Source organism: Bombina bombina, chromosome 7, assembly GCF_027579735.1.
Source record: "Bombina bombina isolate aBomBom1 chromosome 7, aBomBom1.pri, whole genome shotgun sequence".
In the NCBI taxonomy this organism is placed as follows: domain Eukaryota; kingdom Metazoa; phylum Chordata; class Amphibia; order Anura; family Bombinatoridae; genus Bombina; species Bombina bombina.
Window position 1 is genome coordinate 276,706,169 of NC_069505.1, and position 72,089 is coordinate 276,778,257.

Below are 72,089 nucleotides of genomic sequence, written 5' to 3' on the forward strand. Positions count from 1 at the left end.
CCGTGCTGAGTCTATGTCACTCATGGACAATGTTTCAACACCCTCAATTTCTGGTGGGATGGTAGCCGTAGCCTGTGTTAACCCACTTGGTTCCATGTTGCTTATTGCTTGCAGTGGTACTTAATGCAGAAACAACAAAACAGTCCTTCACCGTGGTGAATGTTAGATCAGAAAAACAAATGTCCCAAAGTTCAACTGAGTGGTGGGTCCAACGTAGTATACAGAGGTGGGTGCAGCCGGAGGGTATATATATGTGGGCATTTGTATATGTGTATATAATTATATATATGTGTATGTATGTGGGTGTGTGTGAGTGTGTATATATAGCAAAATTTGGCTCCACTTTGTAATACCAGCGCACGATAATGTGAGCTGGTATTACAAGTTAATCCCAATGCGAACGCGAGCTCGCACCCCCCGCCACACCCTCTCCTGCCCACCCTCTCTGCTGTCTGATCCTCACCGACTGATCCTTTGTTACAGTGTCAATGGCCAGGTCTCTACTGCCCATGACACCTTCGGACAAACATACCTGGCCTTTTATTATATAGGCTATGATTATATACATACTGTATATATTTTTGTGTTAATATGCAATGTAAAGGCACTTTTCAGTGCTGTTTTTTTTCTAACACCCCTACTTCCATCGACTGCACTGTCTAGTGCAGTTTTTTTTACTAAAAAATTTGATTTTTTTAATAAAAACAATAATGCCCTCTTATTTTGAGGGCATTTGGGCACTTTTAGAAAATGAACTAGAGGTCTGACCTCCGGGTAATTGTCAAAGCATTAATTGCTACTGCAAGCTCGCGGCAGCAATAACCAGCCATTTAGCGCAATCATTTAGCTCTCCACTTGTAATCTAGCCCATATTTTGTATTTAGATCTTTAGTAATACATTGACATACTTTTTATGGTTATATAAATCACTTTAATGTCCCTTAAAAACCACATATTTTAGTAGTGAGTTTTCATGTAGCTGAGAAAAGCCGTCTTCAAAAGAGTTTCAGCATGAGTCTAAGGGTCAAACAGGGCTTCTTTGCTAAACACGTTTTTTAAATAAAGCTTTATTCCGGCTTGCAGGGGGCTTCTGCTCTGGTGTTGGTTCCTGCTAGAAGTTCCCAAACTGATTTTATTTTATGGAGCAACAGCAACGTTTATTGATGGGTTTCCAGAATCTCTTCCATTTGGTTCTTTTATTCCAGTTTCACAAGAGTTTTGTTGCTGTTAGTGAAAAAAATATCATTTTAAATCTGAATATAATTTTATAAATAATTTACTAAGCATAAAATAAACAATTATAAAACAATGTGAGATAACATTTGCTAAATGTCTTGAACAAAATTATGTTTATTTAATCGTTACATTTAAGTTGTTTTTTTATAAACAGGACACGTTTTTAATATTTGTATTGGTGAAATAAATAATATTTTCAAGGAGTAGAATCATCTGTATAAACAACACCTTAAAGGTTATATTCTTTAAAAAAAAAACACAACTTATTTATGACATGACTTGTAAAACAGACCTTACAAATTTCCCTATTTGAGAGGGACAGCCCCTGATTCTGAGGTCTATCCCTCTGACATAGCCAAATATCCCATTTTGCAGAATTTCCCTTAGCCTCACCCACTGAACACCCAGAAATGCCCACAAACTGCCAGACACACCCCAAACCCCACCCACTAACCACCCATGATCCCACCCCTCCCAACACGGCTCCACTCACAAAATAGTGTCGGGCCCCCTCAATCTCCTGAATCCCTAATACCCAGCGAAAAATGTTGGAAGGTATGGAATATACTCTCCCCTTGTCAAGGACATAATCCCGCTGACCCAGCAGGCCAAAATAAATTTGTACATTTGTAGTTTCTGACTTATACTGGACTGGGTAAAAATCATGTATTTTACGCAAGACTTTCACATTATAATTCCCTTTTCCTAAAAACTTTTAGGCGTATTCATTTTAGATATTATAAGTAGTAACAAACATATGTTGTAGAAATTCACTGAGTGGAACAGCCTCTCTAGTCCGTGTGTTATTTTGTAGCCTTTCCCTACTCTCACACATCTCTACTTTCCTTGTTAAATTGGCTTCATAGAAAAGCACAAAGATTTTTTGGGGAGACCTTACCAAACTTATGGCTAGATTACGAGTTTTGCGTTAGAGACTATGCAGTGCAAACGAGCAGTTTATGCTCACTACTCACAGACAGCGCTGGTATTACGGGTTTTTACAAACCCGCCGTTAACTGCAAAAAAGTGAGCGTAGAGCAAAATTTTGCTCCACATCTCACCTCCATACCAGCGCTGCTTACATTAGCGGTGAGCTGGCTAAACGTGCTTGTGCACGATTTCCCCATAGGAATCAATGGGGGAGAGTCGGCTGATAAAAAACCTAACACCTGCAAAAAAGCAACGTTTTTCACTCCTAACGCAGCCCTATTGATTCCTATTGGGAAAATACATTTATGTCTACACTTAGCACCCTAACATGAACCCTGAGTCTAAATACCCATAATCTTACATTTATTAACCCCTAATCTGCCGCCCCCCGACATTGCCGACACCTACATTATATTATTAACCCCTAATCTGCCGCTCTGGACACTGCCGCCACCTACATTATATGTATTAACCCCTAATCTGCTGCCCCCAACATCGCTGACACCTACATTATAGTTATTAACCCCTAATCTGCTGCCCCCAACGTCGCCGCCACTATATTAAAGTTATTAACCCCTAACCCTAACACCCCCTAACTTAAATAAAATTTAAATAAATCTAAATAAATATTCCTATCATTTAATAAATTATTCCTATTTAAAACTAAATACCTATAAAATAAACCCTAAGCTAGCTACAATATAACTAATAGTTACATTGTATCTAGCTTAGGGTTTATTTTTATTTTACAGGCAAGTTTGTATTTATTTTAACTAGGTAGAATAGTTACTAAATAGTTATTAACTATTTAATAACTACCTAGTTAAAATAAATACAAAAGTACCTGTAAAATAAAACCTAACCTAAGTTACACTAACACCTAACACTACTCTATAATTAAATAAATTAACTAAATTAAATACAATTAAATTAAATTAAATTATCTAAAGTACAAAAAAACAAAACACTAAATTACAGAAAATAATAAACAAATTACAAGAATTTTAAACTAATTACACCTAATCTAATCCGCCTAAAAAAATAAAAAAGCCCGCCAAAATAAAAAAGCCCTACCCTACACTTTTGGCTGATGCAATCAGCCAATAGGATTGAGCTGGCATTCTATTGGCTGATTGGAACAGCCAATAGAATGCGAGCTCAATCCTATTGGCTGATTGCATCAGCCAATAGGATTTTTTCTAAATTAATTCCGATTGGCTGATAGAATTCTATCAGCCAATCGGAATTCAAGGGACGCCATCTTGGATGACATCATTTAAAGGAACCTTCATTCGAGAAGAGCCGTCGGATGAAGAGGATGCTCCGCGTCGGATGTCTTAAAGATGGACCCGCTCCGCGCCGGATGGATGAAGATAGAAGATGCCGTCTGGATGAAGACTTCTGCCCGTCTGGAGGACCACTTCGCCCGGCTTGGATGAAGACTTCTCCCGGCTTCGTTGAGGACTACAGCCCGGTTGGGTGAAGACGTCTCCTGGTAAGGTGATCTTCAAGTGGTTAGTGTTAGGTTTTTTTAAGTAGGGATTGGGTGGGTTTTAGAGTAGGGTTGGTTGTGTGGGTGGTGGGTTTTAATGTTGGGGGGTGATTTGTACTTTTTTTTTTTACAGGTAAAAGAGCTGATTGCTTTGGGGCAATGCTCTGCAAAAGGCCCTTTTAAGGGCTATTTGTAATTTAGTGTAGGGTAGGGCTTTTTTATTTGGGGGGGCTTTTTTATTTTTTTAGGGGGGATTAGATTAGGTGTAATTAGTTTAAAATTCTTGTAATTTGTTTATTATTCCTGTAATTTAGTGTTTGTTTGTGTTTTGTACTTTAGATAATTTTATTTATTTTATGGAATTAATTTAATTATAGTGTGGTGTTAGGTGTAATTGTAACTTAGGTTAGGTTTTATTTTACAGGTACTTTTGTATTTATTTTAGCTAGGTAGTTATTAAATAGTTAATAACTATTTAATAACTATTCTACCTAGTTAAAATAAATACCAAACCCTGAGTTCTGTAAAAAAATGGTGCGCGGTCCTTAACAAATGTTCCTTGGATCTGATACTGTTGGTGGTGGAGGAAATAAGGAGCAAGGGTGATGTATGTGGTCTACTAGAGCTAGAGGGTATAAGCACCTGGGCTAAATGGTATAGGCAAGGGTGATGTATGTGATCTACCAGGGCTAGAGGGTATAAGCACCTGGGCTAAATGGTATAGTCAAGGGTGATGTATGTGGTCTACCAGGGCTAGAGGGTATAAGCACCTGGGCTAAATGGTATAGGCAAGGGTGATGTATGTGGTCTACTAGGGCTAGAGGGTATAAACACCTGGGCTAAATGGTATAGGCAAGGGTGATGTATGAGGTCTACTAGGGCTAGAGGGTTTAAGCACCTGGGCTAAATGGTATAGGCAAGGGTGATGTATGTGCTCTACTAGGGCTAGAGGGTATAAGCACCTGGGATAAATGGTATAGTCAAGGGTGATGTATGTGGTCTACCAGGGCTAGAGGGTATAAGCACCTGGGCTAAATGGTATAGGCAATGGTGAGGTATGTGGTCTACTAGGGCTAGAGGGTATAAGCACCTGGGCTAAATGGTATAGGCAAGGGTGATGTATGAGGTGTAACAGGGCTAGAGGGTATAAGCACCTGGGCTAAATGGTATAGGCAAGGGTGATGTATGAGGTGTACCAGGGCTAGAGGGTATAAGCACCTGGGCTAAATGGTATAGGCAAGGGTGATGTATGTGGTGTAGGTGGTGTACCAGGGCTAGAGGGTATAAGCACCTGGGCTAAATGGTATAGGCAAGGGTGATGTATGTGGTGTAGGTGGTGTACCAGGGCTAGAGGGTATAAGCACCTGGGCTAAATGGTATACGCTAGGCAAGAGTGAGGGATGAGGTCTACCAGGGCTAGAGGAAGAATATATACTGATAACATGTGATGTTGCCTCATTATATGCATGCATATCACACGAAGACGGCATTGAAGCCATTAAATACTATTTAGACACAGATACAACAATGAATGACAAACAGAAATTATTATTCATCTTGGAATGTATCAGATTTATTCTCCATCATAACTACTTTTCTTTTTTGGGAGATTTTTACAATCAAGAGTGAGGTACCGCTATGGGGACCAGGTTTCCCCCAGCAAAGCAAATCTATTTATGGGACTTTGGGAACAACAGTTTCTTGCTGGTTGCACGCTGGGGACAAACCTGGTTACCTATAAGCGGTACATAGATGACATTCTTTTTTCTTTTTTTTTTTTAAAAATATTTATTTATTATTGACAGGGTGCCGGCAGAAAAAAAAAAAGAAGGTTACAAATTCTCTACCATAACTGGCAGAGTACATTGTTTTACACAAATCAATTAGATAAACAAGAAAAGAAAATCCACAATATTAGGATCAATAACATATTTACATGTTTGTGGATCATCATAATACCGATACCCTGACATTTTTATGTTTTTGACATTTCAAACAAAATCTAGGTAAATGGTTTTTTAAATAATAAGACTTTATGTGCTTTTCATGATCGAACTAAGCATAATTTCAGTTTTTATCATGCTATGTAAACAATTATATAGACAAAAAAGGTTCAAACAGATACATCAGGGGGGGAGGAAGAAAAAAAAAAGGGGAAGGGTTAATATGCCTCCCACCGACTCCCTGCATACGACATTTTTATCCGTAATCCTATTGGGTATTCTAATACCATGTTACTGGGAAAACCTCTCTCAATATTAAGCTTTCGAAGCATTCAGACTTATGAAATGCTTTAGTAAGAATGTATTGTGTAGATATGGGGTAGGATAATATTCAACCATTTGTTGAAAAAATATTGTATTTGCTTATTATGTATATTAGATAGATTATGTTGTTCAAACATAATCTGTGATTTAATTGCCTCTTTAAATAATCTAAAGGAGGGAGGTTTTTTATTTTTCCAGTTATTCAGAATTAGATTTCGGGCCACTACAAAAACCGTATTACTCAAATCATAATACTGTATATCCGTACTCAAAAATATTGGGTCAAGAAGAAAAAAAATGCTCTGGGATAATTTTGTTTAACCAAAAATTTACTTTCTGCCATAGTTGTCTCACTTTTGGGCAATACCAAAAGCAATGAGGCAAATCCGCTACAGGATGATGACATGTATAACAAAGTCCTTGTTGTCCTACTGCCCAAGCAGCTAAACTTTTTGGGGAGATATATACGCATTGTTAAGCAGTTTTAAGTGGGATTCCTTCCAGGAGGAAGAGAGAGGCGCATCTTATATCCACTTAATACCTTTTTCAATTGTGTCTTTATTGATTTCTTCAATAATAATGATATTGAATGGTTGTCTTGCCTGTATAAATTAATATAGTCAACAATTATTTCAAAATACTCTGACCAGGTCCCTGTTTGAAATTTTTTATTAATGAAATGACGTAACTGAAGATATGCATAAAAACACTTGTTAGATAGCTTAAATTCATTTGTAATACTCTCAAACGTTCTGATTCTCGATCCCTCTTCAAGGCATTGTACACACATTAATAAACCTTTACCAGTCCACCTGTTAAATATCTCATATTGGATCCCTGGTTGAAATTCTGGGTGGCCTCTAATTGGGAGGAAAGCTGATATATGAAAATTAATCTTCAGACGTGTACATAATTGCTGCCATGCTTTGACAACATTATACAAACTAGATACAATTTTAATATTTCCAGGAAGCTGTGTATATGAACAATGTAAAATCGCTTTAAGAGATAACGGGTATATATAATTTTCCTCCATTTTTATATTAGTTACATAATTAGAGGAAAGTAAGCAGTCTACTCCATACCGTGCTAATATAGCAATGTTATATGCTTTTAAATCAGGAAATGCAAGGCCTCCAAATTCCTTAAGCTGGGCAAGTTTTATTATAGATAACATGTGTCTATTCTTTTTCCAAATAAATTCAGCACAGGCCCGATTAAAAATTTTAATATCTTTATCTTGAATAAACAACGGTAAATTATTCATAATATATAATAATTGAGGACAAAGAATAGATTTAATCAACATTACTTTAGCTGATAATGAGATTGGAAAAAGACTCCAACGCTGTATTTTAGGTATTGCATAAGCAAAGAAAGTTGTATAGTTGAGTTTGTACCAGAGACTAGGGTCTTTATGTAAATTAATCCCCAGATATCTAAAACTATCAACTTCTTTGAAACTATGTTGTCCAAAACTATCTACGTTTTTATGTATCCAAAGAATTTCTGATTTTACAGTATTCACTTTGTATCCAGAAATTGAGCTAAACAGATCAAAGATCCATAAAGCTATTTGTATGTTTTTCTTGGTGTTTCTAAAGTATAATAACAAGTCATCAGCGTATAGAGACAGGACACATTTTTTACCCCCCCCCAAACTTATTCCCACTAACACTTGCCGAAAATAAATTGCTAGAGGTTCTATGGCGATGTTAAAAAGAAGAGGAGAGAGCGGGCACCCTTGTCGTGTTCCTTTTTCTAGCTTAAAAAAAGATGTTTGGCTACCATTAACAAGAATAGCAGTGATAGGAAAATTATGTATAGCTCTAATAAAATTTGTTAAGTTACAAGAGAAAACAAAATTGGACAAAGCATTATACAAGTGATCCCATATTATAGAGTCGAAAGCCTTCTCAGCATCGACTACCACCATAGCAAAATCCTGTTTAAATACAATTTTATCCCTATGTAACTTATTCCAAAAATATTCAAGAATCATATATGTTTTACGTATATTCTTTGTCAATGATCTACCTGTCATAATTGATTGATTCGGATGGATAATTTTTTGCAGTGGATTTCTTAATCAATTGGCAATAATAGAAGTGAGTATTTTATAATCTGCATTTAATAAAGAGATTGGTCTATATGACCCAGGATCTGTCGGATTTTTATCTTTTTTAAGTATAAGGGTGATAATAGATGCTGAGAAGAATCGAGACATTGTTTTTCCTTTAATATAATAATCATTATATAGATTAGTAAGTATGAGCGCAATCTCAGGCTTAAGTAATTTATAGAACTCAGCAGGGAGTTGATGCGGACCTGGGGCCTTACCCAGTATAATTTCTTCTATTGCCTTGAGAATTTCCTCTAACTTAATGGGGGCATTAATTAACTCAATCTCGTCCAGCGAGACTACAGGGCATGTAATCTTATTCCAAAAAGTCAAATTATTTTGAAGATCAATTTCTTTGGATGCATAAATATTTTGGTAATAGTTGAGGAAAATCTTTTTAATATCCGTCAGTTCTGTATAATTTTTTTCAGCCATAACAATATGCTCAATTATATTATTCTTTTTCCTGACCTTATCCAGCCTAGCTAGATATTTAGAGGATTTACCATAACGGCCTGAATACAAAGCATTCATTCTTATCTCTTCCCTTGTCATTTTACGGTTTAAAAAAAGATCCCTATCCTGCTTGGCTATTTTATATTTATCCCAGTATTTTTTAATTGGTATATTTATGTATTTTCTATAGGCCGCAGTAACTGTACTTGCTAGCTGTAATTTGCGTGCTCTATTTTTGTTTTTAATAATAATCATATATGCCTTTATCTCGCCTCTGAAATATGCTTTTTCGGCTTCCCAGAAAATCTCTAACTTATCTGCATATAGGTAATTATCTGTACTATAATCTCACCATTTACGTTGGATCCAATTTTGAAATGATAAATTATTTACCAAATACTTTGGGAAATAAAAATTATTTATTGCATCTTTCACAACAGGACAGGAGCCAATTTCCAGCGAGATTATAGCATGATCCGACAATACAATATCATTTATCTCTGACTTTATTCCAGCTTTCAGAAAAAAACTAGAAACTAAAAAAAAATTGATCCTAGAGAAGGATCTATGTGACCTAGATTAACATGTGTAAGATTTAATATCTGGGTGCTGAATGCGCCATATATCATATAGTTTTAAATCTTTACATATTTGTGAGAATGTTTTGGATTTTTGGGAAGTCGAAAAACTCAGTTTTGGAGAAAATCTATCAAGTGACGATATAGGGGTTAAATTAAAATCCCTGGCAAGAATTATATTCTGGTCTAAATGTGAGCTAAGTTTGACTGTGATAATATCTCAGAATGTCTGGTTAGCGCAATTAGGACCATATATATTACAGAATACATAATTAACCTTCAAAATCTCAATGTGTAAAACTATCCATCTGTCATTTGGATCTATTTGTATATTCTGTATATTATAACTCAAATCTTTATTAAATAAAAAGCTACCCCTCTCTTCCTCCTGGAGCAATCGAAGTGATGACTTGACCAACCCATTTACATTTAAGTTTATCTGCCTCTATCTCTTTTAAATGCGTCTCCTGTAATAATCCAACATTCGGCTTATATTTGGCGAGTTGTTTGATTATTAACTTTCTTTTCATAGGCGATGTTACCCTCCCTATGTTCCAAGAAAGACATTTAATCCTCTCTTTCCTCATTTCAGTTTATCCAATTTAGTCATCTTTAAATGTAACGATTATTTCAACATAGGCCAGGAAGTCAGTGGGTGCATACAGACATAAAGGGGGGAAAAAAAAAGAAAAGGGAATTATAACTTTTTCTTTCCTTATTAATGATCTGGTAATGGGAGTTCTAACAGAAACGTCAACCAAATCATTTACAGATTTAATTCTAAAACATAGCAAAATCCGATTATTAAAACATTTTAACTTTTGTTTTGTCTGCGTAACTAAGATCTTCACATTTACATAAAAACAGAAAATATATTAAAATACAAAAACCCATGACACTCCAACTATTGAAGCATAATTTGTGGTTACCTAAGTTCCTTATCAAAGCAATTTCTTATTTTTACAAAATTCCCTAGCTGCTGACTCATTATTTAAAGTAATATTACCCTCTTATTCCTCAACTATCACATTAGCAGGATAAATAAGCCTAGCCTTGAAGCCTGATTTAATCAATTTGGTACAGTACGGTAATAACTCTTTTCTTTTAAGTGAGGTTTCACTCGAGTAGTCTTGAAAAAGTAATATCTTAGATTCGCCTATAAACAAGTTCTCCATCTTCCTGTATAATCTCAAAATCTTCATTTTATCCTGATAATATAAATATTTAATCATTACAGGTCTATTATAGTTCTTATCCCTAGAGTTTTCCCTAATTGGACCCAGTCTATGAGCCCTTTCAACTGGGATTGCAAGATCTGTCTGACTAATACCAACAGCCAGGGGGAGTACTGAACTCGTGAAAGCAATTAAATCTACATAGTCTCTGTTATCTGTGAGGCCTATAATTTTAAGGTTATTTCGCCGTGAGTGATCTTCTAGCTCATGGGCTTTATCTTGCAATACTTTTAGTACTTTACTATTCTCCTCAATACTTTGCTCTTGTTTAAACAATAAATCCTCATTACCTGATACCCTATTTTCAACTTCTGTAAGTTGATTAGAGAATTGCCTTAATTCTGCCATTAGACTTGTCATTTGTGTTTTTATAAGCTCAAATTGTGGTAAAAATATATCAGATATCTGGGTTACCAGTGGTTGTGTGTCAATTTTATGTATTGTTGACTCATTTAAATTATCTAAATGTGTGTCTGAGGTCTGAACTTTTCTGTCTTTTTGTTTTGCAGGCATGGCTGGAGAGTTAAATTTAGTGTTTGAAAGATATTTATCCACGTGCAAAAGAAAGAAAAAGAAAAGAATTTATTTCTAATTTTTTTTATTTTTTTTTAAATGAAAAGGAAAAGAAAAATGTGAGTGTCGTAGTGAGAAGAAAGAAAAAGGAAAGAAAGGGAGCTTTCTATAGGGGGGGCGGGAGTGACCCCTGAAGCTCCAAGTTTGAATAAAGTGTGTGTGTATATTTTAAACCTATAAAGGTTAAATCCACCTGTGCTTACTTTACATTACTTATTTTAAACTAGTTCTATATTATAGTTCCAAGATTCAGTGTGCTCAAACAAAAACAAAACCAAACCTTCTAGTGAAGAAAAAACTTCTAACCAACCATATCTTGTTGATGAAAAAATCTCACATTCTTAATATTTTAGCTATCTTACAAAGAGTTACTTTTGGCACAATACTTAATGAGAGAATCATTATGAGACAAGAACCATTTGTCCCTTTATAGACTGAATATAATCTTTTTACAATCTTATTATTATAGACTAATCAGCTACAAGAAAAATGAAAAAATTATATAAGGAGAGCAAGTGGACTCCCAAAGCTATCTTAACACATGTCTTGTACTAGTATATAGTATATAAATGTGATTTTAAAATAAATTAGCAGCCCAGTTCTTTTCTACTTATAAAAATTGATAGTACCACAGGGAAACAATTCCTATTGCTTCCCTAATATGAATCTTTGATTAATCTAATATGCATAGATATAATTGTAATACATTCCATTTTTTAAAAACCCAATATTCTTATGTTTACAAGGCTTTATAATACCACAAGAAGCAGCAAAGTCTGAGAAATCTTGCAGTGTCCATTTAGCTGTTAATGTCTATGTAGACCAAAATAAGCAACAGCTGCCTTGTGACTTGCAACTGAACATTTATAGGGATCTCAATATATCCAAGTAGAAAAAGTACTTGCGCTTTTTAGAACAAACTCCCTCTTATTATGGCTCTGCAGCGTCAGGGGGATCTTCTGCTCCTTCAGATAGTATGTCCCACTCGGTAAGAATGAGATCCCAGGCGTAACAGTACCCCTACATCGGTGATGTGTAAAAGTATTGGCCTCCTGTTGTCGCACTCTGTAGTAATAACTTTATCGCTGGTATCCAATTGTACAACAGGCACTTCCGGTAGAATCTGCGATAGTAAGTTTTTACCTCATATTTTTAGAGTGGATCTTTAACCACGGAGTACTTCCATGGCCTTCTTACATAAGGGAAATCCAGGCCCCTTTTTCAGCTTCACTGAATCCTTCTTGCTGGGTGCGCCCTTAGGCAATCAATCACGTACACTCAGGTAATACCCTCTAATCCCCGTTACTGAAGAACCTGCTTGGTTTAGAAAGAGCTGGGGGAAGCAGTATCAGGGTAAATAGCAAGCGTCCATATGTTATAGGTCTGGCTCTAGCAAGTGAGCCACCAGACTTGTTCCACGGCTCCCAGCCTGACACCTCAATTTAGGTGCGAGTGCCCTAGGAAGGTATAGGCCTTCAACAACGGGCATACAGCAAGGGTTATTTCGATACGAGCTCTCGGCGTCCGCACTCAGCTTGTTCCTCGTGCGGCACTAGCTCCACCCACAGGAACCGGAACCAGTGTCTGACATGCCTCCCTCCAAGGACAAATCTAACTCGGATCAGCCAATTTAATTCTGATTGATTATTCACATAGATGACATTCTGATGATTTGGCAGAGAAGCGAGAACAGGAACAGTTTTGATGAATTTTTCACATCTATGAATAATAACTCAAAAAATGTAAGATTTACTTGTGAGAAAAGCAATTCCCTAATACAGTTTTTAGATTTAGAGATATTTGTTAAAGAAAACAAGCTACATTCAAGAACATATTTTAAGCAAGAAGTAGATGCCAATAATTATATTCATCAGCAGAGCTGCCACCATGACTTGTGGAAAAAGAATGTCCCCAAGGGTTAATTTGTCAGAATGAAGAAAAATTATAGTAACATAATAGATTATGATGTTCAGTCAAAAATACTTGTAGATACGTTTATAGTGTTTATAGACCGAGGGTATAGAGAGAAAGAACTTGAAACTGTGAGAAATGAGGTTCGAAACTATAAAAGAGAAGTTATTCTAGATAAAAAGAAAGAACAAATAACTAAAGACTGCTGTTTTATGCATTTCATTACTCCATATAGTGGAAATAAATACTTAATAGAAAATTGTTAAAAAAAAGATTGGAATATTTTAAAAAGCGATGACCTGTTAGGTCCACTCTTATCAGACAAACCTCAAATAGTTTACAAAAAAGCAAGAAATTTAAAAACAAGACTAGCTCCCACTGAACTAATGAAAAATTAATCTGGTACAGAGTCTGGCTTATGGGGGGGAAAAACTAAGGCCTCCATTACATATGCAGCGTCGCCCGCAAAATCCTCCGCCAGATTTTATGCGATTTTGGTATTACATATACGGCGTAGCATACAAGTTACACGCGTATATTTCACCCTTCGGACGTATTTTTTTACCCATAGACTAATATAGAACAGCCGCGCAATCTGGTATCCAATATACAGCGTAAGGACTTACGCGCGCAGAATTCAGAAAATCTACTCCATTCTCATCTCGCCACATATTGCAGGCGCAGCAACCCTTGCACTGACTAAAAAAGCAATGTAACTCCCTGGAAGCCTTAACAAACACATACATTTAAGCAGCATCTCAAGGTTAAAGGGACAGTATACTATGATATTGTTTTTTAAGGTTTATTTGTGTATATGAAATAGTTTGAAGCCACAACATAATTAAATGGATTGAGCTTGTAGGTAGAATCAGATCTCATCACTTTATCACATTGTGGACATTATCACATTGTGGACATATACTTGCTTATTTACCTTAAATTTGTTCTCAAAACAATCAACAATACTTGGAGGAGAGAACAATGGGAAATCATAATTATATTACCTTCATCTCTTTAGAACCCACTGGCATTGATGCCAAAATATATAAAAGGGGCAGTCAAGTCCAAAGAAAACCTTCTTGTTTTAAATAGGACATGTTATTTCAAACTACTTTCAGATTTAATTCTAACACTTGCTTTGTTCTCTTGGTATTCTTAGTTGAAAGCAAAACCTAGGATGGCTCATATGATAATTTCTAAGACCTTCTTGAAGACTGCCTCTTTGCAATTGTGTCAAACCAATCACAGACAACCCAACCTCTCACCTGCAGCCTTGAAACACCTGATAATGCCCACCCTATCAGTAACATCACTACTATATATACCAATGTGTCAATTTATATTGGATGTGAGATACAATGATTTACATCTTAGAAGTAAATATTACTATATGTACCCTTCATATACAGGGAGTGCAGAATTATTAGGCAAGTTGTATTTTTGAGGATTAATTTTATTATTGAACAACAACCATGTTCTCAATGAACCCAAAAAACTCATTAATATCAAAGCTGAATATTTTTGGAAGTAGTTTTTAGTTTGTTTTTAGTTTTAGCTATTTTAGGGGGATATCTGTGTGTGCAGGTGACTATTACTGTGCATAATTATTAGGCAACTTAACAAAAAACAAATATATAAACATTTCAATTATTTATTTTTACCAGTGAAACCAATATAACATCTCAACATTCACAAATATACATTTCTGACATTCAAGAACAAAACAAAAACAAATCAGTGACCAATATAGCCACCTTTCTTTGCAAGGACACTCAAAAGCCTGCCATCCATGGATTCTGTCAGTGTTTTGATCTGTTCACCATCAACATTGCGTGCAGCAGCAACCACAGCCTCCCAGACACTGTTCAGAGAGGTGTACTGTTTTCCCTCCTTGTAAATCTCACATTTGATGATGGACCACAGGTTCTCAATGGGGTTAAGATCAGGTGAACAAGGAGGCCATGTCATTAGATTTTCTTCTTTTATACCCTTTCTTGCCAGCCATGCTGTGGAGTACTTGGACGCGTGTGATGGAGCATTGTCCTGCATGAAAATCATGTTTTTCTTGAAGGATGCAGACTTCTTCCTGTACCACTGCTTGAAGAAGGTGTCTTCCAGAAACTGGCAGTAGGACTGGGAGTTGAGCTTGACTCCATCCTCAACTCGAAAAGGCCCCACAAGCTCATCTTTGATGATACCAGCCCAAACCAGTACTCCACCTCCACCTTGCTGGCGTCTGAGTCGGACTGGAGCTCTCTGCCCTTTACCAATCCAGCCACGGGCCCATCCATCTGGCCCATCAAGACTCACTCTCATTTCATCAGTCCATAAAACCTTAGAAAAATCAGTCTTGAGATATTTCTTGGCCCAGTCTTGACATTTCAGCTTGTGTGTCTTGTTCAGTGGTGGTCGTCTTTCAGCCTTTCTTACCTTGGCCATGTCTCTGAGTATTGCACACCTTGTGCTTTTGGGCACTCCAGTGATGTTGCAGCTCTGAAATATGGCCAAACTGGTGGCAAGTGGCATCTTGGCAGCTGCACGCTTGACTTTTCTCAGTTCATGGGCAGTTATTTTGCGCCTTGGTTTTTCCACAGGCTTCTTGTGACCCTGTTGACTATTTTGAATGAAATGCTTGATTGTTCGATGATCACGCTTCAGAAGCTTTGCCATTTTAAGAGTGCTGCATCCCTCTGCAAGATATCTCACTATTTTTGACTTTTCTGAGCCTGTCAAGTCCTTCTTTTGACCCATTTTGCCAAAGGAAAGGAAGTTGCCTAATAATTATGCACACCTGATATAGGGTGTTGATGTCATTAGACCACACCCCTTCTCATTACAGAGATGCACATCACCTAATATGCTTAATTGGTAGTAGGCTTTCGAGCCTATACAGCTTGGAGTAAGACAACATGCATAAAGAGGATGATGTGGTCAAAATACTCATTTGCCTAATAATTCTGCACTCCCTGTATAATACAACTATTGTGGATGTGAGTTATAGTACAAGAATATGTCATAAACATGATAATATTACCTTTTTTTGCCATTTCCACACGTCTTATTATATGTTTTAACAATATTAGTGTATTAAAACACACCTCACATGGATGTGGATGACACTTATATGGTAAATAACAGAGGACAAGATTTATGGTGAACTATAAGAATGTTTATTTCTTTTTTGGCTTCTTGGATGAGGGGGCTGAGGTGACTGTAGTGGATTTCCTTGTTCTACTGGTTTGAGAAGTTTCTGATGTTTCTGCTGGTGTGCTGGCCACAGATGATAGGCTGGAGGCAGTGTCCTGCTGGTGTGTAAAGTGCTCAACCAACACACCCAAGAGTTGATTTTGTTCTCGCCATCTATTGTCCATTTGCATATGCATATCAGACAGAATTCGCATCATCTGTGATTGGTTATGAACACTTGCACTTAACAATGCTACCATGTCCCTCGGTAGCTCTATGCTACGTTGTTGTCTCCTCTCTTGGCTCCTGATGAACCTTTCATGGTTCCTGAAGAACCTCTCTTGGCCTCTTTGGATGTTCTCAGTGCTTGTTATGAGCCTCCTCTGGAGTGCAATGTATTCCTCACCCAGGGGTGAATACAATGCATCCACAGGCTCTTGAGCAGCAGGGCTTCTAGGTGCTTGTGGGGCAGGGTCACCTGCATCTGCTGTTGCTTGAGGTGCAAGGCCAGCTTCAACTGCTGGTTCATGTGGGGCAGGGCCAGCTTCAACTGCTGGTTCATGTGGGGCAGGGTCAGCTTCAACTGCTGGTTCATGTGGGGCAGGGTCACCTGCATCTGATGGTTCTTGAGGTGCAGCTGTAGAATCTGCTCTATATCCTTCTGCCAATGGTGGAGCTCGTCCAATTGGTGAGGATGGTGGAGCTCGTCCAATTGCTGAGGATGGTGGAGCTCGTATGGTTGGTTGATAGTCCCACTGATGACGAGTGTGTGACCACTCAGCCTGTCCAATTGGAACATCATGTGACATTGTGTGTGGGTAAAATCCCTGACTGCCATGAGATTGTGTTGTGGGGGGGGGGGGTAAATACATGGACCCTTTGTGGATGTCTTGGCTCCCCCTCAAAGCCAAAGGGAGGATATTCCTCTGGCCAGGAATCTTGCCAGGGGTCATATGGCAATGGTGGTGGCATCACCACCACATCCAACCATGCTCATGACTGGGAGCATACTGTTCTTGCAGTTGCCTGAAGGGTGGTGGTGGCATGAATGTTTGTATCCTTGTGACAGGAGGTTCTGTGAAGGAGTCAAAGGATGAGATGGATTAGTAAAGTCAGATATATGTCCATGTGGGCATACAATATACATTGATACATGCTAGGGCCTTTACTGATTCTCATGTCAAACTCTATAACATGTCTCCTGTGTTAATCTGAGAAATGTTAGTATTGCACTATTCCACCTCATATCATGAATTGCATTGTGTTAAGTAGCATTAAGGTCAAATATAATTGTAGATGTTTTTGTTAGTTGGCCAAATACCATGCTCCTCATTGTGTACATGAATGTGTGATATTAAAGGATGTTATATCTCAAATACATATAATACTGGTGTGTGGGATGTTACTCACCAGCATGATGTGCTGTGGTTGCAGCCCCTGAGTCACGAGCCCCTGGAAATCCACGGACTGCTGTGATACTCAGGGACCTGCGTATCATCTCCTGCCAGGTGTTATACTCTATGTCCAGGGATGGACCACCGCCTGTTCCCCTCTGGTGCATAGCTTCCTGCCCCATCTTTTCTTTGACCCGCCTGTCCTCTCCAATACTCCTCTCCCTGCCACTCCTCTCCCCTCCTCCCCTCCGCCCTACCTCTCCCTGCCATCCTCACACTAAATCACTCTGCACACACTCACACTCATTCCCAGTTCAATCACACACAATCACAACCAAACACTCAGCCTATCACACTGTGAAATTCAAATAAAATGTGTGAGGTGTTAGAAAAAAAAGTGTGATGTATTTGTATATGTATGTATGCAAAATGTGTGCAATATGTAAAAATATGTGTAAGTGTACAAGCTTAATCAAACAACAATGCGACCTAACTAACTCCTCTGTTTGCGCCTCTCTCTCTAATCCTCCACTCCAGTATAGTGTGCTGTAGCTCAAAGAACAATCCAAACACACTGAAGAAAATGGCGGCTGCGCATGGGTTTATATATGAATTTTGAATAGCGTAATTACGTGTTGCATTAATATTTGAAATCGCTGTTAATTTTTACGAGTGTATGCCTAATTTGCATAAAACTACTCTTTATTGACACTTTCCGTCGACAAAATACTGGCGTAAGTTACTTGCGACGACTAAAATGTGTATTTGTGCACATTTCAGAAGATCGCCAGTTTGTCCCACTTACGCCAGTTTAGCATCTAACGGCGCAGTATATGTAATACCCCGATGTGTGAGGTGAAATTACGGGCAGCGCGGGTTCCCACACTTGCACCGAAACCGGCTGAATGGTCACTTCTGTCTAGTTGCTGGTTACTGTTGGATGCACAGATGATATTACTTTATACAGTTATTACTTAATACAGATATTACTAGATTTTACTTTTTTTTTTTTAAATCTCACATTCTTCCCTTGTGGTCAGTGGTTCTTCTTCAGTATCACAAATTACTATAGGGTTTCTGTTGGCGACAAAATGAAAATTACATGTAAATATAATCTACCCAAGATCTGTAATAAGATAAATAATGTATTATCCATAAGAGCAACAAATATGAGTGAATATGAAACAACACATTGATACAGTAATACTTGTCAATTATCAAAATTAGGATTATTTAGTCATTAAAGTTAAGATATATTTCTTATTAAAAAGTAAAATGCTGTTATGTTCTATTTTGTTGGTCAGGAATTAAATGGCAAATTAACTTTCCTTTGTGAGTACTATAGTGCTTTAAAAGTATTACTCATTTAGTGCTCCTTTAATGATTTCAGTTGTACAACATGGTCTACATATATCACACACTAATGCTCCAACCCAATAGACCAAAATGGGTTTGTACATTTGTTGAGGTCTGCCACTTCATATAAGTAATTGGTAATTGCTGGTTATTTAATTTTTTTAACTGTTTAACTGGAGACTTTTGTACCCTGCAATGTCCCTTTATAATCAAAAAGCTTTTTGATATTAATTATAGAAATATTCAATGCTACAAAGCAAATGTTATGGGATTCATTAAGATAGGAACTGATTGGACAGTACCCATTTCATAACCTCTCTCTAATCGCATACATCTCTTCCATTTACTCTCTTCCAGATTACACGTGGAGCACTAATTAACGCTCCACCTCAAGTGTTAACTGCGCTAGAAGTAAGCTTTTGCGCACGTCCGGTTGCACTTATAGTATGAGTTGACAGTAAACTGTTTTCGCTCTCGCGCTACTAACCCAACAAGCACAAAAAGCCGAACTTACAATATCGCGCTTCTGATAACCTATTTCCCCATAGGAATCAATGCAGTAAAAAGTAGAAAAAAAAACTATCACCCTACTTGTGCGCAAACCCGATTGCATATTCTCAAGTGTGCTAACCGAACATGAAAATATGAATATTTCACATTACAGTCTTCTTATCTTCAAATGCAGGAATACCTTATATTTATTCATTCTATGGGGCCTATTTATGAAAGGCCTGTCGGACATGATCTGACATTGCGGATCATGTCCAACAGACCTCGCTGAATACACTCTCCGCATTCAGCATTGCACCAGCAGCTCTTGTGAACTGCTGGTGCAATGCCACCCCCTGCAGATTCGGGGTGTCAATCAACCCGATCGTATTCGATCGGGTTGAATTGCGGCGATGTCTGTCCGCCTCCTCAGAGCAGGCGGACAGGTTATGGAGCAGCGGTCCATAACCTGGAGCAGCCTAAAGGCTCGCCAGAAACACGGGGCTTCAAGCTCCACACAAAGCTTAATAGATATGCCCCATTATATCTGATGGTATTAAGGTAAAATATATATCTATACCTATATACAGTATATACAGATATATATATTATTAATATCTATTTAAAAATACAAAGAACATATTCTGCTATATGCAGAACATTGGAATCGGAAATATGTACAGTAAATACACAGTATAACACTTTATTAAATATTAATATTGCATAAATAGGCTTTTTCATATGATCATTTACTTAAAGGGACATGAAATCCAAAAAATGTCTTTCATGGTTCAGATAGAGAATACAATTTTAAACACCTTTACAATTTACTTCTATTATTTAATTTGCTTCCTTCTCTTGTTATCCTATGATGAAAGGTTTATCTAGGTAAACTCTGGAGCAGCAAAGAACCTAGGTTCTAGCTGCTGATTGGTGGCTGCATATATATACTGATTGTCATTGGCTCACCCATGTGTTCAGTTAGAAATCATTAGTGCATTGCTGCTCCTTCAACAAATGATACCAAGACAATTAAACAAATTAGATAATAGAAGTAAATTAGAAAGTTGTTTAACGTATTCTCTATCTAAATCATGAAAGAAAATGTTTGGGTTTCATGTCCCTTTAACTGCAAAGGGCTCCAATGCATTTATATTTATGTCTAAATGTATGTACAGTATGTATTTATGTGTTTATATGTGTAAATATGTCTGTAAACACATATATACAAATATAAATACATATGTACACATATATAGACACACACACACATATATATATACACACAGTGGCGGTTCTTCACGGGGGCCTGAGCCTGGGATGCTTATGATATTTTAGGATTATTATATTCCTTTATACCCTTATACCACTATTGTGAAGCCTGAAGTGGATTAGTATAACATAATTACCTCCAGGCCTCTCTTGTATGCCCATAAAAAATATTCTGAAGGCTGCATGGGTGGGTATGCCCACAGACAATTGTTTTTATGCCCATAAAACATTCTAAAGACTGTAGAGCTGATTTGAGGTGCTTGCCTCCATGCTGTTCCTATGTTCGGAAGGCTCAATATGATGCTATGATTTTAAAATAAAGCAAAATTAAAGTATTTAATGTTCAAATATCATTTGTTTCCATTTTTTAATGTGCTCCTCAGATTAAACACTGGTCCCACCTTGGCCCCCCCAGTAACATTTGTCTAGAACCGCCATTGTATACACATACATACTGTATATATCTTTAGACATGTATATGTATGTGTCTCAATGTTAAAGCCCTTTGGCTGCCTTTTTTTTCTTCTGACACCTGAGATCTCATATCTTTGAACCCATATAACTTTTTTGTGCAATATTTTAAAATAAATAATAATAATAATAATATAATAATTTTTATTAGATAATGTTAATATGAGTGTAACTGTACTTTGTGATGTATTTTTGTTGTGTTTTGTGACACTTTTTTGTTTTGCGAAACAGTTAACCAGAGCTCTAAGGATGTGCTAACCTGACGAGTGTTAACTTGAATTGCACTTGAATTTGTAATATGAGCGATAAACCTGAGGCTGTTTACTTTTTTGACTGATGCTTTTGTCTACATATAGTTGTATTAACCACTTCACAGCGACCACTGTAGCCATCATAATGGCTTCCAGGGCTGCTTTAGAAACTTTTAGGCATGAAGAAATATCTAAATCTCGTCACTATTGGAAAGATCCATGCTCCTACAGTCCTGAAAGCCCTGCAAAGCAATGGCTGATGTACAGGCTATTGCACCCATTATAAATAGGTTAAATATGGGTAAAGCTAATTAAAAATGGTGAAATTTGGACACAGCTCTCAAGATTTATGATTCTCAAGTTCAGACCAACTGTACTATTTCCTACCTCATCCGGGGATTAAATATAATTGAGAAATATTTGATATCTGCCTACTTCAGAGCTTTCAATGTTGTTGTTGCTTTTTTTTCTCTCTTTTCCCTTTATGGACAATTCTTTAACATACCATTAAGAAATATAAGACAAGCAGTACCTTGACTTGGTGTTTGGCGCTGCTTAGTATTCTACTGACCTGCCTTGTTCCCTGTAGCCTTGCCTTTTACTCTGTTGTTTTGCCTTGTATCCTGTAACATTTTATTATATTATGTAGCTTTGCCTTGATACCTGTATTATGTAGCCGTGCCTTGTATTCTGTTGCATTTTTTTTCTAACCTGTAGTCTTGACTTGTGTCTTGAGTCCTTACCTTGTATCCTATGGCTTTGTCTAATACCCAGTAACCTTGCCTTGTATTCTGTGGTCTTGCCTTGTATTCTGTAACATTGCCTGATATCTTGTAGCTTTGCTACATACCCTGTAGCCTTGCCTCATATTCTGCGGTCTTGCCTTGTATCTTTTAACATTGCCTTATATCTTCTAGCTTTGCCTTGTATTCTGTAGACTTGTCTTATCTCTTGTAGTTTTGCCTTGTGCCCTGTAGCATTGCCTCGTACTTTGTGGTCTTGTTATGTATTCTGTGGTCTTGCCTCATGTTCTGTGGTCTTGGTTTGTATTTTGTGGTCTGCCTCATGTTCTGTGGTCTTGGTTTGTATTCTGTGGTCTGCCTCGTGTTCTGTGGTCTTGGTTTTTATTCTGTGGTCTTGCCTTGTATTCTGCAGTTTTGCCTTGTACCTTGTAGCCTTGATTTGTATTCTGCTGCCCCAAAGTCTGCTTGCTTTCGGCTAGATTTAGAGTTTGGCGTTAGCCGTCAAAACCAGCGTTAGAGGCTCCTAACGCTGGTTTTGGGCTACCGCTGGTATTTAGAGTCAGTCAGGAAAGGGTCTAACGCTCACTTTGCAGCCGCGACTTTTCCATACAGCAGATCCCCTTACGTCAATTGCGTATCCTATCTTTTCAATGGGATCTTTCTAACGCCGGTATTTAGAGTCTTGGCTGAAGTGAGCGTTAGAAATCTAACGACAAAACTCCAGCCGCAAAAAAAAGTCAGTAGTTAAGAGATTTCTGGGCTAACGCCGGTTCATAAAGCTCTTAACTACTGTGCTCTAAAGTATACTAACACCCATAAACTACCTATGTACCCCTAAACCGAGGCCCCCCCACATCGCCGCCACTCTATTACATTTTTTTAACCCCTAATCTGCTGACCGAACACGGCCGCAACCTACGTTATCCCTATGTACCCCTAATCTGCTGCCCCTAATACCGCCGACACCTACATAATATTTATTAACCCCTAATCTGCCGCCCCCGCTATCGCTGACACCTGCATATTTTTTTTAACCCCTAATCTGCCACTCCGTACACCGCCACAACCTACATTATACCTATGTACCCCTAATCTGCTGCCCCTAACACAGCCGACCCCTATATTATATTTATTAACCCCTAATATGCCGCCCCCAACGTCGACTCCACCTACCTACAATAATTAACCCCTAATCTGCCGACCGGACCGCACCGCTACTATAATAAATGTATTAACCCCTAAAGCTAAGTCTAACCCTAACACTAACACTAAAAAAGCTAAAGGTGCTAAACAGTTTAAAAATAATTGCTATACAGACAAAATAGAAATAAATAGGATCAGTTTACTAGTTAAAATTTAAAACAAACAATCACATTGATATATGTCCTAAAAAAGGAAAAAACATAGATCATTTAAGAATCGGACGTCTCCGATGTATAAAAAACACACAATAAAAACAGTTGTTGCCAATATACACCTTATCTCAGTATTATGAGGGAGAAGTCAGCATCTTGTGACTTGAGACCGGCTTCAATTTAAGCGCCTGGCCCTTCACAGTGTAGTCCTCGTTTTCTCCCTCTTACAGGGCTTTCTCAAGATGCTTCTTGAGAAAGCCCTGTAAGAGGGAGAAACGCGTTGATGATAGTTACAGCTGCCTTACACTTCACATCTTGTCTAAAAGGACTGTATTTCTCTTTTTTGGAGTGAAGGATTCTTCAGCTACCCACGGACAAAACGAGGACTACACTGTGAAGGGCCAGGCGCTTAAATTGAAGCCGGTCTCAAGTCACACACTAATGGTCCTTTTATTATTAGATCTACAGAGGAAATCTGGTTATTTTGTGACCCTGCGTGCGATCCTGCACTAAGAGCGGAGTTCACCATCTTTATTATAGCGGCCGCTATAGTTCACCTTCAAGCTATCCTGACCAATAGGATTGCCCATACAGAGACAACGCCTCCCGATTTGTGACGTCACGGGACACGTACACGCCTCACGGAGGTGCCTCTTGATACACGGACAGTACACCTAAAGGTAAAACGGGTCTACACTAACCCGGCTCTGGTTCTCCTTTGAATCATCTGAGGACTTTAGATTTGATGCTGACTTCTCCCTCATAATACTGAGATAAGGTGTATATTGGCAACAACAGTTTTTATTGTGTGTTTTTTATACATCGGAGACGTCCGATTCTTAAATGATCTATGTTTTTTCCTTTTTTAGGACATATATCAATGTGATTGTTTGTTTTAAATTTTAACTAGTAAACTGATCCTATTTATTTCTATTTTGTCTGTATAGCAATTATTTTTAAACTGTTTAGCACCTTTAGCTTTTTTAGCGCTTCTCCTCATTTTCATTCTTTCACTTATCTTTTTTCCCTAATTTGAGGGACTTTAGAGTTGGAGTAGCCTGGTGCCTCTTGCGCACACTTTAACACACTTACACACACCTAACACTAACACCCCCCTAACTTAAATATAATTTAAATCTAACGAAATAAATTAACTCTTATTAAATAAATTATTCCTATTTAAAGCTAAATACTTACCTGTAAAATAAACCCTAATATAGCTACAATATAACGAATAATTACATTGTAGCTCTTTTAGGATTAATATTTATTTTACAGGCAACTTTGTATTTATTTTAACCAGGTACAATAGCTATTAAATAGTTAAGAACTATTTAATAGCTAAAATAGTTAAAATAATTACAAAATTACCTGTAAAATAAATCGTAACCTAAGTTACAATTAAACCTAACACTACACTATCAATAAATTAATTAAATACAATACCTACAAATAACTACAATTAAATAAACTAACTAAAGTACAAAAAATAAAAAAGAACTAAGTTACAAAAAATAAAAAAATATTTACAAACATTAGAAAAATATTACAACAATTTTAAACTAATTACACCTACTCTAAGCCCCCTAATAAAATAACAAAGACCCCCAAAATAAAAAAATGCCCTACCCTATTCTAAATTAAAAAAGTTCAAAGCTCTTTTACCTTACCAGCCCTGAAAAGGGCCATTTGCGGGGCATGCCCCAAATAATTCAGCTCTTTTGCCTGTAAAAAAAAACATACAATACCCCCCCAACATTACAACCCACCACCCACATACCCCTAATCTAACCCAAACCCCCCTTAAATAAACCTAACACTAAGCCCCTGAAGATCTTCCTACCTTATCTTCACCATGCCAGGTTCACCGATCCGTCCTCCGAAGTCTTGATCCAAGCCTCCGAAGTCTTCATCCAAGCCCAAGCGGGGGCTGGCGATCCATAATCCGGCTGAAGTCTTCTATCAAGCGGCAGCTGAAGAGGTCCAGAAGAGGCTCCAAAGTCTTCATCCTATCCGGGAAGAAGAGGAGATCCGGACCGGCAACCATCTTGATCCAAGCGGCATCTTCTATCTTCATCCGATGACGAACGGCTCCATCTTGAAGACCTCCGTCGCGGATCCATCCTCTTCTTCCGACGTCCAACTGAAGAATGAAGGTTCCTTTAAGGGACGTCATCCAAGATGGCGTCCCTCGAATTCCGATTGGCTGATTGGATTCTATCAGCCAATCGGAATTAAGGTAGGAAAATTCTGATTGGCTGATGGAATCAGCCAATCAGATTCAAGTTCAATCCGATTGGCTGATTGGATCAGCCAATCAGATTGAGCTCGCATTCTATTGGCTGATCGGAACAGCTACTCTAAGCCCCCTAATAAAATAACAAAGACCCCCAAAATAAAAATAATGCCCTACCCTATTCTAAATTAAAAAAGTTCAAAGCTCTTTTACCTTACCAGCCCTGAAAAGGGCCATTTGCGGGGCATGCCCCAAATAATTCAGCTCTTTTGCCTGTAAAAAAAAACATACAATACCCCCCCCAACATTACAACCCACCACCCACATACCCCTAATCTAACCCAAACCCCCCTTAAATAAACCTAACACTAAGCCCCTGAAGATCTTCCTACCTTATCTTCACCATGCCAGGTTCACCGATCCGTCCTCCGAAGTCTTGATCCAAGCCTCCGAAGTCTTCATCCAAGCCCAAGCAGGGGCTGGCGATCCATAATCCGGCTGAAGTCTTCTATCAAGCGGCGGCTGAAGAGGTCCAGAAGAGGCTCCAAAGTCTTCATCCTATCCGGGAAGAAGAGGAGATCCGGACCGGCAACCATCTTGATCCAAGCGGCATCTTCTATCTTCATCCGATGACGAACGGCTCCATCTTGAAGACCTCCGTCGCGGATCCATCCTCTTCTTCCGACGTCCAACTGAAGAATGAAGGTTCCTTTAAGGGACGTCATCCAAGATGGCGTCCCTCGAATTCCGATTGGCTGATAGGATTCTATTAGCCAATCGGAATTAAGGTAGGAAAATTCTGATTGGCTGATCCAATGCGAGCTCAATCTGATTGGCTGATCCAATCAGCCAATCGGATTGAACTTGAATCTGATTGGCTGATTCCATCAGCCAATCAGAATTCTCCTACCTTAATTCCGATTGGCTGATAGAATCCTATCAGCCAATCGGAATTCGAGGGACGCCATCTTGGATGACGTCCCTTAAAGGAACCTTCATTCTTCAGTTCGACGTCGGAAGAAGAGGATGGATCCGCGACGGAGGTCTTCAAGATGGAGCCGTTCATCATCGGATGAAGATAGAAGATGCCGCTTGAATCAAGATGGTTGCCTGTCCGGATCTCCTCTTCTTCCCGGATAGGATGAAGACTTTGGAGCCTCTTCTGGACCTCTTCAGCCGCCGCTTGATAGAAGACTTCAGCCGGATTATGCATCGCCAGCCCCGGCTTGGGCTTGGATGAAGACTTTCGGAGGCTTGGATCAAGACTTCGGAGGACGGATCGGTGAACCTGGCATGGTGAAGATAAGGTAGGAAGATCTTCAGGGGCTTAGTGTTAGGTTTATTTAAGGGGGGTTTGGGTTAGATTAGGGGTATGTGGGTGGTGGGTTGTAATGTTGGGGGGGGTATTGTATGTTTTTTTTTACAGGCAAAAGAGCTGAATTATTTAGGGCATGCCCCGCAAATGGCCCTTTTCAGGGCTGGTAAGGTAAAAGAGCTTTGAACTTTTTTAATTTAGAATAGGGTAGGGCATTTTTTTTATTTTGGGGGTCTTTGTTATTTTATTAGGGGGCTTAGAGTAGGTGTAATTAGTTTAAAATTGTTGTAATATTTTTCTAATGTTTGTAAATATTTTTTTATTTTTTGTAACAGTTCTTTTTTATTTTTGTACTTTAGTTAGTTTATTTAATTGTAGTTATTTGTAGGTATTGTATTTAATTAATTTATTGATAGTGTAGTGTTAGGTTTAATTGTAACTTAGGTTACGATTTATTTTACAGGTAATTTTGTAATTATTTTAACTATTTTAGCTATTAAATAGTTCTTAACTATTTAATAGCTATTGTACCTGGTTAAAATAAATACAAAGTTGCCTGTAAAATAAATATTAATCCTAAAATAGCTACAATATAATTATTCGTTATATTGTAGCTATATTAGGGTTTATTTTACAGGTAAGTATTTAGCTTTAAATAGGAATAATTTATTTAATAAGAGTTAATTTATTTCGTTAGATTTAAATTATATTTAATTTAGGGGGGTGTTAGTGTTTGACTTAGCTTTAGGGGTTAATCCATTTATTAGAGTAGCGGCGAGATCCGGTCGGCAGATTAGGGGTTAATAATTGAAGTTAGGTGTCGGCGATGTTAGGGAGGGCAGATTAGGGGTTAATACTATTTCTTATAGGGTTATTGAGACGGGAGTGAGGCGGATTAGGGGTTAATAACTTTATTATAGTAGCAGTGAGGTGCGGTCGACAGATTAGGGGTTAATTATTGTAGATAGCTGGCGGCGACGTTGTGGGGGGCAGATTAGGGGTTAATAAATATAATATAGGGGTCGGCGGTGTTAGGGGCAGCAGATTAGGGGTACATAGGGATAACGTAGGTTGCGGCGGTGTACGGAGCGGCAGATTAGGGGTTAATAATAAAATGCAGGGGTCAGCGATAGCGACGGCGGCAGATTAGGGGTTAATAAGTGTAAGCTTAGGGGTGTTTAGACTCGGGGTACATGTTAGAGTGTTAGGTGCAGACGTAGGAAGTGTTTCCCTATAGGAAACAATGGGGTTGCGTTAGGAGCTGAACGCTGCTTTTTTGCAGGTGTTAGGTTTTTTTTCAGCTCAAACTGCCCCATTGTTTCCTATGGGGGAATCGTGCACGAGCACATTTTTTAAGCTGGCCGCTTCCATAAGCATCGCTGGTATTTAGAGTTGCAGTTGCGGTAAATATGCTATACGCTCCTTTTTTGGAGCCTAACGCAGCCCTTCTGTGAACTCTAAATACCAGTGGTATTTAAAAGGTGCGGCCAGAAAAAAGCACGCGTAGCTAACGCACCCCTTCTAACGCAAAACTCTAAATCTAGCCGTTTGTGTCCTGCTGTTCAGTACCTTGTGATATCAATCTGTGTTATATCAGTGCCTTGCTGTTCAGGGTTTTGCTGTCAGTTGTACTGGCACCTAGAAAATTATTATCTAAAGTCGTATCTCTTGCTGTGTAGGTTAGAGTCTGGCTTTCCATTGTACTGTATTTTTATTTAGCATAAGCTGTATATTATAATTAATTGTTTAGATCCTGACCTACAGCTTCACACGTACGCATCCTGTAATATTAGCTATCCAGACCTGCCCTTAGTCATTTACCCCTGTGCTACTGGTCATTTTCTCAAGGGGATACTACTTCCCACCCCTTCCACATTGTTTATCTTTATGGACATATATTCCATGCTCCTGGGCTCCAACCCTCAACATTTCCTTTGGGTGTCTTCTTGACAATTAGCACACATTGATAAACAACCAATCAGAGTTCAGATGATTTCCATTTATCTAATCAGAGTAGATGTCTGCAATAAAAAAACTTTTCTTTTCCTTTAAATCTGTGGATCTTATTTTGCATTTAATAAGCAGTTAAACAGTGTTTATATCAGTGCATTTGTTAGATTATAAAGCCATATATCTTTCTGAAAAATTGATTAGATTAGGATTAAATTAATACACTGATTTTATGATATTCAATCTAGTTAAAATGCTTTTGAGAACTTTAGAAATAATTAGTCCATTAAATCAAATCAAGTTTAACTATTTTGATTTGCTTTCATAGCTACAGAATTATGTTTTTACATATTTCAATTTAGCGACTAAAAACGCAAATATAAATTAGTATGCAATAGGGTGCCAGATTCGTAAACAAACAAGAAAGTAACTAAAACAAGTCAATATTTTAACATAGTGAACTAATAATGGGTTTTGTTTTTTTCAATTGTTGTTTAACCCCTTAACAACCATCTCTGGTCTTAAAATTTAGGTTGGGGTTTCAATAGCACGGCTCTCGACGCCAGCTGCTAGACTGCCCTATTGCAGGATGCCTGCAGGAGGGAGGGAGGATGTAATAGTGCGGTCTTGCTGCTTGCGGAAAACTTCAAGGGTATGTCCTGATCGTTAATAGGTTAAAATATTTGAGGAACCTAACCCTCTCCATACACACCGATACCATAGTTGCCAACATTTGGAGAACATATCCAAGGACACTTTGCATCAGAGCCATGCCCATTTGTGGTTTATATAGCTCTGCCCACTCAGATCAACCCCAAACAACAGCACATTAAAGGGACACTAAAGCCAATTTTTTCTTTCATGATCCTATTATCAATTTTTCTCCATTTTCTTGGTATATTTATTTGAAAAAGCAGGAATGAAAGCATAGCCCATTTTTGGTTCAGACCCTGGATAGAGCTTGCATGCCAATCATGAAAGAAAAAATATTGGGTTTAGTATCCCTTTTAATACTAAGGGGCCTATTTAAGAATGTGCGGGCGGACATGATCCGATATTGCGGATCATGTCCGCTGCACATCGATAAATGCAGACAGTATACTCTCTCGGCATTTATTATTGCACCAGCGGTTCTGGTGAACTGCCGCTGCAATACCGCCCCCTGCAGATTTGCGGCCAATCGGCCACTAGCAGGGGGTGTCAATCAACCCGATCGTATAGGATCGGGTTAATTTCCGGCAATGTCTGTCCGCCACCTCTGTCCGCCACCTCAGAGCAGGCGGACAGGTTATGGAGCGGCTTCATAACTTGTGTTTCTGGCGAGCCCGAAGGCTTGCCTGAAACACGGGGCATCAAGCTATAAACCGAGCTTGATAAATAGGCCCCTAATAGTATAATTTAGCCATACTGATTGCTTAAAGTGATATAAGTGTCAAATTTAGGGCTAGATTACAAGCAGAGCACAAAACATCGCTTTTGAGAAAGCGATATTTACACTACACGTAGTAATACAAGTGCACTGGCGTACCGTGAGACACGGCACCTGTCTGCCCCCTCCCCCAAAGGGATTGTAATTTCTTCAAAATCTTCTGTATTTAAATTTTCAGTATAGGTGTGGAAACAGCAGGGAAAAGCAGATATTTCCAATAGCAAAATAAAGGATCTATTTGTAAACAATTTAATACACTCCAGCAGGTAAAATGGAATATTGGGAGCGCATTAAAGGGGATGGGGGAATCACAGCACACTGTCCCTTTAATACACCTCTTTTGGCATTAAGATTAGAAGAAAGTCTTGGTGAGTATAAAATGAGTATGTCTAGAACTCCATAATGCATCCACATTAATAATCAATAGCGAGCCTGTGACATATCACGGCGCACGTACACTGCACAAACAGCACGCAGGGCAAAAATTAAACAATAAGTCCAACACCACACATAAGGGATGAATGCAATAGGAAATTGTGAGCCTGTTCTGCTAGGGGTAGTATCTCACTCAAGTTGTCATCTTCTGCATAAATCTAAGCTCTTAGATTGATCTCTAAATCCTGATTCACTCTTTCAGTCTGGCCATTAGATTGAGAAAGATATTTGGAAGACAGAGAGTTATTAATGCTTATTTGTTTACAAATCACTCTCCAGAAGACAGATATGAATTGAGGACTTCTGTCTGTGTCTATGGGGTAGATTTATCAAGCAATGAATGCTGCACTCTAGCCCCATAGTGTCAGGTTCCTCTGAAACGTAAGTTAAGAAGCAGAGGTCTCAAGACCGTTGCTCCTTAATTTGTCCACCACCTCGAAAGTGGAAGACAGCAATCATCCCGATCGGATACGATCGGAATGATTGACACCCCCTGCTAGCTGCCAATTCGCCATGAAGGTACAGGGGGCGGCATTGCACAAGCATTTCACGAAAAATGCTTGTGCAATGATAAATGCTGACAGTGTTTGCTGTCATTATTTATCGATCTGTGGCGGACATGATACGGTACAGCGGATCATGTCCGCCCGCACAATGATAATTCTGCCCCTATGGGGTCAATTTATTAAAGGGACAGTATACACTCATTTTCATATAACTGCATTTAATAGGCACTACTATAAAGAATAAGATGCACAGATACTGATATAAAAATCCAGTATAAAATAGTTTAAAAACGTACTTAGAAGTTTTCAGTTTAACTCTGTTGAAAAGGCAGTTGGAAAGCCCACTGCAAGTGGGAAATAAGACACTCCCCCCCCCCCCCTTCTTTTGCATATGAAAAGACCCTTTACACAAACAGGAGCAAGCTGGAGAAGGTAGCTGACGGTATTCAAATAAAACTTTGGGGCTTGGTTAGGAGTCTGAAAATCAGAGCAATGTTATTTAAAAATAAGCAAAACTATACATTTTTAAAAAAACAAACGTTATGGGCTTTATAAATAGATCATCTACAAAACATTTATGCAAAGAAAAAATGAGTGTATAATGTCCCTTTAAGCAGTGTATGCTGCATCAATGGCCCATCGTTTCTGGTCCGCCAGAAACAGAAGTAAGTCATAAGGCCGCTGCTCCTTAACCTCTCCAACACCTTTTAGGTGGCGTATTGAAATCATCCCGATCTGATCCAATCGGGATGATTGAAGGCTCCTGCTAGAGGCCGATTGGCCACCACTGAGCAGGGGCCGGCATTGCACAAGCATTTCACAATCATGTTTTCGACCTTTAGTAAATCTACACCAATTACTTCTGGGACACCTTGTAACCAAATGAAATTCTCAATAAAAGATAATACCAGACTTGGAGCCATGGGAAGTGTTTTCACTGGAATAAAATGTGCCTGTTTAGAGAATTGTCTGACAATCACCCAGATTACCATATTGCCCTTAGAGGCAGGCAGATCAATGATAACTTCATACTTGAAGAAAACCTTGAGGCGCTAAACCCGGTGTCTTAATGGTGGCACAGACAGAACAGACTTTAACAAAGGCAATTGTATCTTGTTTCAAAGCCGGCCACCAAGCAAAAGGTTACAAATGTAAAGTGGTCTGTTTCACACCTGGATGTCCAGACACCTTTTGTCCAAGAGCCCATTGCAAAACTTCTTTACGAAGCTCCTTGGGTAAAGTATTAGCAGGCATGTGTAGGTTAGAGGGAATCTGTGTTTGATCAGTCATTAGATCTCTTTGTAAATCAGTAAAATGTTGTACATTAATATATTCAGGGAGTATGATATGGGTAGGCCGTCCACTTTAAAAGTATGTATTTTTTTTAGAGAAAACTAGTTTCATAGACAAAAGCTCTCTGTTCCCAACTTTTTCATTTTGTTCAGCAGCATAATAATTTTTGGAAAAAAAACAGGTTTGTTGGTAGTCACATCAAGTTGAAATAAAACTAGCTTTAAGTCATCTATTGGAACTTTGCAAATCTTATTGTCTAAAACAGGGACGGCACTCATAACAAACTAGCCGATACTTTGTGCTAACACCTTATTGTTTGTATTCATTGGCTGCAATTGTTTTTTTTTCCCAACATCTTTTATTAAAGATTAACAAATGATTACATTCCGTTGGAGACGCAGCTCCAGAAGATAACAGAAAATAAACAAGTGAAGGTTTTTGTTTTCTTTACAGATAAAGAATATCACAACATAGCAACAACACATACATAACATATTTATAAAGTGAGCCCAAGATAAATGAAGTTGTCAATAAACTGAACAATAACAGAGTTCACTGCTTTTATCTTCTCTTAGATAACTTATTTTCAATAAAGAAATCATAGAAGACATAGCACCAAGACGAAATGAACCAAAAAAAAAAAAGAAAAAAAGAAAAAAAAGGAAAAATAAAGAGAGATTAGTTGCCTTTAATGCCGCTAGTACACAATTTGTTCCAATATGTGGGATAGGATTCTGTTAGTAGCAGCAGCAAGAACAGAGGAGAGAAGCAAAAGGGAAATATAATCTGCTTTTGAGTAGATAGAGGAAGTGAGGCTATCACCTTATCCCATTTATTGAGAAATGCTCCCAGTTTTCCCTCTGTATAAATCATTGGATCATGTTGGTCTTTAATTATTTGATTTTTGATTTTGAGTAAATTCTGCTAGGCCTGGTAGTCTTTTATCCTTCCATTTTGTTAAAATCATTTGTCTGGCCGTAAGGATGGCTGAATTAATTAGAAATGTATTCTGAATTGCATCCTCTTTAAGCAGAAAAAAAGATATGATACTTGTCAAGAGTTAATTTTACCGGTATAAACTTATTGATCCAGTAAGCAACTTGATGTCAAAATTTTTGGAGCTTTGGGCAGGACCAAAATACATGTATGAGGTCAGCTACGGGGGCATTATTATAAGAAAAATAAACTTTAATAGTTCTTTAATGCCCCTTTAAATTTGAAAATAGGTGATATGGGCATACAAGGGAAGAACCTCTGGAATTCCCCCCTGCCATTCCACAGTCATCACATACCATACGTGCCATTAAACTTGTACATACCAATTCTAATCTGCAAATTTATATTCAAAGCAAACGCTCATCTTCTCTAGCTGATGGTATCTTTATTGAAGCATAAATGATCTTATTTGTGAAAGTCTTTTAGTGATACACTGAAAAACATTTAGCTGTTCTACACAAATACATTTTACAAGTTTCCTATTTACCTTGTTTTATAACATTAGTCCATGGTTTCAGCTCAGGTTAATTAGGGACATACTGTATATTGAGGACACACAGTAACATAAGGACATCGGACAACGCTCAAGAAATATCACAAAACTTATTTTCTTTGCTAGTCTTTTAAATAATTTCTTCTATCTCTGGGTGTTGTTTTCTGATACTTTGATTACTTGCCTGGGCATTGCAAACTGACAATAAATTACAGTCTATCTCATTATTAAGTGTCTGCTGTTTGTTAAGAATTGGGTGTTAGCATCAACAGGAATTGAGTGCTTATTATGTTCAGACATGACTTTTTGAGGTTTAAAAGGACAGTAAATAAAAATGTAACTTTTCTGACTTAGAAATTTTAATTAATTTTTTTTTTAATTTAATTTATTTTAAACAACTTTCCATTACCATTACTATCAAATTAGATTTGGTTTTTTTTATAACAAACCTTCCAATTGTCCTTATTTGAGAAGGACGGTCCTTGATTCTGAGCTCTGTCATATGTTCCTTTTTGAAGAATTTACCTTAGCTCCACCCACAGAAAATCCAGTTACAAGACACGCCCAATGACCAACCAATAACACCCACAACCCCACCCACTAACCACCAATGATCCTACCCCTTCCAACGCAACACCACCTACAAAATGGTGGCAGCCCCGATTAACCTCCTGTGTCCCTGATACCCAGCCACAAATGTTGGGAAGTATGTTATAATAATTTATAATTTGTTGACAAGCATACCTAAAAAGTCAAGAGCTAGCTGGTGATTGGTGGCTGCACATGTATACCTCTTGTCACTGTGTTCAACTAGCTCCCAGTAGTACATTGCTGCTCCTGAACCTACCTAGATTTGATCTTCAATTAAGGATACTTAAAGAGCAAATCGAATTTGATAACAAAAGTAAATTGTACGTTATTTAAAACGGAATACTGTCTTATGTATGAAACGTTCATTTTGACTTAACTGCTGTATTGCTGTCGTTGTTTTTTAGTTTATCAGAAAAACAATGATACAATAAACACTGTTTTAAACATAGGATAGTATCTAATATAGGGACATTATCACAACAAATAAGACAATTATGAGATGTAAATATTGAATAGTAGAGGGAGGGGCAGGGCGATGGATCTAATGTATAATATTATTAGTGTCTTGTTATAGTATTGCATTGTATTTTGATGCAAACAGACAGAGGACAGGGCAGTAACTGATTTACAGAGGTGCATAATACAGAGCACATTATGTACAAACATATCCTTATATTCAGGTCTGTTAGTTAACCTCTTGGATTGGAGCGGACACTTCTGACCGCAGAGGGATAAGTCTCCTAACAAGGGCAGATGTCACAAATTGTCTGCTCCTTCCTAGAAGCATATGTGTATTTCCCCCAGTGTCATATTTACTATAGTCCCCAGGAACTCTAATCCTGTGTAACTGTTCGCATTCTCCTGCCTCAACCAGAAAACACTCAATATTTGAACTTTCAGATGTCACAAAAAATACCTACATCTAATTGGCCAAGTCTCTCCTCTTCCAGCTATATATATAAAAGAGAACTAATGTCTCTGGGGAAAATACACAGTGGAGATGGATTCACTGGTGCTTAACCTTGTGGTACCATTCACTAAGGATCTCTGGGCAAGCTAAGAATCAATGATTCTTTCTCAGGGTTCACAACTTATTATCAGTATCAGCTATCCAGGTGTCCCCATCTTTCTATAACAATGTTCTCACTTAGATATCCACAGCAGCAGAGTAGTCCAGCCATTTTAATACCAACCCTAAGGCCTGGGCACAGAGAACATTATATTATTATTATTATTATCAGTTATTTGTAGAGCGCCAACAGATTCCGCAGCGCTAATATATAATGCAAGATGAAGGCTTCTAGAAGGGGAGCTTTCCAAAATGACCTACTCAACTATGCTCTCATATCAAGGTCACTCTAGAAAGTCTCTCTATAGCAGTGGTCAGAAATAGGGACAGGACACTAATAATATTATACATTCGACCCATAGGGGACTATCTATCAAGCTCCGAATGGAGCTTGACGCCCCGTGTATCTGGCGAGCCTGCAGGCCCGCCAGAAACAGCAGTTATGAATCAGCAGTCTAAAGACCGCTGCTCCACAACCTGTCCGCCTACTCTGAGCAGGCGGACAGGAATCTCTACAATTCAACCCGATCGAGTACGAGCGGGTTGATTGACACCCCCTGCTAGTGGCCGATTGGCCGCGAGTCTGCAGGGGGCAACGTTGCACCAGCAGCTCTTGTGAGCTGCTGGTGCAATGCTGAATATGGAGAGCGTATTGCTCTCCGCATTCAGCGATGTCTGTCGGACCTGATCCGCACTGTCGGATCAGGTCCGACAGACATTTGATAAATCGGCCTCATGGTCTTGCCCCTCCATCTTCTATTCAATATTTACATCTTGTAATTGTCTTAGTTGTTGTAAAATGTCCCTATATTAGATACTATCCTATGTTTAAAACAGTATTTATTATATCATTGTTTTTCTAACTGTTATAGTGAGGAGGAAAGGTCTGTAATCAAACATTGCATTAGTTGGGGGTTTGGAAAAATAAGAGTGATTTTGTTAAGCAAACACTCACTATTTCACTAGAATGCATTGAAAGATCATGTCTGAATGCAATGTGGAACAAGTTAGATACAAGTTGTGCTGTCTGATCCATGGTTGTTCGTGCTGGGCAACTATCCAAAAATAACTTGGGTTTTTCTTTAATTTCCAGCTATGTTTTCTTTTCTTATTGCAAAACCAACTGAAAACACCATCAACAGAACAATTCTCATGAAAAAAATCTTTTTTTATATATATCATATATGTGCTTAAACTGCAGATCACATTGATTACAGTAGCTGATTTCTTTTAAAAGCAAATTTATTCTGTATCTGATATACTGAGATTTCAAGGTTACAGGGATTTTTTCCCAATCACTGTAAAATACCTTTGGTGTTTGGATAGTTCTCCACATCAAAACCACAAATATTTTGAGTTGGACCACAGGTTGAGGCACCCACTAAAGAAGAAAAAATATCTGTTTTTTTAATCTATGATGTGGGCACAAACAAATCCTGCCAATTTAACATGAAAGGTTAGCAGTTACAGGCTATACATTTACTTACTTAAATATATAGTATACACCAATTTTCATTTAACTGCATGTAATAGACACTACTATAAAGAATAATATGAATAGAAACTGATCTAAAAATCCAGTATAAAACCGTTTAAAAACTTACTTAGAAGCTCCCAGTTTAGCTCTGTTGAAAGGGTAAGCTGCAACACCGACTGAATGTATTTTTGTAGACACTCCCCCCCTCCCCCTTCCTCTGCATATGAAAAGACTCTTTACACAAACAGGAGCAAGCTGGAGTAGGTATACTTCCGTATTCTCCTAAAACTTTGGGGCTTGGTTCTGAGTCTGAAAATCAGTGCAATGTTATTTAAAAATAAGCAAAACTATACATTTAAAAAAAAAAGAAAAAAAAAAGCTATATAGGCTGTATAAATGGATTATCTACAAAACATTTATACAAAGAAAATTCTAGAGTATAATGTCCAATACAGCATGTGTATTCCAATGAGCTAATAGGTTACAACATCTGTATATCTAATGAGTTAGTAGGTTACAGCATTTGTATTCTAATGAGTTAGTAGTTTACAGCATCTGTATTCTAATGAGTTGGTAGGTTACAGCATGTGTATTCCAATAAGCTAGTAGGTTACAGCATCTGTATTCTAATAAGTTAGTAGGTTAGAGCATCTGTATTCTAATGAGTTAGTAGGTTACAACATCTGTATCCTAATGAGTTAGTAGGTTAGAGCATCTGTATTCTAATAAGGTAGTAGGTTACAGCATGTGTATTCTAATGAGTTAGTAGGTTACAGCATGTGTATTCTAATGATCTAGTCGGTTACAGCATGTTTATTCTAATAAATTAGTAGTAGGTTACAGCATGTGCATTCTAATAAGGTAGTAGGTTACAGCATGTGTATTCTAATAAGGTAGTAGGTTACAGCATGTTTATTCTAATAAGCTAGTAGGTTACAGCATGTGTACTCCAATAAGCTAATAGGTTACAGCATCTGTATTCTAATGAGTTAGTAGGTTACAACGTGTATTCTAATAAGGTAGTAGGTTACAGCATGTGTATTCTAATGAGCTAGTAGGTTACAGCATGTGTATTCCAATGAGCTAGTAGGTTACAGCATCTGTATTCTAATGAGCTAGTAGGTTACAGCATCTGTATTTTAATGAACTAGTATGTTACATCATCTGTATTCTAATGACGAAGTAGATAACAGCATCTGTCGAGATATTCAAAGAAAAGGGGTGTGTCTGATCAATGCCGATGAGCATCGATGTCTCTCCCATAGAAGTCAATGGGAGTGTGATGTTACCACCCGTATCGCAGACATTGCCGGTAACAGCATATTGCTGCAGCCGGGGATGGAGGCCCTATTTAAAGTGGGCCTACACGACGCAGACAGTGCACTCACTGAAACTAATATTAGTTTCTATGTAGGCACACTCCAAATATTGCCATAGGGACCTAAGTTTAATTACACCTACATTAACTACTTCATGCAATGTAGTCGGAGACAAACATGGCTGCTACCCTTCTCGCAACCTGCACTTAGCTGATTCAAACATATCAATCTAGTGTTGAATCTAAGTTCAGGCTACTCCCACTAGCACGCCCCACTAACTCCCCCTGAACACCTATCTCTACATTACGCCTAAGCTACACTCTCCCTGCACCGCCTCACACTAACCGCCTACACCTACATCAGAGAAAACCTACACTCCCCTGACATCGCCCAGCTAACGTCCCCTGCCTACACCTACGTCACACCTTACCTACATACCCCCGGAGTGCCCAGCTAAGCCCCTAATGCTGACTACACTTACGTAATGTCTAAACTACAGTTACCTGGAACACCACAGCTAACTCTCACATACTGCATACTGTCAGAAAAAAAAAACTCCCAATTATAACTATGAAGCTATGTCACTAAAATTATTATCAATATTTAGGGGGACAACATACTATAAGGGTGACTTGATCCCCTGCACCCTGCTCGATTGGCACCCCTTTTAAATAGCTGTGGACTGGGGCTCAATTCTGGTCCAGCACTAAGTTCCAGGAGCCAGACTAGGCCGGCAAAGTTTTGCAGGGCCTACAGCATTTACCACATCTCCTTGACAAAATATGTATTGTTATGCATAATGTAGATTATTTAAAGTATTGTAGATCTATTAAAAGGTATTTAATAGTTGCTTGATAACATTTCAAAGAGAAATATATATTTATGTTTAAAATAATAGATAGCATCATTAAATACCTTTTACTCTATATATATATATATATATATATATATATATATATATATATATATGTGTATACAAGAATAGATACAGCGCCTATATATCCATTTAAAATATGGGTGGTGTATGGGAATATGAGTGAAAACTAGAGCTGATTATTAGAAAAATAATAGCAATTAAAAGAATATTCCCATACACCACCCATATTTTAAATGGATATATAGGCGCTGTATCTATTCTTGTATACACATTTTTCACTTACTGACTGGGACCTCACATCTCAACCAGTACTTGTCTTATATAGCTGCCACTATACCATACACAATACTGACTAGCGCCAACTATAGAGTATCACTTGTGTCTACCCAGTATACTGAGTGAACACATTTTACTTTCTTCTCTCTCTATATATATATATATATATATATATATATAGTATACAATCACTTTAAACAATATGCATTGTACATGACTATGTAATGCTCGTGGGATATCTCTCTATTAGACCAAACTTGGCCAGTAGTCTTCTTATCCCGGCGTCAAGTGGAATGATAGGAAATATCCCAGAGCAGAGTAAGTTAGTGAAATGAGGTAAGCAGTACTCACGGTAGACAGGGTAGTCCTTCAGGGCAATAAGAAGAAGACAGAGAATGGTTAAGACAGGCTGAGTCCGGCAACAGGAAGGCAATCCAGCAGTGAAGCAGTTCAGGGGTGAACCAATAGAAAGAGCAGGAACAGACGGGCATCAGCATCAAAGGAAATCCAGCAGTGTAACAGTTCAGGGGTAAACCAATAGAATGGCCAGGCAGAGTTTGGCAACAATATGGCAATCCAGTAGTTCAGGGGTTAAGCAAGCAGAGTGGTCAGACAGGCAGAGTTCAATATCAATATGGCAATCCAGCAGTTCAGGGGTTAAGCAAGCAGAGTGGCCAGACAGGCAGACATCAATATCAGTATGACAATCCAGCAGTTCAGGGGTTAAGCAAGCAGAGTGGCCAGACAGGCAGAGATCAATATCAGTATGCAATCCAGCAGTTCAGGGTTTAAGCAAGCAGAGTGGTCAGACAGGCAGAGTTCCATATCAGTATGGCAATCCAGCAGTTCAGGGGTTAAGCAAGCAGAGTGGTCAGACAGGCAGAGTTCAATATCAGTATGGCAATCCAGCAGTTAGGAGGTTAAGCAAGCAGAGTGGTCAGACAGGCAGAGTTCAATATCAGTATGGCAATCCAGCAGTTCAGGGGTTAAGAAAGCAGAGTGGTCAGACAGACACAGTTCAATAACAGAATAGCAATCCAGCATACAGTAACACAGCACCCAGGGGCACATGAAGCAACACCTATACTTTGTACTGCAGGTACTTACAAAGGCGCCGATTCACGCAAAGCAGCTCAAAGGATCCGGATTCAGAGGAAGAGATGTGCGGCGATGACGTCATCACAGCATGCTCACAGTAACCGCTGCATCCCTGGCAACATCCGGAGCAGCAACCGCCGCGTCCTCCGGTAACCAGAGTCGGCTTCAAAGGATGAGCAGCATGGAATCTGGAGACCAAAGATGGAGCATGCACATCACAGGCAGGAACCCAGGAACGATCTGCCACAGAGTAACCCTTCCAATGCACAAGGTACTATAGTTGCCTACACCTGTATCTGGAGTCCAGGATATTAGCAACCTCATACTCAGGGTTACCATGAATCAAGAGTGGAGGAGGAGGAGGTTGGAGCTGAGTGTATCTGTTCTTGATGTAGGGCTTGAGTAGTGAGATGTGGAAGACTTAGTGTATGTGCAGGGTTCTGGGCAAGGCCACTTTGTAGGCAACAGGAGACAGTCTTTTAAGGACTTTGTAAGGGCCGATAAACCTAGGCCCTAATTTGTGACTGGGTTGACGTAGATGAATATGTCGAGTAGAGACCCAAACCCATTCACCTTCTGAAAAAGCACGAGCAGAAGCTCTATGATGATCAGCAAACCTCTTGTATCTGGAGAGGTAACTGAGAGCGAATACATTGCCAATGAGTAGTCAGGTTAGTAACATGTCAGTCTGCAGCAGGAACCCCTGTGGACTGAGCGGAAAGAGGAAAGACACGAGGTTGGTAGTCTGCTGCGGCTTAAAATGGAGAGCATCGTAGAGAAGACTGCCAATGAGTGTTCTTTGCCAGCTCAGCTAGGGGCAACAATTCAGACCAATTGGAATGAAGAGAATTAGCAAAAGCTCTGATATAGGCTTCGAGATCTTGATTCACTCTCTCTGTCAGCCCATTAGTCTGGGGATGGTAGCCAGAAGACAAGGAAACAGTGGTTTCAAGCAATTTGCAAAAGGCTTTCCAAAAGTAGAGATAAATTGAGGACCTCTGTCTCAAACAATATTCACGGGAATGCCATGAAGTCGTACCACATGTAACAGAAAAAGAGATGATACTTCTTGGGCAGATGGTAGTTTCTTTAAGGGTATAAAATGAGCAGGTCTGGAGAATCAATCCACCACAACCCAGATGGCTGTATGATGGTCAGAAGGAGGGAGGTCTACAATGAAATCCATTGATATGTGTCTAAGGTTGTTTGGAAATGGACAACCGGCCATCTCAATGGCTAAGAGTTCATGATTACCCACATTGTAATTCCTCTCAGCAGGAGTAAAGTGTTTGGAGAAAAAGGCTACAGGGTGCAACTTGGAGGTTAAAGGATCCCTTTGGGTTAAGATTTCTCCAGGTCCTACCTCTAAAGTGAACTGCAGGACAGGATCAGGATGGCGGAGCACAGGAGCAGAACCAAAGGCTTTTTTTCACATGAGAGAAGGCATCCACGGCTTCCGGAGGCCAATTTTTGCAGTCTCTGTTCCGTTTAGTCAACTCAGTGAGTGGAGCAACTGTTTGGGAAAAGTTCTTTATAAACTTGCGGTAATAATTGGAGAACCCCAAGAATCTCTGTAGTTTTTTTAATGAGGTGGGTTGAGGTCATTCCAGAACTGCGGTGAGCTTAGAAGGATCCATGGCAAAACCTTCCTTCGAGATGACATAGCCAAGTAACTGGATCTGAACTTGATTTCTCCAGTTTGGCTACCAGAGAATTGTCTCTGAAGAGAAAAAGTACCTGTTTCACATGTTCATGATGCTCCTCAAGGGTGGAGGAGAAAATAAGGATGTCATCCAGATAGATGATGACAGTGCGATTGAGGAGGTCACAGAAGACATAGTTGACAAATTCTTGGAAAACTGCAGGGGCATTACACAGCCCAAAAGGCATTACAAGGTATTCGTAATGCCCTGATCTCATGTTGAAGGCAGTCTTCCATTCATGCCCTGGGAATATACGAATAAGATTGTACGCCCCACGTAGATCCAACTTTGTGAAGTAGCAAGCATTTTGGAGCAAATCATAAAGTACAGTGATTAAAGGAATAGGATAGCAATTCTTGATAGTAATGTTGTTTAGGGCTCTGTAGTTGATATAGGGTCTGAGTCCACCATCCTTCTTACTGACGAAAAAGAAGCTAGCCCCGGCAGGAGAATAGGAAGGGCGAATAAAACCTTTAGCTAGGTTCTCTTGTATATAATCCTCCATGGCCTTAGTTTAGGAAGTGGGGCTCCAGGAAAGAGGTCAATTTTGCAGTCGTAATGACGGTAAGGTGGCAGCACATCAGCTGCTTTCTTTTCAAACACATCTATAAAATCTGCGTATACTGAGGGAAGACTTGAAGGGGTCAGTATACCGGCTATGGGGATGTGGTGCAGAGGAGTTACCTTAGCCAGGCAGGAGTGGAAGCAGGATGTACCCCGGGATGCCAACTGTCCCTCAGTTCAGTCAAATTACGGGTTGTGTATATGAAGCCAAGGAAGACCAAGGATAACAGGCTGTGTTCGGGAATGAATGATATCGAACTGCAACTGTTCGGTATGAAGGACTCCCACAGTCAGGGTTAGGGGTGCTTATTCGAAATGGATTAACCCTGATCCAAGGGGAGTGCCATCCAGAGTAGTTATTTTGAGACATTGTTTTTTCTGCAGAAGAGGCAACCCTGCCTGAACCATAAAACGGTGATCAAGAAAATTTCCAGCTGCTCCTGAATCAATGAAGGCTTGAGTGTGGACAGAATTCTGAAGGAAGGTAAGGGTAACAGGTACTAGAATCCAAGAGGAGTGAGGGGATTTAGTAGAGAACACGCTTATAGGTACCCCAGTTTTATCCTCTAAGCATTGGCTTTTCCCGGCAGAATTTAACAGTTCTTTAGTTGAGTAGAAACAGTAGAAACACAGTCTCAATCTCCTTCTTCTCTGTCTTTCAGATTTGGGGGCTTGACGAAGGAGATATCCATGGGTTCCTCTACAGAGGTAACTGGAGGTGCTGAAGGTGAAGAGGATAGTCTAGAGACTGGATGAGTAGGAGGACAAGAGGGAAGGGTTCTACGAGTTCTGTCTCTCTCAGCTTGTCTCTGTCAGGGTTTTTTCCCTGTTGTGTTTGCCTTGTGCTGCTGGCAGCCATTTTACTCACCTCTCTTCCTGACTATGGTGCATTGTGGGGGATGCTGCTCATTTCCTGCACTTCCTTTGATGGCCAGACTGGTGTGCATCATCCATGTGAGACAGGATGCAGTCTCAGAATTGTGATGTCATCATTTATTATTTAAAGGGCCTCTGTTCAGTATGCTTTGCCTTTGCGTTGTCTCAGGCCTGTTTGTGAGAGTTCCTGTGTATTACCTGGCTGCCTGACGTCCTTCCTGGTTCCTGATCCCTGGCTTGTTTCTGACTCTGCTGTTTTCCTTGTTCCTGATTCCGTCTCGTCTGACTATTCGCTTTGGCTCCTGACTCGGCTCGTCTGACTACCAGCTCTGGTTTTGACTCCTGGCTTGTTATTTGACTTGTGGACTTTTTATTATTTTTTGCTATTAATAAAGGTGTGATTATTTTTGCACTTCTCGTCTCAGTCTGATTCATGGCACCCTGACAGTCTCTCCTGAAAGTGAGAATCTAGACTGATACAAAGTGTTATATATTCATCCAGGGAAGAAGGAACATCATGATAAGTAAGCTTGTCCTTGATGGGCTCATGCTACCTTCTCCTAAAGGCAACCTTGAGAGCTCTGCCATCCCAACTGGTCTCAAGTTGCCAAGGTGTAAAACTTGATAGCGTATTGTGCCACAGATCTATTGCTCTGGCAGAAAACCAAGAGAGAGTACTCTGCAGCAGAAGCGCGGCCAGAGGTCCCAAACACAGAAGATAAAGCAGAAATTAAGGCATCAGCATCGTTCATGAAATGAGCGCTCTGTTCCAAAAGTGGAAAGACCCAGGCTAGGGCCTTGTCTTTCAATAAAGAAATGATAAAAGTGACCTTTGACTGATAAGACTGGAAGGTGTGAGGATCATTGCGAAAGTGCAGCCTGCACTGGTTGAGAAAACCCCTACAGTCGGTAGTACTATCATACTTGTCAGATAATGGTATCCGGTGTATACTTCCAGAAGCAGGGGAAGAAGCTGCAGCACTAGCAGCAGGGATCGGCTGTGTAACAGCAGGAGCAGTGTTCTTCTCTGCAACCAGTGAGGAGAGCATAGCGACTATAGCCTCTACTTTAGAATCCACACTCTGCAAGTGTATGGTATGGGTTCCCAGCATCTATCCCTGAAGAGTGACTGCTCTTGCTACCTCATTTGGGTCCATGGCCCACGTATAATGTAATGCTTGTGGGATATCTCTTTGTCAGACTAAACTTGGCCAGTAGTCTTCTTATTCCGGCGTCAAGTGGAATGATAGGAAATATCCCAGAGCAAAGTAAGTTAGTGAAATGAGGTAAGCAGTACTCACGGTAGACAGGGTAGTCATTCAGGGCAATAAGAAAAAGACAGAGAGTGTTCAAGACAGCTGAGTCCGGCAACATAAAGGTAATCCAGCAGTGAAGCAGTTCAGGGGTGAACTAATAGAAAGAGCAGGAACAGACAGGCATCAGCATCAAAGGAAATCCAGCAGTGTAACAGTTCATTGGTAAACCAATAGAATGGTCAGACAGGCAGAATTTGGCAACAATATGGCAATCCAGTAGTTCAGGGGTTAATCAAGCAGAGTGGTCAGACAGGCAGAGTTCAATATCAGTATGGCAATCCAGCAGTTCAGGGGTTAAGCAAACAGAGGCCTAGATTTGGAGTTCGGCGGTAGCCGTCAAAACCAGCGTTAGAGGCTCCTAACGCTGGTTTTGGCCGCCCGCTGGTATTTGGAGTCAGTGATTAAAGGGTCTAACGCTCACTTTTCAGCCGCGACTTTTCCATACCGCAGATCCCCTTACGTCAATTGCGTATCCTATCTTTTCAATGGGATCTTTCTAACTCCGGTATTTAGAGTCGTTTCTGAAGTGAGCGTTAGAGCTCTAACGACAAAACTCCAGCCGCCTGAAAAAAGCAGGAGTTAAGAGCTTTCTGGCTAACGCCGGTTCATAAAGCTCTTAACTACTGTACCCTAAAGTACACTAACACCCATAAACTACCTATGTACCCCTAAACCGAGGTCCCCCCACATCGCCGCCACTCGATTAAAATTTTTAACCCCTAATCTGCCGACCGCCACCTACGTTATACTTATGTACCCCTAATCTGCTGCCCCTAACCCCGCCGACCCCTATATTATATTTATTAACCCCTAACTTGCCCCCCACAACGTCGCCGCCAGCTACTTAAAATAATTAACCCCTAATCTTCCGACCGCAAATCGCCGCCACCTACGTTATCCCTATGTACCCCTAATCTGCTGCCCCTAACATCGCCGACCCCTATATTATATTTATTAACCCCTAATCTGCCCCCCTCAACGTCGCCGACACCTGCCTACACTTATTAACCCCTAATCTGCCGAGCGGACCTGAGCGCTACTATAATAAAGTTATGAACCCCTAACCCGCCTCACTAACCGTATCATAAATAGTATTAACCCCTAATCTGCCCTCCCTAACATCGCCGACACCTAACTTCAATTATTAACCCCTAATCTGCCGACCGGAGCTCACCGCTATTCTAATAAATTGATTAACCCCTAAAGCTAAGTCTAACCCTAACACTAACACCCCCCTAAGTTAAATATAATTTTTATCTAACGAAATAAATTAACTCTTATTAAATAAATGATTCCTATTTAAAGCTAAATACTTACCTGTAAAATAAATCCTAATATAGCTACAATATAAATTATAATTATATTATAGCTATTTTAGGATTAATATTTATTTTACAGGCAACTTTGTAATTATTTTAACCAGGTACAATAGCTATTAAATAGTTAAGAACTATTTAATAGTTACCTAGTTAAAATAATAACAAATTTACCTGTAAAATAAATCCTAACCTAAGATATAATTAAACCTAACACTACCCTATCAATAAATTAATTAAATAAACTACCTACAATTACCTACAATTAACCTAACACTACACTATCAATAAATTAATTAAACACAATTCCTACAAATAAATACAATTAAATAAACTAGCTAAAGTACAAAAAATAAAAAAGAACTAAGTTACAGAAAATAAAAAAATATTTACAAACATAAGAAAAATATTACAACAATTTTAAACTAATTACACCTACTCTAAGCCCCCTAATAAAATAACAAAGCCCCCCAAAATAAAAAATTCCCTACCCTATTCTAAATTAAAAAAGTTACAAGCTCTTTTACCTTACCAGCCCTGAACAGGGCCCTTTGCGGGGCATGCCCCAAGAATTTCAGCTCTTTTGCCTGTAAAAGAATAAATACAATACCCCCCCCCCAACATTACAACCCACCACCCACATACCCCTAATCTAACCCATACCCCCCTTAAATAAACCTAACACTAAGCCCCTGAAGATCTTCCTACCTTGTCTTCACCATACCAGGTTCTCCGTCCTGAAGAGCTCCTCCGATGTCCTGATCCAAGCCCAAGCGCGGGCTGAAGAGGTCCATGATCCGGTCAAAGTCTTCATCCAAGCGGGGCAGAAGAGGATCTTCCATCCGATTGAAGTCATCATCCAGGCGGCATCTTCTATGGTCTTCCATCCGGAGCGAAGCGGCAGGATCCTGAAGACCTCCAGCGCGGAACATCCATCCGGACCGACGACTGAACGACGAATGACTGTTCCTTTAAGGGACGTCATCCAAGATGGCGTCCCTCGAATTCCGATTGGCTGATAGGATTCTATCAGCCAATCGGAATTAAGGTAGGAATTTTCTGATTGGCTGATGGAATCAGCCAATCAGAATCAAGTTCAATCCAATTGGCTGATCCAATCAGCCAATCAGATTGAGCTCGCATTCTATTGGCTGTTCCGATCAGCCAATAGAATGCGAGCTCAATCTGATTGGCTGATTGGATCGGCCAATCGGATTGAACTAGATTCTGATTGGCTGATTCCATCAGCCAATCAGAAAATTCCTACCTTAATTCCGATTGGCTGATAGAATCCTATCAGCCAATCGGAATTCGAGGGACGCCATCTTGGATGACGTCCCTTAAAGGAACAGTCATTCATCGTTCAGTCGTCGGTCCGGATGGATGTTCCGCGCTGGAGGTCTTCAGGATCCTGCCGCTTCGCTCCGGATGGAAGACCATAGAAGATGCCGCCTGGATGATGACTTCAATCGGATGGAAGATCCTCTTCTGCCCCGCTTGGATGAAGACTTTGACCGGATCATGGACCTCTTCAGCCCCCGCTTGGGCTTGGATCAGGACATCGGAGGAGCTCTTCAGGACGGAGAACCTGGTATGGTGAAGACAAGGTAGGAAGATCTTCAGGGGCTTAGTGTTAGGTTTACTTAAGGGGGGTTTGGGTTAGATTAGGGGTATGTGGGTGGTGGGTTGTAATGTTGGGGGGGGGTATTGTATTTATTCTTTTACAGGCAAAAGAGCTGAAATTCTTGGGGCATGCCCCGCAAAGGGCCCTGTTCAGGGCTGGTAAGGTAAAAGAGCTTGTAACTTTTTTAATTTAGAACAGGGTAGGGATGAAGGCTTTGACCGGATCATGGACCTCTTCAGCCCCCGCTTGGGCTTGGATCAGGACATCGGAGGAGCTCTTCAGGACGGATCGGTGAACCTGGTATGGTGAAGACAAGGTAGGAAGATCTTCAGGGGCTTAGTGTTAGGTTTATTTAAGGGGGGTTTGGGTTAGATTAGGGGTATGTGGGTGGTGGGTTGTAATGTTGGGGGGGGGGGGGGTATTGTATTTATTCTTTTACAGGCAAAAGAGCTGAAATTCTTGGGGCATGCCCCGCAAAGGGCCCTGTTCAGGGCTGGTAAGGTAAAAGAGCTTGTAACTTTTTTAATTTAGAACAGGGTAGGGAATTTTTTATTTTGGGGGGCTTTGTTATTTTATTAGGGGGCTTAGAGTAGGTGTAATTAGTTTAAAATTGTTGTAATATTTTTCTTATGTTTGTAAATATTTTTTTATTTTCTGTAACTTAGTTCTTTTTTATTTTTTGTACTTTAGCTAGTTTATTTAATTGTATTTATTTGTAGGAATTGTGTTTAATTAATTTATTGATAGTGTAGTGTTAGGTTAATTGTAGGTAATTGTAGGTAGTTTATTTAATTAATTTATTGATAGGGTAGTGTTAGGTTTAATTATAACTTAGGTTAGGATTTATTTTACAGGTAAATTTGTTATTATTTTAACTAGGTAACTATTAAATAGTTCTTAACTATTTAATAGCTATTGTACATGGTTAAAATAATTACAAAGTTGCCTGTAAAATAAATATTAATCCTAAAATAGCTATAATATAATTATAATTTATATTGTAGCTATATTAGGATTTATTTTACAGGTAAGTATTTAGCTTTAAATAGGAATACGTTATTTAATAAGAGTTAATTAATTTCGTTAGATGTAAATTATATTTAAGTTAGGGGGGTGTTAGTGTTAGGGTTAGACTTAGCTTTAGGGGTTAATACATTTATTAGAATAGCGGTGAGGTCCGCTCGGCAGATTAGGGGTTAATAATTGAAGGTAGGTGTCGGCGATGTTAGGGAGGGCAGATTAGGGGTTAATACTATTTATGATAGGGTTAGTGAGGCGGATTAGGGGTTAATAACTTTATTATAGTAGCGCTCAGGTCCGCTCGGCAGATTAGGGGTTAATAAGTGTAGGCAGGTGTCGGCGACGTTGAGGGGGGCAGATTAGGGGTTAATAAATATAATATAGGGGTCGGCGATGCTAGGGCAGCAGATTAGGGGTACATAGGGATAACGTAGGTTGCGGCGGTTTACGGAGCGGCAGATTAGGGGTTAAAAAAAATATGCAGGGGTCAGCGATAGCGGGGGCGGCAGATTAGGGGTTAATAAGTGTAAGGTTAGGGGTGTTTAGACTCGGGGTACATGTTAGGGTGTTAGGTGCAGACGTAGGAAGTGTTTCCCCATAGGAAACAATGGGGCTGCGTTAGGAGCTGAACGCTGCTTTTTTGCAGGTGTTAGGTTTTTTTTCAGCTCAAACTGCCCCATTGTTTCCTATGGGAGAATCGTGCACGAGCACGTTTTTGAGGCCGGCCGCGTCCGTAAGCAACTCTGGTATCGAGAGTTGCATTTGCGGTAAAAATGCTCTACGCTCCTTTTTTGGAGCCTAACGCAGCATTTGATTAAACTCTCGATACCAGAGTTAAATTTATGGTGTGGCCAGAAAAAAGCCAGCGGAGCGTTAACAGCCCTTTTACCGCCGAACTCCAAATCTAGGCCAGAGTGTTCAGACAGGCAGCGTTCAATAACAGTATAGCAATCCAGCAGTTCAGGGGTTAAGCAAGCAGAGTGGTCAGACAGGCAGAGTTCAATATCAGTATGGCAATCCAGCAGTTCAGGGGTTAAGCAAACAGAGTGGTCAGACAGGCAGAGTTCAATATCAGTATGGCAATCCAGCAGTTCAGGGGTTAAGCAAACAGAGTAGTCAGACAGGCAGCGTTCAATAACAGTATAGCAATCCAGCAGTTCAGGGGTTAAGCAAGCAGAGTGGTCAGACAGGCAGAGTTCAATATCAGTATAGCAATCCAACAATTCAGGGGTTAAGCAAGCAGAGTGGTCAGACAGGCAGAGTTCAATAACAGAATAGCAATCCAGCATACAGTAACACAGCACCCAGGAGCACACAAAGCAGTGTGGTACTTACATAGGCGCCAATGCGTGCCAAGCAGCTCAAAGGATCCGGTTTCAGAGGAAGAGACTTGCGGCGATGACGTTGTCGCGCACGCTCATGGGAACCACTGCATCGCTGGCAACAGCCAGAGCAGCAACCGCCGCATCCCTGGCAACAGCCAGGGAGGCGCAGGAAGTGGTGTAACAGACTATGCATATAGATTAAACATTGACCCCTAAACTGTCATAACCTAAAACTAACTGTAAAAGCTAAGGCCCTACACATAAATATTCAATATTTAAAATGATACATTGGTATGTAGAATGCATGTTGTTTAAATATTTGCATATAAATGTAAATGTAATTTCTGTTGCTTGTTATGTTTAATATTTTTTTTAAAGACAGTATAATTAAAATTATAGTTTTACATAACTGCATGCCTGTTATGTAAAAATATAATTTAATGCTACTGACTACTATAACATAAATGTATATATCAACATATGTGTATCTAAATTATCAATAATAAACACAACAAGCTAGCATAAATACATTGTAATGTATATGCAATATTTAAAGAATTATGCAATATACATGCATAACAGTTTAAATATTTTAATCAGCTAATAGCAAGAACGTTTTTAAATTTAAAATCATCCAATAGAAAATGATAATTAGAATTTAAATTTAAAAATGTGCTTGCTATTGGCTGATGAAAACCAGCCAATAGGAATTACTGGTTAAAATCAGCCAATCAGGAGTAAGTGGTACTCTCGTGGAAGAGAGCTGAAGAAAATTAGATGTGGAGCTGAGGCTATGCAAGAGGCTGCCAAAGTCTACCTTCATAAAGATGGGCCCCCAGCACCAGGAAACAGGGCGAAGAAGGCCCCGATGTGGATGAAGATTACGGAGTGGAGGTGGAGGAAGAGGGGCCACCGAAGTCTGACTCAGCCACCGCGAAGATGGTTCCACTGGGGGAAGGAGCCGGGATGAAGAGGGCTTGAAGTCAGATCAAGAGGAGCCAGTAAGTGCAACCTTTGGGATTATTCAGGACTTTTTTGAGGTGCTTTTTAATTTTTTTTATTTTAAGAATAGTTTTTTATTTTTACTTTTATTTCCTAGGGGAGGTTTTTTAGGTAGATTTTTTTACTTTGGGGGGAACTTGTATTGTAGAGTGGGGGATTGTAATTGATTTTTTGTGTGTAAAAGAGCTGGATTATCTTTAGGGCAATGCCATAGAAAAGGCCCTTTTAAGGGCTAGTGTAATTTATTTTAGGCTGTTTTGGATGTGTTTTTTATTTTATGGGGCATGTAGATTAGTGTTAGGTACAATGGTGGGTTTTTATTTTGGAAATTGTAGTTTATTATTATATAGATTTTTTTATTGTAAATTAGATGTTTAGGTGTTAAGTAGAGTAGGGTTAGATTACATTTCGGGTTGTGGCGGTTTAGGTTAATTTTTTAATTTTTTTGTAACTTAGATTTTTTTTAAAGTAACTTCGGGGGTTAAGTTTAGAGTGGGGGTTACAATTAGCCACTAATCAGCAAGCCCTACCCTGGTGCTGAACCTAAAATTGGCCGACTTCTAAGCTTTCATTCCTGCTTTTCAAATAAAGATACCAAGAGAATGAAGAAAAATTGGTAATAGGAGTAAATTAGAAAGTTGCTTAAAATGGGTTTAGTGTCCCTTTAATCAACTGTATAAATGTTGCTATTGGAAAGCACATTATTTGAAAGAAAATTCTCCCATATGATTATGCTAAGCCCGCAGGGGTAGGAAAAACAAAATTAGCAATTTCCTACACTTTGAAAGGATAAAGGGTCCCTAAATTATTTTCATAAATACACAGTATATATACAAACAATCAAGCACTAAATTGTAAAAGATCTGCATACAAAGAGAACGTTTTAATAGCATTTCAAATTTACAACGCTCTGGAAAGTTTGGTAACAAAATGACAATCTAAAATAAACCACTTGAAAATCCTGAGGAGTATATTTATCTTATTTCCCTGAAAAAGCCAGTAATATTTAAATAACAAGATCTTTAATTATGTGTAGTAAAACAACTTTGTAATTTAAATCTAAAAATTAACAGTTAGCCTGCAGAACGCCATATTTAAACACTATTAAAGGGATAGAATTTGCATAATTAACAAATGCATGATAAAAAGACAATGTAATAGCTATTTCTATGTGTGCCATCTAACCAAAAGGGCCATAACACTACGCTGGGATAGTGCATCTCCAGCTGCGCAAAAACTTTTTCCTAACCATCCTCACAGACAACTGGCCTCAATATTGGATACTCTGGCTTAAGAAATAAAGGTCAAAACAATACTCAATACAATTTTTCTTACTGAGGAAGCCAGACTACAGAGGCATGTAAACAACCTTTGAGTGTCTGTGCCCCCGCCGGCCTATGTCACGCCACTAGCATACTTGAAACAAGCAGGTTCTCTCCGATAGCGAGCAATCACCTAGCAAGACATCTCACCTACTACAGCAGTAAAATGTCACAGGCCCATAAGCGCAAGCAGAAACCCCATATTATGCCTAAAAGAACTGTTGCAGACCACTTTCAACACCACTCTGGAACAGCCCAGACAAGATCAGAAGATGAGTGTTCTGACGCAGGAAGCGCCTCAGATATTCAGGCAGGCTCAGTACTAATACAGCAAGTCTCTCAACTACCAACTACAGACGATTGCTCCAACAACTTGATGGACTCTATTAAATCAATGTTAGCCTCACATCATGATTCTTTATCGAAAAGATTTGATAGGTCCCATGCTGACTTAAAGAGGGACATCAGTATCATAGGAGAATGGACTGACAAATTAGAGAGTAAGCAAGAGGATCTTATAATAGACCATTCGAATCTCCTCGCCTACTCCCAGAGCCTAGCCTGCCAAATCTCAGACCTGGAGCTGAAACTAGCGGATCTTGAAGATCGATCTTGCCACAACAATATCCGCATCAAGAGCGTTCTGGAGTCAGTTCTACCACAAGATCTAGAAAAATATTTACAGGGTCTATTTGAAGCTATACTGGGACCGGCAACAAGCAATGACACCCTAATAGACAGAGCCCATAGGGCGCTCCGGACAAGACCAACTGAAGGCAGTCAACCAAGAGATGTAATAGTGAGGCTCCATTACTACACATTTAGAGAAAAGATTCTCAAAGTGCTGGCTAGGGATAAAGCCCTCCCAGAGGAGTACACTGGCCTACAAATTTACCAAGACCTCTCACCTCACATGGTTCAGCTCCGCAGCCACTTTCAGCCATTTACCAGAAGACTGCGGGAAAAGGGCCTTAAGTATAGATGGGGCTTCCCAGTGAGACTCTTTATTAGTAAAGACAGTCATCAGTTCATTGCTTCCACCCCACAGCAGGCACGCGAGCTACTTCAAAAATGGGAATTACTCCCCTCAGATGGAGATCGTTCTGCTAGCCCAGTCATAGACACCAACCTAAGAGCTTCAGCACCATCATGGAGACCGCTTCCACAAAGATCTGCCTTGGTTACGAGGATACCTGCCGAGGCACCAAAGAAACATCGGGAGTCTGTAGACCCACATCAGGCTGATAACACATAGAGAACCCCCTCGTTCTCTCCCACAATGTTACACAATGTTTATTTGTTTCTCCTGTTGAGACCATTGAATCTTGTTTACTGTTTACAGCATTAGTTATTCTATCAAGTATGCAATACATGTACTTTTACTTCCAGGTTCTTGACTGACACCCTGGGCCGGCGGGGACCTGGACCCCTCTCCGCTCATCTCCGCCCCCAACAATTTAGTTGTGCCCCTCTGGCTATAGTCCAGATGGAACACTCATTGTGAAAGTGTATATCTATCACTTTTATCTAGCCTCTGAGGCCCTAGAGATATCTCCTACACGAGGAGACATTTTACTTGCTTAATCCCCACACCTGGCGACCAGTACTTTACTACCTACCCATTAAATCCCCCCCCTAATCCTTAATACCTTGAGCGATACCCCTTTCACCAAAATAATGTCTCCCATACGGATGGCCACACTAAATGCGCAGGGTCTAAATTCCCCCACTAAAAGGAAACTTTTACAGCGCTATCTACTGACACATAGGATACATATCCTGTTTCTACAGGAAACTCATTGGATGGGGGAGCCCAGAACTTCCGGGATATCCCAACATTACCGATATGTGAGGTTGTCTCTAACACGGAAGGGAAGACAAAGGGTGTTGCTATCTTAATCAGTAAAGATTTATCTTTTAAACTGGAATATGTAGAAAGAGACAGTGAGGGCAGGTTCCTAATACTTATTTGCTCACTCAATGAGACTTTATTTACTTTAGTGTCGGTTTATTCGCCGAATACTAAGCAAATACCCTTCCTACGCAAACTTTTATATGTATTGATCAGGTTAAGAGAGGGCACCTAATAATCGGGGGAGATTTCAATATGGTTTGGGACCCCTCCAAAGACAAACAATCCACTCTCATGACACATTCCGATAGAAATGTCTCTTCCACTTCCAATGCCTTTCGCAAACTCATATACCAACATGACTTGTATGATGCATGGAGATGCCTGGCACCCCTAGAAAAAGAGTTCACACATTATTCCAAGGCACACAATTCGTATTCTAGAATTGATTATCTATTTTGCGACTCCTGGTCCCTAGACCAGTTCATTAACCCAAGTATTCTACCATGTATATGGTCTGATCACGATATGGTCTGTCTAGACTTCACCAAATTACAATCCCTAACTGGTAGACCACCATGAAGACTCCCGGAACACCGGCTCTCAGACATTGAACTCCCTAAATTATCAGAGACTGTGAGAGAATTCTTGACACATAATGATACAGGTACCACCAGTATAGATATGATATGGGCTGCTCTTAAATCATACCTATGCGGACATTTAATTAAGAAAGCAGCACAACTTCGTGGGAAGGGTCGTCAATCTCTAGCAAAACTATACGGAGATCTTCGCACCCTCGAACAATCTAACAAAACTAATCCCAACCCCCAGTTAGCTTATCAGATAGGACTCATTAGGGAGGAAATTTCCAAAAGAGATTTGCAGATTGTCCAAGAAAACTTACACAAGCTCAAGCAAATATATTACTACAAAGGAAACAGGGCAGACAAGCTCTTAGCTAACAAACTCTGCAAACGCACACAACAGAAAAGAATACCCCAAATTACAACACAAAACGGAGTAGTACATTCACCCAAGGAAATAGGTGTTGCTTTCGCAATCTATTACTCCTCTTTATACAATATTGAGACCACAGAAGTGACTGACAAAGCTAGTCATAGCAACATCAACAGATTTCTAGAGGGACTCACAATACCCACCCTACCTGAGGAGTCTAGGAAAGAACTAGAGCAGCAACTTACGCTGACAGAGGTTATAGTAGCCATAGAAGACCTTACACCCCACAGAGCCCCAGGACCAGATGGGTTTACAGTTACATTCTATCAGCCTCTTAGCCCGATTATAGCTCCGATCCTACTCCGGCTGTTCAAAGACGCAGCAGACAAGGGTAGTTTCCTGACAGAGTTTCTTGAGGCGAACATCCCCACAATCCACAAAGAAGGCAAAGATTCATCATTCTGTTCCAGTTACAGACCCATTTCGCTCATTAATGTAAATGCCAAGATATATGCCAAAGTATTAGCGAATAGATTGGTAAAGCATTTACAGGCACTCATACATTTAGATCAGGTGGGTTTTGTTCTGGACAGACAGGGATCTGATAACACCCGATGTCTCCTAAACATATTCACTGAAGCCGCGGATATGGGGCTCCCTATGCTCACCCTGTCACTTGATGCTGACAAGGCATTCGACAGGGTGAGATGGGACTACCTGTTCCAGACTCTTTCAGCATTCGGTATACCAGATTCCTTTACCACAGCTGTTAAAGCATTATATTCAACCCCCACGGCGGTAGTGAGGGGATTGGGGTTCTGTTCGCCCAAAATAATAATCAGAAATGGAACCAGGCAGGGCTGCCCCCTTTCCCCGCTCTTATTTGTCCTAGCAATCGAGCCCTTGGCGATAGCCATTAGGGAATCAACAGAAATTCAAGGTCTACAGATACATGATACTCTCCAGAAGCTGGCATTGTTTGCTGACGACCTTACGATTTTCATACTGACCCTATAGATTCTCTCCCCCTATTAATGAACCTGCTTAAGCAATTCGGTAAAATCTCTTACTGTAAACTCAACGTGACCAAAACAGAGGCGTACTCCATTAATATCTTACAGAATGAGAAGGAAGCGATCCAGCTACTCTATTCCTTTAAGTGGTCCTCTAGGGGTTTTCGCCACTTGGGAGTTTTTCTCTCTCACATAAAATCCATAACCATCAAAGAGAAATATGAAACCTTGCTTGCAGCAATTACTTCTGAGCTTAACTCTAAGAGATATAGTGAGATATCATGGATGGGCAGGATAGCGGCTCTTAAAATGATGATCCTCCCCAAGCTCACCTACTTATTTCGATGCATCCCGATTCCAATCCCAATATCACTGACTAGGAAATTCCAGACCCTATTTAATTCATATACTTGGCATGACAAAAAACCTCGGGTGGCAGCCCATATCCTCCAAACCCCAGTGGAAAAAGGAGGCCTAGGTCTCCCCAATATAAGGAAATACCATGAAGCAGCAATGATAACTCATGCTACTTCTTGGGGAAAGGACCTCCCTCCAACAAGATGGAGGGACTTAGAGCAGGCTTCGTTACTGGCACATATCTTCTTAGAAGACTTGCTCTGGCTACCCCCACATTGGCAGACTAAAGTCCACGTTGCTAATAGCATAGTAATGGGATGCCAAGAGGCCTGGATTAAGCTGCGACATAATAACCTTATTGCTCCACATCCCTCACCCATACACTCTGTGCGGGGACTCCTGTTAGGTCTGCCCAACATACGCCTTAGTGCGTGGCCTAGTACAGACATAAATACACTACAAGACTTTTATTGTAATGAACAACTGCGACCACACACAGACATGTTAAAACTTCCCGCCTTGTCCCCTGGACTTCGTTTTGATTTACTGAGGCTGCAAACTTTGATGAAATCTTGGGTATTTCTGGAGGACTCATTGCGAGACCTTACTCCTTGGGAAACATAGTGGGTTACTAATATCCAACAGACTAAGCCCCTCTCAGCACACTACAAATGCCTCATTGGGGAAGTGTCCTTCCCAAAAACAACACACATGGACACCTGGGAGAGGGACCCCTACAACAAACATTCACACCAGATACATGGGACAAAGCAATTAACCTAACGAAAAAGGCAACCCATTGCGTCAACCTCTATGAGCTATACTTCAAAATAATCACCAGGTGGCACTTAGTCCCTACAAAGATACAGAAGCTCTTCCCTAACCATTCACCGTCATGCTGGAGAGAGTGTGGGGAGCTAGGATCCCCCGTCCATGTCTGGTGGACTTGTACAAAACTGGCAGATTACTGGTACAAAATAGAAAAGATCTGCAATGATCTAGGTCTATTGAAAGCCCTAACTCCGGCCCTTACAATCTTACATCTAGAGATAGATAAACTTCCTAAACATAAACAAAACCTCCTGCTATGCATCCTTATCTCCGCTAAGCTGCTTATTGCTAGGAATTTGAAAAAAAGCCAACCCCCTAGATTACAGGGTGTGGTAGATTGTGTGAATTACATCAAAAATATGGAAAACTATGTGGCTAGGGAGTGTAGGCAATTGAATGATTACTGTCTCATATGGGAACCCTGAGAATCAATGTGGGCCCGCAAAACTCCCTAACCTGACTAACTGACAGGTGTAGAGTGGCGACTGATATCTGGTGCCCTCCTATTCCGTTAATCCCTTAACCCCCATATTTCCCTAGATTCTTAACTGTTCACTATATACGCCTTCTAAACCTCCCCCCCTAAGAGATGAGCCAGGTGTGGGGGAATAGGACTAACCCATGAGTTAACAAATTATCAGCCGAGAGGGGTCTTGGAACCCCCCTTGCCTATGGGAGTCCGCAACGCATATTATCACACTAATGTAATGCCTCTAAAGACTTGGCCACTGCATTAACGGTCACGCCTTTGTAGACTTTTGTTAAATGACTTGTACGACCATGTAAAGATTTTGTATACGCATAGGGTGTCCTCTGTAAAAACGAGGATTTCAATTTAGAGAGAGAGTTTTCATTCCTTTTCATAAAGGTCTTTATTTCTCTATGTATTTCATATGCAACTTTAAGTATTGATATTTTACACTTGCCTTTTTACTGATAAAGCTGTATGTTAAGTTGATAACCTCAATAAAAATTACTTAAAAAAAAAAAAAAAGACAATGTAATATAGAAACATAGAAACATAGATATTGACGGCAGATAAGAGCCATAGGCCCAGCAAGTCTGCCCGATCTTACCTAACAGTATAAACTTATCTAGTTCGTAGGATAGCCCTATGCTTGTCCCATGTATTTTTAAAGTCCCCCACAGTGTTTGTTGCCACTTAGGGGCCAATTTACCAAAGTGCGAGCGGACATGATACGATGTAGAGTATCATGTCCGCCGCACATCGATAAATGCTGACAGCATAGGCTGTCAGCATTTATCATTGCACAAGCAGTTCACCTGAACTGCTTGTGCAATGCTGCCCCCTGCAGATTTGCGGCCAACTGGCCAATAGCAGGGGGTGTCAATCAGCTTGATCGTATAGGATCAGGCGGATTGAAGACCACAGTCTCAGAGGCAGCGAACAAGTTATGGAGCAGCGGTCTTTAGACCGGTGCTCATAACTACTGTTTCTGGCGAGCCTAAAGGCCCGTGCGGAAACAGGGGCATCAAGCTCCATTCGGAGCTTGATAATTTGGCCCCTTAGTCTGAACTTCAAATGAGTAGAAGATTTTTTTCCACTCCCCCTGTATCATGTGACAGCCATCAGCCAACCACAAATTCATATACATATATTCTGTGAATTCTTGCACATGCTCAGTAGGAGCTGGTGTCTCAGAAAGTGTAAATATAAAAAGACTGTGCACATTTTGTTAATGGAAGTAAATTGGAAAGTTGTTTTAAAATTGCTGCTCTATCTGAATCATGAAAGTTTAATTTTGACTTAAATGTCCCTTTAAATAGAAGCATTTTTGCACTATACTTCAATTAGCAAAAATGCTTCTAGTAAAAGTTATTACTAATGAAAGTATATTGCAAAAATACATCTATTTAAAATTTAAATCTACCCATGCACTTTTCAATTTTGATATTTGTTTCCCTTTAATTCCACATCCAGCAAAGAACTGGGTAAAATATCTTTCACTTTTAGATGTAGCAATATATATATATATGTCTGTCCCTTTTATATTTTTTTAACACTAGTTTTATTTTGTGTGTTTTTTTAATTTGTTGCAGGACACTTTGCTGTGTACAATGGATAGTTTGTGGTGGACCAGAATAAGAAAGTAACATTTAGCGCTGCGGAATCTGTTGGCGCTCTACAAATAACCGATAATAATCATATAGTTTCAGTTTATGTTGGTGAACCATTTAAAGACACCCAGTGCTCTCAAACAAAGCCATGTTGCCAGTCAACTGGAAATCGAACAGGAGGGCTTGGGTCACAGGAGAAATCTTCTTGGATGGCTACAAAAATTATTTTTGCCCCACTGTGCTTTGATGAAGTTGAATTTCCTCTGGCTGTAAATGTTGTTTACATGTCACCAAGTATCACAACAGGTTTGAAACCTGGACTAGGGGGTAAAATCAACCTTCAAAGCCTATTACTTCTACAAAACCTTTACAGAAATGTTGAGAGTTTGGACAGATCAGATCAGAAGATTATTGGCTGTCAACATTTTGAAGATCATTAAAAACATTAATATAGCTTGGGGAAAAGTCACAGTCAACTGTGGCATAAATGTTTACCAGAAATTATGCACAGCTCCCCAAGAGTAGAGTCATTGAAAAACCATTGCTAGTTGGCTGACAAGAGGCTGGGTTGATGCAACAGAGAAATCGAATAGCTATAAAAAAGTAGCTTTCCAATGAAGACTTGGGAAAACTGGCAAAAGCACTAAGCCAGCAGAATATGTAGTAAAAAGATTAACTTTAAAAGGTTCCTCTAACATTTATGAAAACATGTGATCCACAGTGTACCCTTTCAGCCATGGAACCCCTCACTGATGAGCTCTGTGAAATTGACTGGCAGCGAAGTGCTAAAGTTAAAAGGAGCAAAATGGCTGCTCATTCCTTGCACAGCATTGTAATGTAAGTAATTGTATTTATTTTTTGTGTAACCGTGGTGGTCTGATCAATTGTTGCGTTTACTGGTGCTAGTTATTTGGAGGGAAATTTTAGAAGTCAGGACATTTTATATCTCTTTCAGTTCACACGCCTCTGTTGTATTTGGGGTTGTGAGTGATAGCTGCCCTAGGAAATGTTGTGGTTGCGTCAGTGATGGAGAAAACAGGGCTGCGGAAATCACAGATTCAAAAAGAAGGTACTTAAAATGTAACAAGTTTATTTTGTGCTGTAGATGAAAATGTGTATTTTCTTTTTTGGATATCATTTTGCTCAGGGAGGACTTGGCTGGGGGCAGGTAGCAATTTCAACTACATCCACAAGAAAAAGCCAGGCCAGCACATATCCTTCTCAGTAATAAAATATGACTTTGTATTGCAAATGTCCCACTGCAGAGGATATCTGCAGAAAGTCGTTATGGCTGTAGTGCATTTCATGAAGGATCCATGTAGGAGACTATAGGGGGCGGACATGATTCGCTATAGCGTACCATGTCTGCCCTGTCTCACTAAATGCCATTGCCAATAGCATATGCTTGTGCAAATGCTTGTGCAATGCTGCCCCCTGCACATTCGTGGCCAATCGGCCGCTAGCAGGAGGTGTCAACTTAAAAGGTGCCGGACAAGTTAAGGAGCAGCGGCCCTGAAACCTCGGGTGGAGCACGCAGCATTGGCTGCTTGATAAATCTCCCCCATAATCTCAGAGTGTTCCATAGTGTTTTAGAGAGTCATATATGCAGCAAGTTATCTACAGCATAGTGTAATTCTATACAGTCACTTAGGGGGATAACTGACTCACTATTTTCTCGAAGAACAGTGTTTGTACCCCCTGAAATTTGTGTGTAATGGGCAGATTTACTTTATCCTACTTCACCCATATGCTATGTTTATTTGATTTATTTTTTTACTGATCCGTGTTTGCCTGACCTTACTGGTCTTGGTTGTCACTTTGAGCTGTCCGTGTGATGACAGAACAACACCCTCCCCCTCTCCTTGCAGCGCGGTGCTTTTAAACACTGACCCTGTATGCTGCATTACTCACTCTGTTTAAGCTGTTCATGTAGCAGTGAGTTTGGAGAAATGTTACAAGGCGAGGGAGAGTGCAAGGTAGCTGCATTCCTCTGATTCTGCTGGATTAATTTATCAGCATTGTACCAAGTTTATGAACAACCTTAAAGGGACAGGAAACCCCCAAATTTTCTTTCATGATTTGGATACAACATACCATTTTAAACAACTTTCCAATTGACATCTATTATCAAATTTGCTTCACTATCTTGTTATCCTTTGCTAAGGGAGCAACATTGCACTACTGGCAGCTAGCTGAACACATCTAGTTAGCCAATCACAAGAGACAAATGTGTGCAGGCACCAATCAGCAGCTAGCTCCCACTAGTGTAGGATATGTGCGTATTCTTTTTCAACAAGGGATACCAAGAGAGCAAAGTACATTTGAAAACAGAAGTAAATTTAAAAGTGTCTTTAAATGACATGCTCTATCTAAATCAAGCAGGTTTAATTTTGGCTTTCCTATCATTTTAATAGAAAAGGAAGTATTTCATAATGTCATACTTCAGAGCTGCTTGCTCATCTGAAAGGTTATTTTTGGTTTGTATTTACTGAGCTTTACTAAATTGCTTCATTCAAAAATAATAGTAAAGGATATGCTTAATGGAGATGGTAACTAATAATTGTATTACATATTTAGTTCTATGAATAGTGTATGCTATATCGTTACATATGTTATTATGTAAGAAAGCAATTAAAGGGATAGTCTAGTCAAAATTAAAACTTTCATGATTCAGAAAGAGCAGGCTATTTTAAGCAACTTTATAATTTACTCCTAATATCACATTTTCTTTGTTCTCTTGCTATCTTTATTTGAAAAAGCAAGACTATAAGCATAGGAGCCAGCCCATTTTTGGTTCAGCACCTGGGTAGAATTATCTGATTGGTGTCTAACTGTAGCTACCAGTCAGCAAGCGCTACCCAGGTGCTGAACCAAAAATGGGCCAGCTACTAAGCATACATTCAAATAAAGATAGCAAGAGAACAAAGTAAAAATGGGAAAATAGGAGTAAATTAGAAAATTGCTTAAAATTGCTGCTCTGTCTGAATCAAGAAAGTTTAATTGTGACTAGACTATTGCTTTACGTAAATGGTTCACATTCACATATCTGAAATAGGTTGTAAAATTTGGTAATTAAAACATTCCCAAGAAATTGCCCCCATAATACCCAATGAATTTTTCCTGCAAATAAATACCCACACTACAGCCATGAAGCGGTGAGTGAGGGGCAAAGATAAAGTATTGTCACTACCATTAAACACCTGAGCCACACTAAATTAGTTTCTATTTAGTTGTGCAGCCCAATTGTGGGTTACTATGTCACACATATTGTGTTGTGTATAGTTAGACCTCAGGATTGTGCCAGGCATGAGACAGAGGAACATTTGTAGACCTTAAAGGGACATGTCCCTTTAACCAAAATCAGATGATGGGCTTTAAAGGGACACTCAAGTAAAAATTCAACTTTCATGATTCAGATAGAGCAGGCAATTTACTTCCATTAACAAAATGTACACAGTCTTTTTATATTTACACTTTTTGAGTCACTAGCTCCTACTGAGCATGTGCAAGAACTCACATAATATATGTATATGCATTTGTGATTGGCTGATGGCTGTCACATGATACAGGGGGAGTGGAAATAGACATAACTTTGAAAATCTTCTACTCATTTGAAGTTCAAACCAAGGGCTCCATTGATTAAGCAGCTTCATCACCAATTATAATTATTTTTAAGTTTGACTACTGCTAATAAAGTGCGCACACGTTGTAGTCACTTGGCCAAAAATTGCACAGGTAAACTTTTTTAACACAGTGCTCAAAAAATAATAGTGTGAACATTGCCCTTGGCCCTTATTCTGAGATTCTCCAAGAAAGAAAAAGGCAACCTCGACTGTCAGCACTTCATGCTTTCTATAAAAAAAAAAAAGGAAAAATCCTTAATCTACATTTCTTTTACAAGATATACCGAGTCCACGGGTTTCATCCTTTACTTGTGGGATATAATCCTCCTGCTAACAGGAAGTGGCAAAGAGCACCACAGCAGAGCTGCTATATAGCTCCTCCCTTAACTCCACCCCCCAGTCATTCTCTTTGCCTATGCTAGTAATTGGAAGGGTAAAGTGATAGTGGTGATAAAATGATAGTTTTAATTTCTTCAATCAAGAGTTTGTTATTTTTAAATGGTACCAGTGAGTACTATTTCTCTCAGGCAGCATTGGAAGAAGATTGCTGCCTTGAGATTGATGATCTTAGCAGACGTAACTAAGATCCATGTTGGTTCCCACAGTGTGCTGAGGAATGCTAGAGAAATCTTCAGTGTGAGGAACAGTTTTCATGCTACAAGCAGCATTGAGGTATGTTCAGTCATTTATTTCTGAGGAGACTGTGATATATCAGAACTGGCTGACATAGTTCCCATAGAGGGAAGGGGTAAGCAGTAATTCTGTGGAAAAATAGGGTATTATTGTAATCCTGGGCATTTTTTTGTTTTCAAGACTAATGCAACTTTATATGTTATGGTGAGACACTGGGGCAGCTTAACGATTTTATTATCAATCTAAAATGGGTGGCTGGTTGTTAGTACTTTATTTTTTATACCCACATGGCTTATGTTTGACCGCTTTTCTGCGGTTGTTTAGGCTCAGCTTATTCCGGAGAGGATGGGTGGGGCCTAATTTCGCGCCTCAATGGCGCATTTTCTTCACATACAAACTGTAATTTTCAGCTCCGGTTGGGCCCAAACTGACTCCTGGTGTTCCTGAGTGATTTTGAGGCTTGATTAAGATCCCTGGGGGCAAGTAGGTGCCACAGCAGAGCTGTGGGTGGCGTAGTGCAGGGGATTATAAAGTTTTTCTAATAAACTGTTATCTTGGAAAGTTTTGTGTTTAGTAGCTATTTCTTCGGCTCGAAGAGTTTCTGAGCTTTCTGCATTACAATGTGATTCCCCTTATCTTATATTCCATTCTGATAACGTGGTTTTGCGTACTAAACCTGGATTCCTTCCTAAGGTTGTTTCAAATAAGAATATTAATCAGGAAATTGTGGTTCCTTCCTTGTATCCTAATCCTTCCTCTAAGAAGGAACGTTAGTTACATAATTTGGATGTGGTTCGCTCTTTAAAATTTTATTTACAAGCGACCAAGGATTTCCGTCAAACATCTTCCCTGTTTGTTGTTTATTCTGGGAAGCAGTAGGGATCAAAAATCTACGGCTATCTCTCTCTCTTTTTGTCAGAGAAGCATCATCCGCCTGGCATATGAGACTGCTGGAAAGCAGCCCCCTGAAAAGATTACGGCTCATTCCACTAGAGCTGTGGCTTCCACTTGGGCTTTTAAAAACGATGCTTCTGTTGAACAGATTTGTAAGGCTGCGACTTGGTCCTCTCTTCATACTTTTTCCAAATTTTACAAATTTGATACTTTTGCTTCTTCTGAGGCTATCTTTGGGAGAAAGGTGCTTCAAGCAGTGGTGCCTTCTGTTTAGGTTCCTGTCTTGTGCCTCCCTTTCATCCGTGTCCTAAAGCTTTGGTATTGGTATCCCACAAGTAAAGGATGAAACCCGTGGACTCGGTATATCTTGTAAAAGAAAAGGAAATTTATGCTTACCTGATAAATTAATTTATTTTACGATATACCTAGTCCATGGCCCACCCTGTCATTTTGAGACAGGATTTATTTTTTATAAACTTTCGTCACCTCTGCACCTCTTTCCCTTTCTCTTCCTATACCTTCGGTCGAATGACTGGGGGGAGTAGTTAAGGGAGGAGCTATATAGCAGCTCTGCTGTGGTGCTCTTTGCCACTTCCTGTTAGCAGGAGGATTATATTCCACAAGTAAAGGATGAAACCCGTGGACTCGGTATTTCGTAAAAGAAATGAATTTATCAGGTAAGCATAAATTTCCTTTTTCATTACAGTAGTAACATGTCTGCATTATGCCGCTGTCAACAACAGTCAATGTAATTGCCTTACAGATGCTTTTGCATAAAAAGATTTGACTAATGTGTTGTGCTGTACTATACTGAAGTCTTTTTTTTCTTGATTGCACTTAGTTTGATTACATATTCTGTGCTTTGTGGTTGTTATTTTCATACTGTTTATAATTCTGTTTTTGCATTGATAATATACATTTCAGAGCTTTAAATATAATGTATTAAATTACTTATGCCAAATTTGCGAGGAGCCTGGAACATAACTCTTTTACTTCCCATTGACTTTTATTATATACTTTTTTTTTACATCTTTTTTTCAACATTCCTTAAAGGGACAGTCTACTCAAGAATTGTTATTGTTTAAAAAGATAGATAACCCCTTTATTACCCATTCCCCAGTTTTGCATAAACAACACAGTTATATAAATACACTTTTTACGTCTGTGATTACTTTGTATCTAAGCCTCTGCAGACTGCCCCCTTATCTCAGTTTTTTTGACAGACTTGTATTTTTGCTAATCAGTGCTGACTCCAAAATAACTCCACGAGCGTGAGCACAATGTTATCTATAAGGCCCTATAGCTATGAAAAACTGCCAAATGCTCTGAGATAAGAGGCATCCTTCAAGGTTAGGTTTAGCTTTTTACTTAGGTTTAGCTTTAAACTAAGAATACCAAGAGAACAAAGCAAATTTGCTGATATAAGTAAATTGGAAAGTTTTTTTATTACATGCCCTATCTGAATCATGAAAGTTTCATTTTGACTAGACAGAACCGTGGTGTAAATTGAGAACTCCCTGTATATTAAATGTGAGTTCATTTTTTATAAGATATCTCTCTTACCAGATATGTACAAAGCAAGATCTATGTGTACCCTTATTTTCTTACATATCTGGTTGATTAGCAGCTACGTACAGCACATCTCGGTGGTGAAGGGGGTAGTAGGGGATTCTTTTTGTGAGACATAGGAAAAAATAAAGTACTTTTTGAAAAAAATAATGCATTTTTTTACTGTGAAGTATTAATTTCCAGGGCTTGACAATATCATGAAAACCAGCCACCCTCCTAGAATTGTTATGCTGGTTTAATTATTATAAATTGGTTAAACTACAGATATCTTAATACAAATACTCACCTGGCTTCTCAAAGTTCTGGCAGACTTATACATTTAATAAACATCTGTAAATCCCAAATCTTTTATGACTAATTTTAATAGTTCAAACAATTTACAACAATATACTGTGTATATATATATATATATAAAAAAAAAATTCAGGTAAAGGAGGTGAGAGGGGAATTTAACAGATAATGAACCATTGTATTCAACTTCAGCTGAAATTGAAAGCAACTTGTTCATCTCATCTAATATTGGACCCCACTATATCTAGCCTTTTAACTCATTTACATGCTGAAAAGTGTTCATTATGATATAATATTAGCAATTGTGTTTATTCATCAGGTTGCTAAAGCATATAATTCCCTTAATTAATGATATATTACGTAAATTATAATCATAGGGGTCAATTTAACAGAGGATGCTGATTCCGACCCACATTGTTTCCGGGTCGCCAGAAACGTAAGTTAAGAAGCAACGGTCGTAAGATCGCTGCTCCTTAAAGGACCAGTCAACACAGTAGATTTGCCTAATCAACAAATGCAAGATAACAAGACAATGCAATAGCACTTAGTTTGAACTTCAAATAAGCAGTAGATTTTTTTTCTGACAATTTTAAAAGTTATGTCTTTTTCCACTCCCCCTGTACCATGTGTCAGCCATCAGCCAATCACAAATGCATACACGTACCATGTGACAGCCATCAGCCATTCACAAATGCATACACACTTATTCTTGCACATGCTCAGTAGGAGCTGGTGACTCAAAATGTTTAAATAAAAAAAGACTGTGCACATTTTGTTAATGGAAGTAAATTGGAAAGTTGTTGAAAATTGCATGCTCTATTTAAATAATGAAAGTTTAATTTTGATTGAGTGTCCCTTTATCTTCTCTGAGTTTGCAGGGGGCGGCATTGCACAAAGCATTTTACTAGAAATGCTTGTGCAATGTTAAATCCTGACAGCGCATGCTGTCGGCATTTAGCAAGGTTGGGCAAACATGATTCGCTAGAGCGAATCATAACCGCTCACCTGTTGTTAAATTGACCCCATAGGGAAGAATTCACAGTATATACTTATATGCATTTATGATTGGCTGATGGCTGTCACATGATACAGGGGGAGTGGAAATAGACATAAATTTGAAATTTGTTAGAAAAAAAATCTACTACTCATATGAAGTTCAGACTAAGAGGCCGAATTATCAAGCTCCAAATTGTATTCAATTACCCTTTGTTTCCCCATTATTTCTAGTAATATCCTATGGTATATTCTCTTTTCCCCATCACTCCTACCCAAGATTCCTCTAGTTTCTTTCAATCTTTATGTTCAGAGCAACAGGTGATATTGGCCGCCATGGGATTCCATCTTGGTCTTATGATGTGTAATGTGCTGACAGAATTAAACTTCCTTAAAGGAATATACAGGTGGCCCTCGTTTTACAACGGTTCAATTTACACCGTTTCAGAATAACAACCTTTTTTTCCAGTCATGTGACTGCTATTGAAAAGCATTGAGAAGCAGTGCATTTATTAAAATAACCAGTAGGTGGACCTGTCCGCTTGTGTTGCAGCAAAGCCAAGCAAGCTGAAATTAATCAGTTTAACCAGACCTGAGCTATGGAGCAGATTTCAAAGGAACAAGATCCTCCTGTCTATAAATCAGTCCAGATTGGAATGCATAGAAAGAACTGTTTGCAGAAAAAGGCAAGTAAAGTCTGTGTTGTGTGATTATTTTATTAGGTTTAATAATGATGTTTAGCAAATGTTTTTGTTCATTTAACTTAGTTTAATTATATATTCTGTGTTGTGTGATTATTTTATTAGGTTTATAATGCTGTTTAGCATTTAAAGTCTTCATTTCAAAGCTTTAAAAATAATGTATTAGGTGTTACTTATGACAAGTTTGAGAGGGGCCTGGAACCTATATCCCTCAATTCCCTTTGACTTACATTATAAACTGGATTTCAATTTACAACGGTTTCGATTTACAACCATTACTTCTGGAACCTAACCCCGGCGTAAACTGAGGGCTACCTGTATATATGTTTTGTAGCTATATATAGTCTTTGCACAATAAAGGTGATATAATGAGCAGAATAAACAATATCATAGCAGATACTGAGGTATCTCAGATAGATTACAATTATGAAAGAGTAATCAAATGTAGGAACGGTCACAAGTATCAGTATGGCAAGTGTGTCCAGCAAGCGTATAAGTAATATATAGCAAGCAGGTGGTTACACAGCGTATAAATAAGATGTAGCAAACAGATGAATACACAGCGTGTAAAGTAATGATCCAGCTTAGATGTTAATGTACTGAAAGGATATCACACAGCTCAGAGGTTAAACCCAGTAGGCAATTATGAGAAGCAGGTTAGCAAAGCAATGTTATAGCAAGCATTTTGAAGTCAATTATAACACATGTTCCGTTCTAAGTTTGTTTGTACAATACTTGTGGTTCCTGAGTACAGCTGTTTGCGGAGCGATAGTGTGAGAGTCACGGATGAAGCAGTGGTATAACACGTAGAGCATAACAAGTGAATCCGGGAGAGCAATGGAGACTGCAGGCATGTAAGTTACTCTTCAGCACACTGCGGTGAGTAGGAGGAGCGGATACAGGATTCACAGCAGGTTGACGATCCAGTCATGTGACAGGTAACGGCTCCAAAATAGATGTTAGCGAAAGTAACAAAAGGAGTTATAGTAAGCAACAGGTAATATTGGTAAAGCTTAGGACACCAATAACAGGGTCTTAATAAAAAGACAGAGTGGCAAGGAGGCTTAAACTATCAGGTTCACTAACATTATACAAACAATGAATCATGGGAAAGGTGAGCTGATATAGGTATTGATGGAGTAGGAGAATGGAGTTTAAAGGAAGAGTGTCTTGATATTACCGATCCCTCCCATCAAGGAATCCTCACCGAGGATTCAGGACCCGGCTTTGATGGATATTTAGAATGAAAACTGGCCAATAATCTAGGTGCATGGATATCCATATGAGAGATCCAAGAGTTTTCTTCTGGTCCAAAACCCTTCCATTGAACCAAGTACTCCAATCTTCGTTGTCTGATACGGGAGTCCAGAACAATTTGTACTTCATATTCATCTTGATCATTTACCCGAATTGGAGGAAGAGGAATTTTCTTATGAGATGATAAAGTGCCTGGTACAAATGGTTTCAATAAAGATACATGGAACGAGGAATGTATCTTATAGGACCGTGGTAAATGAAAAACTACAGCATTAGCATTGATAATGTGTTTGATGGGGAATGGTCCTATAAATTGATTGGCCAACTTCCTAGATGGTACATCAATTTTCCGATGTTTTGTGGATAGCCAAACCAGGTTTCCTATATGGTACTGTGGAGTAGGTCTGTGTCGTGTATCATAATATAACTTTTGTTTGGATTTAGTTTCTGTTAAAAGATCTAATGAGGTTTTCAGAGTTGAAGAATAGTTGGTTGCAGTGGGGGACTTGTGATCAGTAGATTAAAAAGTGAGAGTATTTGGATGGCAGCCATAGGTAGCAAAGAATGGACTTACTTTTGTCAATGTGTTCATCGAATTGTTGTAGGAGAACTCGGCTATAGCTAATAGAGATAGCCAGTCATCTTGGAGATATGAGATGTAGCATCTGAAATACTGTTCTAGTATTTGATCAACCCTCTCTGTGAGGCCATTGGTCTCAGGGTGATATGAAGTGGATAATCTGGAATCGATTTTTAGTAGTTTATATAAGGCTTTCCAAAAGTATGACGTAAATTGCGTTCCTCAGTCGGAGATGATAGTAGTGGGTATGCCATGTAGTTTCACTATATGAGTGAAAAAAGGCGTCTGCTGTTTCCTTTGCAGTAGGTAGGTGTTTGAGTGGAATGAAGTGGGCAAGTTTGGTGAGGTGATCAACGATGACAAGGATGGTATTGTCAATGAAATCCATGGATATGGTTGACCATGGTTTACCTGGGATTGGTATAGGAGACAAATATCCAAATTGTTTTTTGTGTTGGATTTTGTTTCTGGCACATATCTCACAAGAGTTTTTGTACATCTTTTTCCATTTGAGGCCACCAGAAGTTTCTACGAATTAATTCAAGAGTCTTAGTAATTCCTTGAGTTCCAAAGAAAGGTGAGTCATGAAAGTGTTTTAAAAGGGTAGGACATGTCTAGGTTCCGGTGGAGCAAGGTATTGCACCTGAGCTCTGTTCTCCAGTCCTTCAATGCTTGGCGGGGAAGCCCCTCGCCCTACCCCATTTGTGAGGCTGCATCTCTGACAGTATGAGATATCACCTCTGGAACCTGTAATGGTGGAACTTCATCCCACTGTGCCAGTAAAAAGTCCCTAAGAAAGATCAACATCCTGGCTTAAACCTGAAAAATAAGGCTAAAGTGGTTTAAAAGGCTTTTCTTCGTATATAGTAGTTGCCTTTTCTTTCCCACGGAGACCGATGGAGTGGGAACAAAAATGACCTAGAAACTGTCTTACAAAGTATAAAGATACTATGTCTCACCCACGTTTGTGAGGACCCATACAGCTTATTTTTTCCTTTCCCTTTTTTCGGCTCTTTTTCTTTTGCCCCTCTCTATAGCTGCCTCGCCTGCCGACCTAATTCCTATGCGGTTACTACACCATACCTGCAAGATACACCTGCGGCCCCCCTTGGACTACTCGGGACTCCATTCGACTTTCTGCAGCTGCTTGCCCCCTCCCCCACCGGTGCTGCGTGGGAGGTGGTGAGTTCGGGCTGGATCTGGTAGAGGACCGGACGGCGGATCTTTGAGCTGTGCCTGGTGTTCCAGGGACATTTTCCTGAGCCCTTCATCTGTGGGGGCACTTGCGGCTCTTTCTGGGCCATCTGGGACCCCATCTGACTTGCTGTGGCCACCTACCCCACCGGTGCTGCACGGGAGGCGGTGAAGTTGAACCTGGTTTGACAGGAAACTGCCGGGTGAACCTCTGCTGTCCCGGAAACATCTCCACGAGCCCCTCTCCCTCCCCTCCCACCGCTGCTACGTGAGAGGAGGTAAGTTTTGCCTGGGGCTGATTCTTTGGGTGAGGACCGCTCGAACTCGCAATAAAGGGTTCTGGGCTGCTTCTCTTGGGGCCAGCAGGCAACCGAGCAGGAACTTTTACAGCAAACAACCTGTTATCGCAGGCGGGCGGCATGAGAGGTGGTAAGTTACAAGGCTAACGCTTTGTTTGTTTGCTTTTTGTTTTTTTTTGTTGTTGTTGTTGTTGTTGTTTCTTCCTTCTTATTTATTT

At 39.5% G+C, this 72,089-nt stretch overlaps 1 long non-coding RNA gene across 1 annotated transcript; it reads right to left on the reverse strand.

The window, feature by feature from the left end:
* Positions 1–16,831: 16,831 nt before the first annotated feature.
* On the reverse strand, positions 16,832–37,276 carry LOC128635858 (uncharacterized). Its single transcript, XR_008398602.1, has 4 exons — positions 37,235–37,276; positions 36,940–37,011; positions 18,402–18,457; positions 16,832–17,061 (listed from the first exon to the last, which is right to left on the reverse strand). It is a non-coding gene; the product is annotated as an uncharacterized LOC128635858 (long non-coding RNA).
* Between the last annotated feature and the right edge of the window lie 34,813 nt (positions 37,277–72,089).